Genomic DNA, 72,089 nt, shown 5'->3' with positions numbered 1-72,089 from the left:
CTTCTTAGAAGCAAAGGTGGTGAGACTATGTCTCACACACTTTGGGCATGTTGTCAGGAGGGATCAATCCCTGGAGAAGGACATCATGTTTGGTAGAGGGTCAGCAAAAAAAAAAAAAAAAAAAAGGAAGACCATCAATGAGATGGATTGACACGGTGGCTTCAAGAATGGGCTCAAGCTCAACAATGATTGTGAGGCTGGATCAGGACTGGGCAGGGTTTTGTTCTGCTGTACATAGGGTTGTTATGAGTCACAACCAACTCAATGGCGCCTAATAACAACTACAAATACATATATATATACATAGAGGGACAGAGAGAGACAGAGACAGAGAGAGGCAGACAGAGAAAGGAGAAAGAGCAAGAGGGAGAGAGAGAGATTGATTTATCTCAAGGAAATGGCTCATGCAGTTGTAGAGGCGGACAAGTCCTTCTCTTGACTCACATGACTGGAGGGGCTGATGAACCCAAGATTGGCAGGTCAGACAGCAGACTTCTTTCTGGCCCATGGGCTGCAGATGCTGTTGAATCCAGTATGACAGGTAAGACAGCAGGCTTCTGTCTCACATGCTGTGGAGGCTGACGAATCCCAAGATTGGCAGGCAATACTGCAGGCCACTGGCTCAAGTCCCAAGAACGGGAGTTCAGATGAAAAAGAGCCAGATGCACGATTCAGAGCAAACAAAAGCCAATGAATTTGGCCAGAATGTCCAAAAAGATTGGATGCAGGCCATACCCTCAAAGAAACTCTTCTTACAACTGATTGATATACAGACTTGTGACTTGCCAGCCTCTACTGCTTATAAATTTCTCTCTGTCCATATCTCTATGTATCATCTATCTATCTATCTATCTATCTATCTATCTATCTATCTATCTATCTATCTATCTATCTATCTATCTATCTATCTATCTATCTATCTATCTATCTATCGTCTATCTATCTATCTATCTATCTATCTATCTATCTATCTATCTATCTATCTATCTATCTATCTATCTATCTATCTATCATCTATCTATCTATCTATCATCTAGCTATCATCTAGCTAGCTATCTAGCTAGCTATCTAGCTATCTGGCTATCTAGCTAGCTATCTAGTTATCTAGCTATCATCTATCTGTCTATCTATCTATCATCTATCTATATCTATCTATCATCTATCTATCTAATCTATCATCATCTACCTGTCTATCTACTTGACTAGTTTTGTTTCTTTAGAGAACTGAACCTAATACTTTTGGTACCAAGAGTAACTGATGTACCTTTCACCTTCCAGGAACATTAAGAGGACCAAATGGGACAGAAAATGTAAAATTTGGAAAAAAAAAAAGCTTTATTTAGATTTATACTCTAAAAACTTTTCTTAAGGACTTGATATATATCTGAGACAGTGTTCAGCATTTTCATTTGCTGTCATGAAACACTCACAATGTTGTACGTGCACCAGACATTATATATGGTGTTGAGGAAAGAGCATTGGTTCTGGAGGCAAAAGACTTGCATTTGAGATCCACCTCTGGAAAATGTTAGCTATCTGAGTTTGAGAAAATCACGTTTTCTCTCAGACTGTACTTCTTAATCAGCTTTTTTTTTTTAGATAGTACAATATCCCCCATTCTTATAATCTCACAGGGTTATCAAGAAGGTTATAAAATCAAAATTATTTCAGGGACTTTTTGATGGCTTTGATAAGATTCAATCTTCTTGACTATGTATCTCAATTCACTCTGTGATAGCGGGAGCCATATAAATCGAGCTTTATGAGGTTGCAGTTTGCTTAGCATTAACCGAAGTCTGGGTGAGTTTGGGTAATTGAGACTCAAGCTTTCAAAAATGGATCACTAGGTTATGAAATATTATTTTTGAGGACTTGAAAATTTATCTGGTATGACCTGCTACAAATTATAGAACCCGACTAGTTGATATCTTTGAAAGATAGTTCCCCAGCTTCAGTTTTAATAATTCTAGCAATGTGAACTCACTTAAAAGAAGGTACATTCTATTTGGATATTCAGTTTAACCAATATTTATTGAGGCAGATACTACGCTAGTGAGGAAACATAAAGGGTGGAATTGTCAAATCAGAGTTACCTAAATCAGATTTCATACCCAGTGTCAATATTTACTGACAATTTCTGGAAACAAACCATCCAGAGGCATAAGTGAAACAGGGAGATGTCTAGCACATTCTGCATGGCACCCCAGGTTTTTTCTTCCTCTATCAGACCTAGGATCTCTGGCCCAGAGAAACTGATGAGATTACTAAGTGATATTTTGTGCATTACTGCATGTCTTAGGCTGGGTCTTTTAGAGGATCGAAGCCAGTGAAGCGTATATATAAATATGCATGTTCTTGTTGTTGTTAGGTGCCATCGAGTCGGTTCCAACTCATAGCGACCCTGTGTACAACAGAAGGAAACACTGCTCTGTCCTGCACCATCCTCACAATCATTGTTATGCTTAAGCCCATTGTTGTAGCCACTGTGTCAATCCATCTTGTTGAGGGTCTTCCTCTTTTTCGCTGACCCTCTACTTTACCGATAAATATATAAAGATTTATTATAAGGAAATGGCTGATGAAATTGTGGAGGCTGGCAACCCCCACATCCATGGGTCAGGCATCAGGTTGGAGGCTTCTCCTGACTCATGTGGTTATCGGGGCTGGCAGACCCAAAATCTGCAGGTCATGTGGCAGACTGCTGGCTCATGGGGTTGGGAGATCTGGTGAATCAAAAATCTGCACGTCAGGCAGTAGGCTGAAGGCTTCTCACATCCCAAGAACCAGGGGTTGGGGGGATGAGACAAATGCAAGATCAAGAAAGAGTGAGGTTTGCCAGATCATTCACTTATATCATAAATACAGGCCACATTCCCCAAGGAAATTCCTTTTTCATTTGATTGGCTGCTCATATTAGATCACAAAATGGTAAATGATGCATAGTGTCTGTCAAACCACTGAGAATTATAGCCTAGTCAAGTTGACACACAACATTAACCATTATACCGCTGACAGCGGGAAGTGTTTGGGTTAGGAAACATCTCAATTTTGAACCTCAGATAGTTGTATAACTTATGAGACATGCTCCAGGAAGCCATGCCCTATAAATCCATATATTCTATGTTTATTTACCATAAACAATTAAAAATCAGGGACATGCTGCTGAACACAATCCATAAATAATTACCCTCTTCTAGGGAGTATCATGACTTTATTTGCTGATGGCATGACTCAAAATGAGAAGAAATAGCTGCAAACATCCATTACCAATTGGGACATGGCGTGCACGAAGTATAAATCTAGGAAAATTGGCAGTCGTCAAAAACGAAAAGGAATGCATAAACGCTGATATCGTAGGCATAGTGAGCTGAAATGGAGTGGTATTGGCCATTTTGAATCAGATAATTATAATGGTCTGCTATACTGGGAATGACAAGTTGAAGAGGAATGGTGTCACATTCATTGTCAAAAAGGACATTTCAAGATCTATCCTGAAGTACAACACTGTCAGTTACAGGATAATATCCATACACCTACAAGGAAGAGCAGTTAATACAACTATTATTCAAATTTAAACACCAATCATTAATTCGAAGGATGAGAAAATTGAAGATTTTTGCCAACTCCTGCAGCTTGAAATTGATCAAACAAGCAATCAAGATGTATTGACAATTACTGGTGATTGGAATGTGAAAGGCGGAAACAAAGAAGGATTGGTAGTTGGAAAATATGGCCTTGCTGATAGAAATGATGTAGGAGATCAAGTTAAAGAATTTTACAAAACCAATGACTTATTTATTGTAAATACCCCTTTTCAACAACATAACTGGGTAACTATATATGTGGAACTTGCTGGATAGAAAACACAGGGATCAAATCAACTACATGTGTGGAAACAGACAATGAAAAAGCTCATTATCATCACTCAGAACAAGGCCAGGTGCTGACTGTGGAAGAACAGATCATCGATTGCTCACATGCAATTTAACTTGAAGCTGAAGACAATTAAACAAGTCTGTGAGAACCAACACATGATCTTGAATATATCCCATCTGAATTTGGAGACCATCTCAAGAATGGATTTGACACATTGAACACTTACGATTGAAGACCAGACAAGTTGTGGAATGACGTCAAGGACATCATACACCAAGAAAGCAAAACGTCATGAAAAAGACAGGAAAGAAAGAAAAGGCCAAAATGGATGTCAGAAGAGACTCTGAAACCTGCTCTTGAACACAGAGTAGCTAAAGCGAACAGAAATGATAAAGGAGCCGAATAGAAGATTTCAAAGGGTGCTTGATAAGACAAAGTACAAAGAAATTTAAAAAGACCTGGAGTTAGAAAACCAAAAGGGAAGAACATGCGTGACATTTCTCAAGCTGAAAGAACTGAAGAAAAAATTCAAGCCTTGAGTAGCAGTTTTGAAGGATCTTATGGGCAAAATACTAAACGACACAGGAACCATCAAAAGAAGACAAAGGAATACACAGAGTCACTGTGGCAAAAAGAATTGGTTGGTGTTCAACTATTTTAGGAGGTGGCATACGATCCAGAACTGATGGTATTGAAGGAAGAAGCCCGAGCTGCACTGAAGGTGGTGGCAATAAACAAGGTTCCAGGAATTGACGGAATATCAATTGAGAAGTTTCAACAAATGGATGCAGCGCTGGAGATGCTCACTCGCCTACGTCAAGAAATTTGGAAAACAGCTATCTGGCCAACTGACTGGAAGAGATGAATATTAGTGCCCATTCCATAGAAAGGTGATCCAACAGAATGTGGAAATTATCGAACATTATCATTAATATCACGCACAAGTAGAAGAATTGGTGTGACCACCCAGGCCATTTGCTGTTAGGTCTCCTTTTGAACCTTGAAGAAACTGGTTTCTAAAAAGTCATCTTTGAGTCAAACAATGATCTAGATAAACTAGCAAGACTATTTTACCTTGTGCATTGTGCTCTCTCAAAAAATTCAGTTGGTTTTGGGAAACAGACTCCACAGGTCAGACTGGGAGCTATGTTTTAGAGTAAATTAGTAATTATTTTAATTGTTCTTCAAGACGATACTGTATAAAATTCTTCCTGATCACAGATTGTTTATCAGTTCTGTTCTGACCCTTTCCCGTGGAAATGCTGATAAGACATGGTATGAGAATTTTTGAAGTTATTCTCATCTTTGGGACATTTTTGACTCTCTAGTGGAAATGTTACCCTGATTTACAAATCGTATATTAAATAAACTTCTATCAATTTCCATTATTGCCTCAATATGATTTTTCTTTTAACATCAGGAATGCTCAACATTTTGCCTTGTGAAAGACAGGCCTGTGCAACAAAGAACTGTGGCAGAATCCTCGGAAAATTCTGCTCCAAACCATGCTTCCTACTGGTTGGCTTTCTGCCAGATCATAGTCCTTTACGTTCTGCTAAACTTCCGTGAGGGAAATAATCATACCCTGCTGCTTATAGGAAAAGGAGGTCCTATGCTTAGTGACAGATGCTTGTTTTATTCCTAAATGATTGAAATCAAATGCATTGGAACGAAACTTTTTTCCCTATTAACCTTTAGCAGCATTTATAATGGCCATGTTAAATCAAACCTCATTACAATGTAATGGGGCCTGACTGAAATACTGCAGGTATGATGCTGAGTAATTTCATAAATTATTAAATGGTAATTGAAAGTAATATGGCAGAATACATTGTACTCTTGAGGGGAAAAATACAGAAGATTTTGGAGGGAAGTAAAGTTGGTTAAAATATGGCATATAGGAAAGGATTAGAAGCAGGGCAAGGAGGAAGGGTGAGAGAAGACCTGAATACTTTTTAAAATTTTGGGTGGTGGGTTAAAATACGTAATTTTGATACCAGGGTTTCTCTGGCTGGTTGGGTGGTTATGGCCACTGATTGAAATATTGCAGATGTCCTAGATGCCTCCCTCAGTTCTTGTGTACAGTCATCAGGCCATAAGGATCAAACTCAAGTTAATTTTTATACCAAATGTCTCTTGCTGCCATGTCTTTAGTTTAATTAATGAAATAATTAAATAATTCACTTCAAGCCCTCACATTCCCAAAAGCTTTTCAGAAACTATATTAAATAAAAAAGTTCCCATCAGTGAAGTAATTACGACTTGCTGTAAACACAACAATACCAAAAAACTAAAATAAGCAAGAAAATAGACTTAGCTGAAAAGTCTCCTATTATCACACGTAGCCTTCACTAGAGGTAGTGCGTACTTCTAGATCCACACATATCGTACCTTATGAATTGACTTTTCTGAAATAGACTCATACTATATGGACTGTTCTACAACTTACTATTTTCATTTAATATTACAATAAAGTGTACAAATTTGTGGTGTAGATCTTGATGGTTTTTTTGAGTGGATCCATCCATGTAGCCACCACCTAAATGAAGATATAGAGTAGTAGCACTACCTCTGAAGTCTCTCTCATGCCCCTTCTAGTCCCTTACCTATCCTCCCTGAACATAACCACTCTTCTCAATTATATCACTGTAGGTTAGTCTTGCCTTTGTAACTTTAACATATGTTTCTCTGTGTCTAAAGATGCTGAGGAGACCCTGGTGGCCTAGTGGTTAAGTGCTACAGCTGCTAACCAAAAGGTTGGCAGTTCAAATCCACCAGGCACTTTTTGGAAACTCTATGGGGCAGTTCTATTCTGACCTATAGGGTCACTATGAGTCGGAATCAACTTGAAGGCAACTGTTTTTTTTTTTTTCTTCAAGGATGCTAAACACATTTTCATATGCTATTGGTCACTTGAATTGTCTTTTTTTTGAAGTGGGTGGACAAGTCTTTTTTCTAATTTTTATTGGATTGCTTATTCCTTACACATTTACGTTGTCATTAAAAAAACAACAACAACAGAAAAAAACCAAACCCAGTGCCGTCAAGTCGATTCTGACTCATAGCGACCCTATAGGACAGAGAATTAGGTGCCTTTAAGTCAGGTCTGACTCACAGTGACCCCATGTACAACAGAATGAAACATTGCCAGTTCCTGTGTCATCCTCACAATCATTTTTGTGCTTGAGCACATTGTTGCAGCCACTGTGTCAATTCATCTCATTGAAGGTCTTCCTTTTTTTTTTTTTTTTTGCTGACCTTCTACTTTATCAAGAATGATATCCTTCTCTAGGGACTGATCCCTCCTGATACCATTGATGTTATCCATAATTTGTATATAAGTACTTTTTTGAATGTATGTAGTGTAAATACCTTTTCTCAGCTCATTGTCAGTCTTTTACTCACTTAAAGGTATTTTTTAATGATGTCCAATATTTGTTTTTATTTTTTTAATGGTTAGTATTCTCTGTGTCCTGTTTAGGAAATCTTTGCCTACTCCAAGGACATGAAGCTTCTGTCTTACGTTACCTTCTTTATGGTTTACCTCTCACGATTAGGTCTACAATGCATCTGAAATTGATCTTTTTTGTATGGTGTTAGGAAAGAGGCAAGGGTAGTTGATCTACCATTATTAATTGAAAAGGCCATACCCACCCCACAGTATTGCATGGAAAAACTTTGTGGTAAAACAGAAGTCTGTATATGTATGAGTCTGTTTCTGGAATCTCTGTTCTGTTTTTTTAGTCTTCTAGTTTTATAATAAAAGTTGATATCTGGAAATGTAAGTCATCCAGCTTCAACCTTCTTCAGGACTGTATTCACTATTCTGAGCTGTTTTCATTTCTATATTCATTTTTGGGTCATCTGATCAGTTTTCATGATTTTTTAAAAATTACACTGAATCTATAAATAAGTTTGAGGAGGATTGCTATCTTTAGAATATTGGGTCCACCAATCTCTGAATATGGTATACCCCTCCATTTAATTGGTTCTTCTTGATTCTCTTTTTTATTAATGGTTGTTTTCTGTGTAGAAGTCTTGCAAATTTTTTAAAATTAGATTTGGTTTTAATAGTATCATTAGTTGCTTTACTGTAAATTTTATTTTCTAATTGTTGCTGTAATATAGAAATAAAATTGAATTTTGTATATCTAGTTTATAATTTATTTATTCATTTATAGATTATTTTTATTTATATTGTCCTATCTTTTGTGAATAATGAACTTTTATTTATTTATTTGTTCATTATTATTATTATTTGTGTCCTATTGCACTGGTTAGGACCTCTGCATTATGATGGATAGAAAAAATGGAACCAGACATTCTTGTTTCATTACTGATCTCAGGGGGAAAGCTTTGAGTATTCAATTTGAATATGTATTTTGATTCTCTCTATATTTTAAATGCCAACATACTTTATTATTTTGTTTTATACAGTTAATATCTATTTAACTTTTAGCACATTTTCACTTTCTGTCATACTTTATTTCTTTTTGCAATTCTATGCTTCCATCTGGGACCACTTTCTTTCTGCCTGAAGAATTTCTTTTGAGATTTCCTTTGGTACAGGTAGGCTGGTGGCAAATTCTTTCCATTTTTTTTTTTTCTGAAAATGTATTTGGCCTTTGTTTTGGAGAATATTTTTATTTTGTTGAGGAAAACACCGTAGATCGAGAAGTTATTTTTGTTTGGCACTTTAAATTCACTGTATTGTCTTTTGGCTTCCAAAATTCCAATAGAAAAGTCAAAAGAGTTTTTTTTCTTCTCTTTACTTCTAAGTTTTTCACTTTGTCTATATTTTTCAGTAGCTTTTCTAAGTGTTACTTCTTGTGACTTTTTTTTTTTTTTTGCTATTCATCTTGTGTGTGGGATTCTGAGATATTCTTTAATCTGTATCTTGTTTTTCACCAGTTTTGGAAAATTCTCAGCCAATATGTCTTAAGATATTTATCTGATTCTTTCTCTCTCTTCTTCTCTGGGATTTTAATTACATATATGTTAGATGTTTCCTCCATGTTCTATATATCTCTTTCATTTCATTTTATATGTTTGTTTCCATTCGGCCTATCAATGTGGACATTTTTTACTGACTTACTTTCATTCCATTAATTCTCTCTTCTGTTGTATTAAATCTGTCTTTGAATTCTAATTTAGGTTGTTATATTTTTCAGTTTTAGGATTTCCATTTGAATTTTAAAATAGACATCAGTTTACTGGTAAAACTCTACTTCCTTCTATTTTATTGAATTGATTAATCCTATTTTCTTTAAAATCTGTGTCTGAAAATCCAACTGTTTGATCACCTTTGAGTAAGTTTCTATTGTCTATATATTCTTTTGATTTTGGTTCATTTCTTTCTTCTTTTGTATTGGTATAACTGGCAACTTTTAAATTAAGTCCAACATTGTGTATGAAACATTTTAGAGACTCTGGATGACATTAATTTTCTGGAAAGAGAATTTACTTTTGTTCTGGTAGTTGCATAAAATATGAGTAGAGCACCTTGATCCAATTAAGCCTGCATTCTGGCTTTGTTAGGGCTTACCTTTTTATATCTTTATAGTTACTTCTTGGGCATAGCCTTTTTTTTTTTTTTTTTGTCTTGTTTTAACAATATTTTACTCTATTTTTAGTGGAAGTATACACAGCAAAACAGGTTTCCATTAATCGATTTCTACACATATTGTTCACTGACATTGGTTACATTCTTCACATTGTATCAACATTTTCATTTCTGTTCTAGTTGTTTCATTCCCATTAACCTAGTCTCATTGCTCCCCCAATTCCTCACCTGTGCTTTAGAGTAATTGTTGACCATTTAGTCTCGTATGAAGATTTTTTGAAAGAGTACAATACTCAAGGGTGATATTCTTGACCTTGTGAGCTAACCTGCTATTTAGCTAGAAGGTGACTTGAGGAGATAGTTTTGGTTCAAGGTTTAAAGGGTATTTCAGGGCAATAGTCTTGAGAATTCCTAAAGTCTCAGTGGGTCTAGTAAGTCTGGACTTTTTCAGAATTTGAAATTCTGTTCCACATTTTTATTTTTATCCCTTTCTGCAAGGATACATATGTTGAGGCCCTGATCTGAACACTTGTTACTCATAGCTGGATACCATCTAGTTCTTCTGGTTTCAGGGTAGAGGAGGCTATGTTTCATGTAGACAGTTAGTGCTGTAGACCAGGTTCTTCCCTGAACCTTGGGTTTCCTTCTTTCTTTTTTACTCCAGATGAGTAAAAAAAAAAAAAAAAAAATTTTTTTTTTTTTTTTTAATTGTACCTCACATGTTCACTAGCAAGCTTGAGTATAGCCTTATAGTGATCTCAATTGAAAGCCTAGGCTTTCTGTTGGGGCCTTTCTTTCATGATGGACTTGGGCTCCAATTTTTGTCTCCTATTAACATAAGACTTTCTAAATCTCTGCTTAGCTTTTTAGCCTCAGCAGTTATTTCTCTTTGGCTTTTATATTATCTAGCTCCGTCCTGCACGGCTTAGGGATTCAAAATACTTTGGGGACAATTGAATGTACAATTTTGGGCTTAGTGTTCTGTGGTTCCCTTTTCTCTGGGATGTGGGCCTGTCCAGTCCTGGCTGCCTTAATTACCCTTATTTCCAATATGTTTTCTTGCTAATTCGCTGAGATTGCTGCAAACTCTATGCCGTTGCTTTACATTTATCCTCTGAGACCCTTACTGCAAGTTAGCAAAGCCACGAAGGAAAAGTATGACGATGGAATAGGGTTCATCTTATTACTTTTCCTTTCTTTTAGATGTTCTGATCCCTCTATTCTTATTTGCCTTGGTTACTCTGATACCTTCAAAAGTGTTTTTAAAAAGTAGTCTTTGATTCAACTTTTAGGTTGTTCTCAGGGGGGGAGATAGTATGACACAAGCTACTCGTAATAACTAAGAGCATTACATTTATTTTGAAGTTTGCATATAATTCTAAATCTTGGATATACCAATTATTTATTTAGCCTCCTATTGGACTTCTGGTCTCTTTCCAAGTTTTAGTTATTATGAGCAATGTTACAATGAACATTCTTGTAGTATAATTTTGTGAAATTGTACAGTATTTCTCCAGGAGAAGTTGATAGTAGTGGAATGTCTGGGAATGGTTTACAGAACTCAGCTCATGGCTTTAACCTAACTTAAAGGTAAAGTGGGATACACTTAAGGTCGTACTTTGGCTCTTGTTGACTTGTTCTAATTATCTTCATTTTCGACTTGAACTTGCATATGAGTAATTGATGGTCTGTTCCAAAGTCGGGCACTGGCCTTGTTCTAACAGATGATATTGAGCTTTTCCATCGTCTTTTTCCACAGATGTAGTCAATTTGATTCCTATGTATTCCATCAGATGAGGTCCACATGTATAGTTGCCATTTATGTTGGTGAAAAAAGGTATTTGCACTGAAGAAGTCGTTGGTCTAGCAAAATTCTTTCATGTGATCTCTGACGTCATTTCTATCAGCAAGGCCATATTTTTCAACTACTGATCCTTCTTTGTTTCCAACTTTCGCATTCCAATCAGCGGTAATTATCAATACATCCTGATTGCATATGCTATCAATTTCAGACTGCAAAAGTTGGTAAAAGTCTTCAATTTCTTCATCTTTGGCCTTAGTGGTTGGTGCATAAACTTGAATAATAGTTGTATTAACTGGGCTTCCTTGTAGGCATATGGATATTATCCTATCACTGACAGCATTATACTTCAGGATATATCTTAAAGTGTTCTTTTTGACGATGAATACAACCACATTCCTCTTCAAGTTGTCATGATAAATGGAGAAAAGATTGAAGTTGTCAAGGATTTCATTTTACTTGGATCCACAATCAACACCCATGGAAGCAGCAGTCAAGAAATCAAAAGACATATTGCATTGGACAAATCTGCTGCAAAAGACCTCTTTAATGTGTTGAAAAGCAAAGATGTCATCTTGAAGACTAAGGTGTGCCTGACCCATGCCATGGTATTTTCAATTGCCTCCTATGCATGTGAGAGCTGGATGTTGACTAAAGAAGACTAAAGAGGAATAGATGCCTTTGAATTGTGGTATCGGAGAAGAATATTGAATAATACCATGGACTGCCAAAAGAACAAACAAATCTGTCTTGGAGGAAGTACAACCAGAATGCTCATTAGAAGCAAAGATGACTACGTCTCACATACTTTGGACATAATGTCAGGAGGGATCAGTCCCTGGAGAAGGACATTATGCTTGGTAAAGAGTCAGTGAAGGAAGACCCTCAATGAGATGGATCGACACAGTGACTGCAACAATGGGCTTACACATAGCAACGATTGTGAGGAAGGCACAGGACCGGGCAGAGTTTCATTCTGTCATGCATAGGGTCCCTATGAGTCGGAACCAACTCGACGGCACCTAACAACAACAACAAAGGTAGAGTAGAAATGCAAACACTTTGTATGTATGTATTCAACCTTTCTGTGCTTCCCAGTTCTAAATTGTAAAACACAATTGTGATGATGGGATGAAACTGGATTCCTGTTATGGTGTTTTTACAAATCACCCGTGGTAAGGAGAGGGCTTGAGTTTGGGACAAGACTATCTGGGCCACAATGCACCCTTAGGTGATATGTGTGTACATGTGTGTATGAGATGTTCACGATTGACTTTTCAGCTCATTTTTGTTTACGTGGAACTGTCCAGATTAATCTTCATAGAAACAGCAAGTGCTTCAGGGACATGACTTTCAGTGTTAAGTGCCTCCTCATCACCCTGCCAGAAGATCCAGTTTAGGGCTTCACAAGTGTGTCTCTTGAGAGTTGTTTGTTTTTAATCTGCAGTGAGAGGAACAGCCAGGGTGGGTGCCCTGCAGCCCTGTGGTTTCAGCTCTTTGCCTTAGAAATGAGAGTCCTCAAGGCCCATTATCTGGTCTGCTCAGGTCATTATGTTGTCCTTTCACAGACAGGAGGTTAATGAGGTGATAGAACTCTAATGTGGGTGTAACTTCTGAGTACCTTCTGTGAAATAACAACATCAATCACAATAAAGATTATTGCTGTCCTCCACAATCAGAATGCTCTTGATTTGAAAGTTCAACTCAGGAGGCAAACTGCCTAGTTAAGATCCTGCTTCTATCATTTCTTAGCTCTGTGACCTGAACAAAGTTATTAAGCTGTCTGTGTCTCAGTCTTCTTGTATGTAAATTGAGAGTTACAATAGCACTTTTTTTTACTGGGTCCTTGTGAGGACTAGAAACCCTGGTGTCATAGTGGTTAAGAGCTACAGCTGCTAACAAAAAGATTGGCAGTTTGATTCCACCAGGTGCTCCTTGGAAACCATATGGGGCAGTTCTACTCTGTCCTATAGGGTCACTATGTGTTGGAATTGACTTGACAGCAATGGGTTTGTTTTTTTTTTTGGTTTTGTGAGGATTGGAGTTCCTGGGTCTTGCAAACAATCTGCTGCTAACTGAAAGGTTGGAGGTTGGAGTCCATCCAGAGGTGCCTTGGAATAAAGGCCTGGTGATCTACTTCTGAAAAATTAGTCACTGAAAACCCTGTGGAGCACAGTTCTACTCTGACATACATGGGGCCACAATGAGTAGAAATCAACTGGATAGCAACTGGGTATCTGAAACTTGCTTTTTTTTCCCCAGTCAACTAATACGTTTAGGAGATCTAATACCTATAGAGTTACCTCATCACAATAAATAAATAAATACATAAACAAAACACTTTCGCGTAGTCATTCCCCTACTGATGAACGTTTAGATTATTTCCTAGTTTTAGCTGCTGTTTCAAATGATGATGTAATAAGCATCCTTGTACATACATGTCTTCTTGGATCCATGTGGGAGTGTTTCTCTAGGGAGGTATACTTGAGCACATCCACTATGCGCACTTGAAAATTCTGGTGTCCTTTCAATTATCTGATTTGACCCCATTCAACACAGTTTACTTAGTGATGGTTTGCTGATTTAGAATAGAAGCCCCGAAGTTCCACCAATTGAACTAGATGATGAGGAGGAACAATTTGGGCATAGGTTAGGTGGACTATTACCTGGCCACCAGGGAGACAGAGGTTTTATTTTTGGCTAGAAGACAGTATTCTCTTTTTGTTTGTTATTAAGGTGGAAGATAACTCAGAAAGCTTGGTTTTTAGGAAGAATGAATAAACACTTGGGTAGTGTTTGTGATTTTGCAAATTACTATCAAATTTGTTTGCATGTATATGAGTGTGCATTTGTGTATGAGTGGGTATTCATGTGTGAATATGAGTGTGCCCATGTGTGAGTATGTGTATTTGTGTGTATGTGTGTGTCTGCATGCATGTGCATTTGCACATGTAAGAGAAAAATGAGGGACCACATTTCTGAATTTCTTCCCCAATCCTGGAAGTTCTTGTCCTGGAATAAATGGTTTCCCCATTTCCAAAGCAAACCCTTAGGAGAATGGCCTCAGTACCTGCCCCCTTCTATAAAATCTGCACAAAGAGTTTCTACTGGATCACAAACTTGTAGTTAATGATGATTTTTTGCTCCAGTTCATCCTTTACTCATTCTCTTTCCCAGCCGTGGCTGTTATGGACAGCATGCTATAACCACCTTTTGGGATTTCCTTCTTCAGAATTTAAAATGATACCATCAGCCAGGTGGCTCCACAGTTCGGACTAGATGATTGGGCATTGGTACTTTTATTTCTAAGCAGTTGCAGGTAAGAATCACAGCCTTGGACACCAGGGAAAATTTTCTTATCTAATCCTTGGACTCATCACAGGCCACGGTCCTTTTTTTCACAAGGCCCAATCTCAAGAGAGGAAATCAAGAGCTCTCCTAATCCCTTATTCTTTATCTTGCAAAGTAATATTCAGCTTCTTGCCTTCAGGTAATCATCTCTGCAGGCAATTTTCTAACCTTGTATGTACAAAAAAAAAAAAATGGGGGTTAGGTCTAGGTTAGCAGGAAAGGCTGCTGTATGTGGTGAGCCATGCTTTTCTTTCATGTGGGAAGGAGGAGCTGGGCCTGGGTGCCATACAGTTGCACCCCACACAGTTTTTCTCTTCCTACTCTTCTTGACTTTCTGACCACATGTCCTCTCTTTTGGTGGTACGTTCACTCCATCTCTCCTTTGTTCTTGAGCCAGTTTCACAATATTCCCATCTAGGAATCAGGATAACATTAATGACAATAATTTATCATAATAAGAAACATTCGCCAAGTGTCTTCTTAGTACAGTAAACTGGCGCTGCATGTTTGTAAATAATTATCAAACCAATCCTAAGTGGTTGGCACTGTCTTTAGGGTTGCTGTGAGTCAGAATGATTTGACGGGAATAGTTTTGGTTTTGGTTTTCTGTAAGTGGGAAAACTAAGGCCTAGAAAGGCTAAGTAATGTTCCCAAGTTTCAAAGCTAGCTAGCGGCAATGTCAGGATTTGTACCCAGGCTGTCTCGCTCCATTCTCTGAATTACTACCCTGTTTTCCAAAAACTGGGCCTTTTAGTTTACATCTGATATTATTTAATTCCCATAACAATACTTTAAGGTTGGTATTATAAAGCCAGTTTTTCAGATGAAATCACCACCCTCAGCAAGGTTATTTGTCTCAGATCACTGAGTAGGTGCAGGAACCAGCCAAAGCTTTCCTCTTCATCACGCTGCGTCAGTTTAATAGCTGCATTTACTTGAAGTCTCAAGGTCTTACGTCCCAAGCCAGAGAATGAACAGTGGAATGTGAAATGCATGTGTTTCGTTGACTTTTTTTTGCTCTTTCCTAAGATTCATGACCTTGTAGGTCCTGTTACCACCACCCTTTCATAGAATGTGGTTCAACATTGCCCTCTGGTTTCCCTGTCCTACCCCCTCCCCCCACCCAGGCTACTGCCACACCAATCTACACATTAAGGTTATCTCAAGTTATACTCAACCCCACAGCGCCCTTGCAGCCTTAAGGAACACTGGATCTAATTTTAAAATGATATATAGTTGCAATTTGTGTTAATATCATTATAAATCATCAATTTACATAGACTGAAGATCTGATTAATTCAAATGTATTCATCTATTTTAGATTAATATGCACCTACTGACTAACCTCAGTATTAATTTACACACAAGATTAAAAACAGATTATTACATTCAAGCAACTACCTGCACCAGGCAGCTTGAATAGAATTCCCCTGTTCCTGGACCAACAGAAGGTGAAGGATTGCTTGTGCATTCCTGAAGAAAGCAAAGGAGGAACATCACAGCTGGTGTGTTATCACAGCAACAGGCCCTTGGCTTCTGTCTCTTATGCTTCCATTGTTCCTGTACCACCTCTGGGCTCACTGATACTTTATACTTTACCATCCTTGGTTTTCCAATCTATAGAAACATAGCAAACACATACATATGTGACTAATCCTGGGCTCAGAGCTTTCCATTAAAAAAACAAAAATGAAAAGAAACCAAAACCGTTGCCATCCAGTTGATTCCAACACATAGCGACCCTAGAGGACAGAGTAGAACTGCCCCATAGGGTTTCCAAGGAGGGCCTGGTGAATCTAAACTGCCGACCTTTTTTGGTTAGCAGCTGTGGCTCCTAAACACAACACCACCAGGGTTTCCAGAGCTTTTCATATACTAACTCATTTCATCTCTACAACAGCTCTGCAAGGCAGATACTAATATTAACCCATTTTACAGAAGGGGGTGGAAACTGAGGCTCAAAGAGATTAAGTAAATTGTTCAAGGTCATATAGTTAGTACGTATTGGAAACAAGATTTGAACCTAAGAATTCTGACTCCCGGGCCCATACTCTTAATCACTCTGCTATGTGGCTTTAGGACCTACCAGAACTTTGCAAGAATTTAAAGGATTCTAGAAGATTTATTCATAACACTTCTTATGCTAGTTGGTGATACAGATGCTCTTAAAGAAACAAACATTGGCGTCCAGTCGATTCCAACTTATGACACTGATCCCATGTGGTGTAGAGTAGAACTGTTGTAACGGGTTTTCTTGGCTGTAAATTTCAGGTAGCAGATCACCAGGCCTTTCTTTTGTGGTGCAACTGAGTGAGTTCGAATGACCAATCTTTAGGTAAGCAGTCAAGAACAAACTATTGTTTCAACAGATGCTGTTAGAGGGTTGAGATCATGTCAAACACTTCATAGATCCCAACACATTCAGCCTAGTTCTAGGTACAAGACAGGTGCTCAATAGATATGAGTATGAATTAGCTATTGATTACTTTTTCTCCTTAATGAAATTATCATAGCTTCAGAATGGAGATATTCAATTAATGCTTTAGGATTTTGGAGTTATAAAACCTGAGTTTGGTTTCCACTCCCTTTACTTGTTAGTTCAGCCACTATGTACCATAGCCCCTGAAGAGCCTTAGTTTCCTGCTCTATAAAATGGGAGTAATACTAGGATGTAGTCTTGTTTCCATGATGGCTCCTTTTGTCCTGTTCATGAGCTCCCAAGATGCATCAGCCCAATTTCACAGGGTGGTTTCTTCGGCATCGAGGTCCTCATTAGCCTGGATGAGAGAAGCTAACCGGCTGCAGTTTTACCCAAGTACTTCACCACTGAAAGGGAGTCCAGGAAACAGGTCACCTGTTTTCAATCTGTTAAAAGTTTACAGGCAAAGGCATTGTGTTGACTTTAAGCACAACGTATGATTAATGATTTGAAGTGCTAATGGAATGTTGGCCGTGCAAAAATGCCTTTCCTATATATTTTCAAAGAGGCCTTCCTTGCCTAAGACCTTGAGTTTTAAATTACATCCGTAAGTCTACTTTTTATCGCCTAAACATGTTCATCAGCCACCTATTGTGTGAAAAACGTTCTGGCTGGTGGGAGAGGAATGGTATTAACAATAATAAGCATATCGTAAATTTGTAGAGCACATTTTTTTTCAAAATATTTTCATGCACTGCATGATATTGTTGAAAGAGCAGTGAAATGAGACATTAAAGTTTGAATCCAGGTTTTGTCATTACTGAGTAATCTTAGATAAGTCATTGTCCCTTTTTGAGCATTGATTTCCCTAACTGATTTGGAAGTTGGATCATTTGATCTGAATTCTTAATTTCTTTGATGCCTTGATAGTTTGCCTTATTTAAAGTAGAAGACGTAGCCCCTCTTGTATTGAAAGCAACATGTTGGTGTCCAATAAAGACTTGTTGAATTGAACTAAAATCTGCTTTAAATCACAAGTTTGGGTATTAGGCTACTTGGGTTCAAATCCTGGCTTAACTATTTACTAGTTGGCAAGTTGCTTGATCTCTATTTTTCCATCTGTAAAATGGGGATGATAAAGAAGCACACACCTCACAGAGTCTGGCAAGGAGTAAATTAGTTAGCAAAAGTGAAGTGCTTAAAGCAGTGCCCGGTACAAAATAGGTGCTCAATAAATGTCAGATGTTCCTGGTTAGTTAAGAAATTTGGAACATACTTGTACACAGAATGAGAATCTCAATGTGTACCCATGGTTTATAAATTCAAACTGAGTGCTGAGTCCTGAAGCAGAACTAAATAGAGGACAGGGCTAGGTTTGGGGACAGGAAAGGAGATATCAGGGCCTGGGAAACTCTTTCTGAGATGGATTGGTACAATAGCCATAACGATGGGCTCAAACATGCTGGTGATTATGAGGATGACACAGGACTAGGCGATGTTAAGTTCTGCTGTACATAAGGTCTCTACGGGTTAGAGCCTGACTTGACGGCAGCTAACAACATCATCGTCATCATCATCATGGAACTTGAGGCTGGAGTGATGGACAAGTTCTAGATATTTCTTATGTTGCATTTTCCATTGTCAGCCAGTCACTGGCACATCAAACCATTCTTGAATGCTTAAGACTGCAGAGGTGTCTGAAACTCTTAACAGGTGAGAGGGGTTGAAGGACATAAGTTTGCCAAACCTGGTGAAAAGAAGATGCAGAAGAGAGATGGAACATGTGCGCATACTAACAAGGCTGTGGAAGAGGAATTAGGGATAATAATATTAGTAAAAATGATGTTATAACAATAGTTGTGCAACTACTTCTACTACCACTGCTGTTACCCCAAGTCATCCTTGGGGACAAGAACTGCAAGAAGTCAATAACCATCAGCTTACTCCTAGGGCTGAAAGAGAGCTGTGTAAAGAACAGGATGGAACATACTACATTGTACCTCCATCTAGCTTAGTCTTCCCAGTAACCCTATGCTACAGTGTTATGTCTATGATATGCCTGAAGACACGGGCAGAATCCAAGGTGTTTCTAAGATACCGTGTTCCTTCACTGGATTTTTGCCTACCATATTGTTGTTAGGTGCTGTCGAGTTGGTTCCAACTCATAGTGATGCTACGTACAACAGGATGAAACACTGCCTGGTCCTGTGTCATCCTCACAATCCTTGCTATGTTTGAGGCCATTGCGTAGCCACTGTGTCAATCCATCTAATTGATGGGCTTCCTCTCATTCTCTGGCCCTATACTCTACCAAGCATTTGCCCTTCTCCAGTGACTTGTCTTTCCTGATAACATGTCCAAAGTTATCACCACAGAGAAACTATTTATAAAAAATATGACATACCCAACCATGAAATAAACTGCATTAGGATATAGGGAAGAAGCCCCTGGATGGTGCAAACAGTGATGTGCTCAGCTGCTTACCTAAAGTTTTGAGGTTCAGGTCCACCTAGAAGTGCCTGGGAAGAAAGGCCTGGCAATCCACATCTGAAAAATTAGCTATTGAAAACCCTGTGGAGCGTAGTTCTACTCTGACACACAGGGAGTCGCTGTGAGTCAGAACTGACTTGACTGCAACTGGTGGTGGTAGTAGGAAACAGGGAAATCCTTATCGTAGGGATTATTCAAGCCAAAGTTAAAAGAGATATGTTGGGAGGGTTTTAACCTTAGCAATAAATAAAACTAAACCCATTGCTATGAAGTCGATTCTGACTCATAGTGACCCTATAGGACAGAGTCGAACTGCCGCATAGGGTTTCCAAGGAGCAGCTGGTGGTTTTGAAATGCCGACCTTTTGGTTAACAGTCAAGCTTTTAACCACTGTACTGCTGAGGCTCCTTTAATGTTAGAGGGGGGCTGATCTGAGATGACATTTAAGGTCTCTTTCATGGTTGACAGTCCAGGTCTTTGTGAAATACTGCCCGTGGCTGACAATATTGGGGCATTATAGTTTTGTTTTTAATCAATATAACTAAATGAAAAGTACAAATACAATAAAAAAAAAGCCACAAATACAATTAAACACAAATACAATTCAATACAAATACAATTAAAAGAGGACTCCTTTGCTGCTTAGACACATTTGAATAGAACCATCAGTTTGTGAGAAATCTTTAAAAATGGATTTGTATGGTTAGTTAGTGATCTTTATCTATAAATCCCCTCAATGAAATTTCAGAGCATTAATTGGCCATGAAACTCCAAAGAGGAGCATTTTCCTTAGCTCAGGTTAGCATTTTCTAACTTTCTGTAAATATTCACCCGCTAAAGCAGTTAATAGGTTTCCTCATGCAGAACATTCTTGGCCACCCATGGAAAAGTTCTCTAAAAGATGGATGGCTTTCTCCTGGCTTCGGGATAACTGCTGATCAGAATCTTTATGCCGCCTGATACACCCAGTTAATATCAGACCCCACGGAGCAGGCTAGAAGCATTACTTCTAGGGCCATTTGAAAGTGGACACAAGAAGTCCCACTTTGTTGTCTTACTGAACTTTATAGATAGAACTGTGTTCCCCCAAAATATGTGTTGAAATCCTAACTCCTGTACCCTGGTGGCACAGTGGTTAAGAACTCGGCTGCTAATCAAAAGGTCCACAGTTCGAATCCACCAACAAAATAATGGGGTTGCTGTTAGTCTTCAAGGTGACATCTTTGCTTTTTAACACTTTAAAGAGGTCTTTTGCAGATTTGGGTGATGGAATGCGTCTTTTATTTCCTGACTGCTGCTTCCATGGGTGTTGATTGCGGCTCCAAGTAAAATGATATCCCTGACAACTTCAATCTTTTCTCCATTTATCTTGATGTTGCTTATTGGTCCAGTTGTGAGGATTTTTGTTTTCTTTATGTTGAGGTGCAGTCCATACTGAAGGCTGTGGTCTTTGATCTTCATTAGTAAGTGCTTCAAGTCCTCTTCACTTTCAGCAAGCAAGCTTGTGTCATCTGCATAACAAAGTTTGTTAATGAGTCTTCCTCCAATCCTGAGCCCAGTTTCTTGGATTATTTGCTCAGCATACAGACTGAATAGGTATGGTGAAAGGACAGAACCCTGACATACACCTTTCCTGACTTTAAACGATGCAGTATCCCCTTGTTCTGTTAGAACAACTGCCTCTTGATCCATGTATAGGTTCCTCAGGAGCACAATTAAGTGTTCTGGAATTCCCATTCTTCACAATGTTATCCTTAATTTGTTATGATGCACACAGTGGAATGCCTGGGCATAGTCAATAAAATACAGGTAAACATCTTTCCTGTATTCTCTGCTTTCAGCCAGAATCCATCTGACATTAGCAATGATATCCCTGCTTCCATGTCCTGTTCTAAATCTGGCTTGAATTTCTAGCAGCTCCCTGACGGTATACTGCTACAGCTGCTTTTGAATGATCTTCAGCAAAATTTTGCTTGGGTGCGATATTAATGATATTGTTCAATAATTTCTGCATTTTGTTGGATCACCTCTTTTGGGAATAGGCATAAATATGGATCTTTTCCAGTTGGTTGGCCAGGTAGCTGTCTTCCAACTTTCTTGGCATAGATGACTGAGCACTTCCAGTGCTGCATACGTTTGTTGAAACACCTCAGTTGGTATTCCATCAATTCCCAGAGCCTTGTTTTTCGCCAATGCCTTCAGTGCAGCTTGGACTTCTTCCTTCAGTACCATCAGTTACTGATCACATGTTATCTCCCAAAATGGTTGAATGTCAACCAATTCTTTTTTGTGTAGTTACTCTGTGTATTTTTTCCGTCTTCTTTTGATGCTTCCTGAGTCATTTAATATTTTCCCCCTTAAAATCCTTCAATATTACAACTCAAGGCTTGAATTTTTATTTCAGTTCTTTCAGCTTGAGAAATGCTGAATGTGTTCTTTCCTTTTGGTTTTCTATTTCCAGGTCTTTGCACATGTCATCATAATACTTTACTTTGTCTTCTCGAGCTGCCCTTTGAAATCTTCTATTCAGCTCTTTTACTTTGTCATTTTTTCCTTTTGCTTTAGCTACTCAGGGTTCAAGAGCAAGCCTCAGAATATCTTCTGACATTCATTTAGGTCTTTTCTTTCTCTCCTGTCTTTTTAATGACTTCTTGCTTTCTTCATGTATGATGTCCTTGATGTCATTCCACAACTTGTCTTGCCCTTCAGTCATTAGTTTTCAATGTGTCAAATCTATTCTTGAGATGGTCTCCAAATTCAGGTGGGATATACTCAAAATCATACTTTGGCTTTTGTGGACTTGTTCTAATTTTCTTCAGTTTCAACTTGAACTTGCATATGAGTAATTTATGGTCTGATCTGCAGCTGGCCCCTGACCTTGTTCTGACTGATGATATTGAGCTTTTCCATCATCTCTTTCCACAGATGTAGTCGATTTGATTCCTGCATATTCTGTCTGGTGAGGTCCATGTGTATAGCCTTCCCTTATGTTGCTGAAAAAAGATATTTGCAATGAAGAAGTCATTGGTCTTGCAATATTCTATCGTGCCATCTCCAGCATGGTTTCTATCACCAAGGCCATATTTTCCAACTACCGATCCTTCTTCTTTGCTTCCAACTTTCACATTCCAATCACCAGTAATTATTGGTGCATCCTGATTGCATGTTTGATCAATTTCAGACTGCAGAAGTTGGTAAAAATCTTCAATTTCTTCCTCTTTGGCCTTAAAGGTTGGTGGGTAAATTTGAATAATATTCATATTAACTGGCCTTCCTCGCAGGCATGTGGATATTATTCTATCACTGACAGTGTTGTACTTCAGGGTATATCTTGAAATGTTCTTTTTGATGATGAATGCAATGCCATTCCTCTTCAAGTTGTCATTCCTGGCATAATAGACCATATGATTGTCTGATTCAGAATGGCCAATTCCACTCCATTTCAGCTCACTAATGCTTAGGATACCAATGTTTATGTGCTTCATTTCATTTTTGAAAATTTCCAATTTTCCTAGATTCATTCTTCCAACAATTCAGGTTCTGATTATTAATGGATGTTCGCAACACTTTTTTCTCATTTTGAGTCATGCCACATCAGCAAATGGAGGTCCTGAAAGCTTGACTCCATCCGTATCAGTAAGGTTGACTCTACTTTGAGGAGGCAGCTCTTCCCCAGTTGTATTTTGAGTGCCTTCCAATCTGAGGGGCTCATCTTCAGGCACTATATCAGACAATGTTCTACTGCTATTCATAAGTTTTTCTCTGGCTAATTATTTTCAGAATTAGACCACTGGGTCCTTCTTTGTAGTCTGTCTTAGCCTGGAAGCTCCGCTGAAACCTGTCTTCCGTGGGTGACCCTGTTAGTATTTGAATACTGGTAACATATCTTCCAGCATCACAGCAACACACAAGCCCCATAGTATAACAAATTGAGAGATGCATGGGGAAACACTGGCCTAGAAGGTCATTAAAATTGTAGAGATGTTATTGAAAAACTAGACCTTTGATGTTCTTTGTGCAGCATCATGCTCCGAAGAAAGTATTGTGTGATCAATAGCAGACACTCTCAAACTCCTTAAGTAGGAGATTAATGAAATTAGCAGAAGGGCCAGAATATATATGTGTGTGTGTGTTGTGGAATCGTGGGGGTTGAACACTTGAAATTGGCTTGCTGGATGATCCCAGATGTTAAGTTGATATAGTAAACAAATGTCAGGGCAAAGGCTTGGACCTGTATCTGTCTAACTCCATAACCCTCTCATTTAGAACTCCAGTCTACCACTACATGTGATTAAAGACAGAGTGAATACCCAGTGGTTATGGATTAAATTGTGTTCCCCCCAAAACGTGTTGAAATCTTAACCCCTGTACCTATAAATATGACTCTGCTTGGAAATAGGGGTTTCCCTTTGTTTATAAATGAGGTCATACCAGTATAGAGTGGGTCCTAAACCTAATCACTTCTGAGTTATAGAAACACCAGAATAGAAATAGAGATATACACGAGAAGACAGATGTCAAGGAAAACCCATGATCACCGGCAAATTCCAGAAACTAGGAGAGAGGCCCATGGAAGGAATGAACAAGGCTTAGACCCTGATTTGGACTTTAAGCCTCCAGAACAGTGAGAAAATAAGTTTCTGCTCTTTAAAGCCAGCTATTGTGGTATTTATGGCAGCACTAGGAAAGTAAGGCACCATTGTATATTGAAATCATTTTGGCCAAGTCACTATGGATAGCATGCCCTTCTTCTGATGGGTTTTTAAAGTGATACCCATGATTTGGTAAACTGCTCTGCAATCATGTGGGCCTCCATCAGGGAGGTTTCCTGGAAACAGCTCTCAGAGTCTCTCTCTACCTGGTATCTCCACTTGAGGCAGCAGTACATGGTCTGCTGGAGTCTTCCCCATAACACTTCCAAAGTTCAGAGCAGTCTCCAAACTGCATAAGAAAAGCAGACCGAATATTTAGTGCAGTTGCTGGAGCCATAAAAGAAAAAAATTAACCAAGCTTATTAGGCTCCCCGTTTCTTTTCTCCCATAAAACGAGCAATTGGCAATAAATGCCATTCTGCTTTTCAACAGATGAATGGCCCAGTTGTGATAAATCCACCAGCATTTTCTGGGGAAATATATTTTACTCCAGACATTTTTAGTAGTGGGGCCGTATTTTTCAAAGGAGTGGTGAGGACATTTAGTGAGGTTTAAACTTTTCAAACCAGTGTGAGGGCTGGACATAGGAAAACCAGTATTCTTGGGATTGGAATCCAAAATCAGAGGATAGGTCCACTTGTCTATGGCTGTTTTCTTCTCTTATCAGTTTGTTGGCAGAGTCTCTATTTTTTACCACCTCTATGTTTTTATTTTGGAGCCCTGGTGGTGCAGTGGTTAAGCATTTGGCTGCTAACCAAAAAAGATTGGCACTTTGAATCCACCAGCTGCTCTTTGGAAGCCTTATAGGGCAGTTCTACTCTGTCCTACAGGGTTGTTATGAGTCAGAATATACTCAAAGGCAACAGATTTTTTTTTTTTTTAATGTTCTTATTTAGTCCGACATTTCATCCTGGGATTAAGGAGTACCTTTGTTTTTTAGGTAAGGAAAGCAAAGCTCAGACAGAGTAATTTGATTGCCCTAGATTAGAAAGCTACTGAGTTGGGCATCTAAGATTTGGTCCCTAGTACTTGGCTCTTTTGTTCATTTTATTCAACTTTGCACTTGTCTGGCAGAGGAAGAAGACAGTGCAATGGTCTGGGGATTTGGAGGCCTGGGTTCTAGCCATGGTTTTGCAACCAACCAGATAGATAACCTTGAACAAATTTCTCTCTCCCATATTATTTCTTATTCCCTACACAGTAGGTTCTGGCTTGGGTGACCAAGCATTGCGGTTTGCCCAGGTTTGGGGAGTTTCCTGGGATGTAGGCCTTTTGGTTTTAAAACTGGACAGTCTTAAGAAAACTGGGATGAGTTGTTGACTCTAGTTCTGGCCTTGGCCCACTTTTAGTCTCCACAGTCTCTCCTTGGGCAGACTCAAGTACTCCACTGACTTCAAATGCCAGCAAGTTCTGGTAACGCTATTCTCTGTCTTCTTCCCAATATCTTCCCTTGGCTTCAGTACGTCTGCCCGCTGCCCATACTCATAGGGATGTACCACAGTCATCTACACCTTAGTATTTCCAGACTGCTCTCACTCCTTCCCTCTGCCACTTTTCTCCATATTTGAATCCCCACCTGAATTTCCTATTGCAGTCAGTGACACTGCCTTCTAACCCATTATCCAGCTAGTAACTAGAGAGTTGTCTTAGAATGTTTCTGTTCCCTCTTCCCATCTAATCAGTCTATAGGTGCTGCCAACTGCTTCTTGAGTCTGTGCCACCCTCCTCCATCTCAATAACATCTGCTTTAGTTCAGACCCTCATCTTCTCTGGCTTGGGTTGTCACACCTGACCCTCAGGCTTCCAGTATTGTCCTCTTGCCAATAGTGCCACCTGTAGCCCATTCAAATCAAGTAACTCCAGACTTTCTTAAGGTTCTACTTTTTTTGGTATAGCTCTTGGTTGTTTAGCTCCAAGCCCAGCTCTCCAACCCTCCCTGAAATTCGATTAATTACCAGACAAAAACAAAACCCGTTGCCATCTAGTCAATTCTGATTCATAGTGACCCTATAGGATGGAATAGAACTGTCCCATAGGGTTTCCAAGGCTGTATCCTTATGGAGGCAGACTGCCATATCTTTCTCCTGTAATTAACTACCAATATCCTGTAATAAATTCCTTTTCTGTCTAAATTGGCAGTATCTGCTTCTGTTGCTGGTATCTAAGAACTCTGATGAATAAAGAACGAAGCAGTAAGGTCAGTTCAAAGAAGGTTCAAGGAAGGATAATGCTTATTGTGGGAGATTAAGGTAGAGGTTTGTCATCTGAATGAACATCTCAACAACAAAATGAGACACTTACCCAGTACAGCATTTTCCCCAAAGAGCTGGAATACTCTGCTGAATATGGAAGTCTCCTTCAGTCATTTCCAGACTCAGGTGGAGTGGTGCTAAGTCACCAGACCTGGTTCTGATCCAGGTGAGCCACTTACCTGAGCTTTGCTCCAGGTAGGTTCACATTTCATACGTGTTTAAATGAACAGACTTTTGATAAGTCAGTTAAGTTCTCTAGCCTCAGTTTCCCAACTTTCACACAAAAAATTAATAGTTACTAAGGGCCTACTTTGTGTAGTATGAAGGAGGAATATCTACATAAAATCAAGCTGCAGTCATTTGTGCAGTTTTGAGAGCAGAAGAGGGCAGGGGCAGAATTCATTCTTCTCTATTATTCAATGAGCATTTTGGCTATAAAAAATAAGGCCTTTGGGCTTTACTTTTGGACCTTTGGAATGGAGAGATCGAGCAAAGGGATCTAAAATCATCTTATATAACAAAAAAGGATCTTAGAAACTTGCAGGATAGGGACTAGCTAGCTGAGTGAAGAGGGGGGAGGATCCAGGCTTTTGGAGTAGGGGCAGGTGACGGGAGAGAGGCATTGTTGGAGGAGTATGGGTCCCAGCCATGTGACAGTGGGTGTGCACTCCAGATGACAGGTGACAGGGGAGAGATTCACTGATGCATGTTAGAAGTAGTGATGTCTGAGGGTGAATTTTTTCTACTGTCTCATGCTACAATTTCTTTTAGTGGTCTAGAAACATTCAGTAGTATCTATCTCACACTGCAGCATTGTGTTTTGAAAATTAAGGGAAGAGGGCTCTGTCCATGCTCAGGATGAAGAGATGTAGAGAGAACAGGAGTTGGCCAGTAGGAGCATAAATGTGATGCCCAGATAGGCTAGAGGAAATGGAGAGAAGGAATTTGGAATGGGAGGTGAGAGACCACAAGCAGGAGCCTATGTGCACTAGAAATTCCTTCTAATCTGATGTAACCCACAGATTATTCAGAAAGGGTCTGTCTTTTCTGAAGAAACATGTAGGATAGGAAATTGAGTCACTTAATATTTAAATATTGGAGCCCTGGTCATTCAGTGGTTAAGAGTTCGGCTGCTAACCAAAGGGTTGGCAGTTTGAATCCACCAGCTGCTGCTTGGAAGCTGCATGGGGCAGTTCTATTCCATGCTTCGGGGTTGCTAGGAGTTGGAATTGACTCAACGGCAATGGAATTTTTAATGGGTATTTAAATAATGGAAGAAACTGTAGTCCAGAATGAGAAATGGAGGTTACGCATGTGCCAGCCAGTATACTCATCTACGTACAAAAGATTGGTTGAGTCCCTGCTATGTGTTACATACTTCACATACCTTACTTTATGTGAACCTAGCCTAGGAGGTAAGTAGTATTGTTATAGTCAACACATAAAAGACAAGGAAGCTGAGCCCATTCCAACTAATCAAATTCCCCAGGTGGGGTGGTAGTGCTTGTCTTCCCTCCTCAAGGTTAACGGGTGGCTCACATTTGGTAATGTATGAGAAGGTGCTTGGTTACCACAAGAACCTGGGAAAATGCAAGGATTTATTACCATTTCTTATTTCTCAGATGAGGAACCAGAGCAGAGAGAAGAATGGTAAGGGAAGATTACAAGTTTGAGTCCACCCAGCGGCAACTCAGAAGAAAGTTTGGTGATCTACTTCTGAAAACCAGCCACTGCAAACTCTTTGGATCACAATTCTGCTCTGACACATGTGGGGCCACGGTGAGTCAGAGTTGACTTGATAGCAACTGGGACCTGGGCTACAGAACTCCAAAGCTCTGTACCTGCTTCTCTACTGCAGCTGGCTCTAATTTTAGTAAGTGCTTTATGGTTGGTATTGTCAAGCGAGCTTTTGCTAGTATGGCTCTCATTTACAGCAGAAACTCTTCAGGCTTACAAAAATTAGTGTTTCCTCCACCCCACCCCTTCCTACCTTGAGTCACCATTATGGGTTGAATTGAGTCCACCCAAAAGATATGTCGAAGTCCTAACCCCTGTATATGTGAATATGACCTTGCTTGGGTAACCAGGGTCTTCCTTTGAAGATGCTATCAGGTAAGTTAATGAGGTCATTTGGCAGTAGGATAAGTCCTAACCTATATTACTGGTGTCTTATGAAAGAGGAAGACAGATACAAAGACAGAGTCACACAGGGAAAGATGCACTGAGAAGATACATCTTCTGCAAGCAACAAAGGAACACCAAAGATCGCCTACAGAAACCAGGAACTAGGAGAGAGGCGTGAACAATTCCTCTCTTAGAGCCCTCAGAAGAAATTGACATGGCTGATACCCTAATTCGGACTTCTAGCCTCCAGGCGGAGCCCTGGTGGGCAGTTTGAATCCACCAGCCACTCCTTGAAAACCCTATGGGACAGTTCTACTCTGTCCTATAGGTTCCTCTAGGCTCACTATGAGTCGGAATCGACTAGACTGCTTGCAACAACAGCCTCCAGAAAATAAATTTTTATTCTTTAAAGTTCTGTGGCATTTTGTTACTATATTCCTAGGAAACTAAGGCTGGTAAGGCTCAGCTTCTGAATTTCTCTTCCATGCTCTACAAAGATCATTTACTCATTTGTATTCATTCATTCATTCATGTGCATGAGTGTGCTAGGCATTTTGTAAAATACAAACTCCAACAATGTTTTCAACTACAATTTTGGGGGCAAAAAAAGAAATTTGCAAGAGATAAATAAGAGAGTAAAGAGAATGTCTCTGACCCAATCCTTAGCACTTGGTAGGCACTCAGTGTCAGAAGCCGTTATTTTAAATAACACCAAGAGAGGCAGTGAACATACCACAGACTCTGGAACCAGATTGTTTGAGTTAGAATTTTAGCTTCTCCAATCTCTACTTACTGTCTCTCTAAAGCATTTTATGGATTGAATTGCGTCCCCCCAAAAGATATGTCAAAACCCTAACCCCTAGTACTTACGTGACGTTGTTTAGAAATAGGGTCTTTGAGGATATTAACAGTTAGGTTCACATGAGGTCATACTGGAGTAAAAGGTTCTAATACCATATGACTGGTGTCTTTTAAAAGAAGAAAAGATACGTAGAGACAAGAAAGAGGAGGAAGAAGGGCCATGGGATGCTGCTGCTGCAAGCCAAAGAATGCTTGGAATTACTAGAAGCTGGAACAGAGGCATGGAATTGTAAGCAAAGATAGGACCAATACCTGTTGTTGCTGTTAGTTGCCATTGAGTCAAGTCCGAGTCATGGTGACCCCTAACTTAAAATTAAGGGTTCTTAATTAAAATTAGGAATAAAAGCAACACATTTCCACTGCCTCAGAGGCCTCAGAAGGAATCAGCACAGCCCACACACCGATTTGGACTTTTAGCCTCCATAACCGTGAGACAATAAATTTGTGTTCTTATGAGCCACCCACTCTTTGGTAGTATGTTACAGCATCGCTAGGAAACTAATACAAGCGAACTTCCTCCTCTCTCCCCCAGCACCCTAGCCAAACACATCTTCTCCTGGCTTTTAGTTCCCAAAACGATCTTTTTCCTGGCTTTTAGTTCCCAAAATGATCTTTTTCCTGGCTTTTAGTTCCCAAAAAGATCTTATTTATCTGTTTGTTTGTTTTTTCTGAACCTCAGTGCTGTCGTTTTGGGCTACATAATTTTCTTTTATGGGGGGCTCTTCTGTGTGTTGCAAGATGTTTAACAGCATCCCTGGCCAATACCCACTAGATGCCAGTAGAACTCCTCCCAGGCATGTCAAGGAAAAATGTTTCCCAACACTGCCAAATGTCCCTTAGGGAGTCAAATCACACCTGGTTGAGAAGCACTGATTTAAGGTATGTTTCCTTGAAGTAGAGACATTGCCCATCTTGTTCCCTTTTGTATCTCTAGCACATAGCATAGTGCTTGGCACATAGTAGACATTAACATTGGCCGACCAGCTGGTTGAAGAGCTGCCACAGAGCTCTTTGATGTTGTGTGGGAACCCAGAGGAAAAATACTCTATGTTTGGAAAAACTCCAAGGAGACAACTTCAAGGAGCTAGCATGTGAGTGGAAACCTGCAGCATGAGTAAGCTTTATTCTGGCAAGGGGCCAGTGGTAGACATTTCAGGAAAAGAGTGGCACTGGCAAAGAGAAGGAGGTGGGATGGGGTATGAAATGTTTTGTGCAATGCTGGTGATGGTAAGGCTGGAGGCAGAGGCTTAAGGGGCGTACGGTTGATGTCATAAGGTTTTGGACTGTAGCAGTTGCAATGGGGATCAAGTTCCACTTTACGGTATCTGACTAGTAAAAGAAAGTTACTATGAAGTCATTAATATGCCTGATTATTCCTTTGATTGGTGCTCTTTGCTGACAAATTAATGCTTCATGAAATGCCATTACTCCATAACTCAAATTCTCTTTTTTCACTTTTACTCAGCAGCTATCACTTCTGATCATTTTTACGTTAATTGTACATAACACTGCTTTGCTTTAAATATATTATTTTAAAACATTTTGTTTTACAGTTCACTTCACAGCTTGAAATTCTGTAGACAGTGGTCATAAATCTCCCTTGAAAGAAAATGGAAGTTGTCTGTTTTAATTTCATATCATTTCCCTACTATTTGGGAGGAGGAACGGGGGACAGGAAAAAAATTATTTTTTCAAGCACTTAAAGTTGTCCATATTTTATTTCTGTTAGAGAGTTGCTGTTTTTAAGCTGAACAGATTACTCTCAAATTGCCTGTGTTTAAGGTTAGGGATTGAACTCATATTTTCGGACAAGGTACACAATTTTGAATAAAAATAACAATTTAATTTTGAGATGTGACCGAAAAGGTGGAGGAATGAGATTTAAGAAATAATACAGGTTCTAAGTCAGATAGGTTTAGCTTGAATTCTGGCTTCTGCACTCACCAGTTCTGTGATCTTTGGCAAGTTACATTCATCCCTTTCGGTCTTAATTTCTTCATCTATACAATGGTAGGGAGTGTAACAAGCCACTCCCCAAACATTAAAAGATCAACGACAATCCGTTATTTTGCTCTCGGGTCTTCCATTTGGGCAGAACTCGATGGGGACGACTTGTTTTTAATCCTCGTGGCATCAGCTGGGATGACCAGAGTCGTGTTGGAGGATCCATTTCCAAGGTGGCTCAGTGACATGGCTGGTAAGTTGGTGTTGATGGTTGGCTGGGAGCTCAGCTGAGTCTGACAACCAGTGTCTGTATGTGGCTTCCCCAACTTGATGGTGTCAGTGTAGGTGGCCACTTATATGGTGTCTGGGTTTCCCCAGAAAGAGCATCCCAAGAGAACCTGTTAGAAGCTGTATGGTTTTTATGACTTAAACTTAGAAGTCAAATAGCATCACTTCTGCCATATTCTACTGGTTGAAGCCTTCACAATTCCACCTAAATTCAAGTAGGAGAAAATGGGACCAGTGGAAGATCAAATTGTAGAAGAGCCTGTGGGATGAGAAATACAGTTGTGGCATCTTTAGAAAATATGTTGTTGTTGTTAGCTGCCGTTGAGTTGGCCCCAAACTCTTGATGACCCCATGCACAATGGAATGAATCACTGCCTGATCCTGCACCGTTCCCATGATTGGTTGCAGACTGGACCATTGTGATCCACAGGGTCTTCACTGACTGATTTTTGGAAATAGACTGATAGACCTTTATTCCTACTCCATCTTAGTCTGGAAGTTCCACTGAAATTTGTTCAGCATCAAAGAAACATGCAAGCCTCTACTGATAGACAGGTGGTGGCTGCCCATGAAGTGCATTGGTTGAGAATTGAACCCAGGTCCCCCACATGAAAGATGAGAATTCTCCCATTTCCCTTGGAAAATATGATATGAACCACCAGTGCCCCTTCGGAAATATAATCTGCCACATTTATAAATATAAAATATACATAATAAGTGCTTAATACCTACCTACCTGTTGCCATTGAGTCAATTCCTATTCATAACGACCCTATAGGACAGAGTAGAACTGTCCTGTAGGGCATGGTGGATTCAAACTGCCAACCTTTTGGTTAGCAACCAAGCTGTTAACCACTGTGCTACCAGGGCTCCAAATGTTTCATAAATGATAACTATTGCTTTGGTTCTTTAGGGTTGCTATAAGACGGAATCAACTTGATGGCAATAGGTTTATTGCTTTTATTATTAATTATAATTAAGAAATCAAATTAAGTTTAAGTTACAGGTCATTGTGAGTTGGATTTGACTCAATGGTAAATAACAAGAGGTATCAGTTCTGTTTTTCTTACAACTCAAGATCTTTCTCCTCTAATTTGGCTCTCTTTTAGTATCTTTTATTACACTGAAAGGCTCATCATTTATTTTGTTATGGCTAGATTCTTATAAGTCATCCTTGACACCTCCCTCTGTGTTACTTCTTCATCTTCCACAATATATATTTGATCCAGCACCAAGTTCCACTGATATTGAATCCGTCCACTTTTCTCCATCTCCACAATCACCACCCTAGTTGAAATACCATCATTTCACCTGAAACACTTATTTCTCCAAATTCATTTTGGCCTGCCTTTAATCTTTTCTCCATGCTGTATCTACTTGAAAGCAAATCTGGTCATGTCCTCACTATATCACAAAATAGTACAATGGTTTCTGTCAGACGGGACTACTTTTACTTCCTGGAACTCCTGGACAGGAACTCTGATCTTTTTTGCTATGGGGTCTTTGCTTGTTGGCTCAGCCTTGGTACTGCTTATCCTGAACTCTCTATATCAGTTACTCGTACTAATTGCTCCTATACCTTTATTGCTTCAGATAGGGTAGTTTTGGCTGAATAATCAGAAACCCAGCCTAAACTGGATTATATAATAAAGATATGCACTATCTTGCATAATAGGAAGACAAGAGGTAGGAAAGGGCACAGAATTGGTTGTTTTGATGGGTTAGCAATGCCATTGAATTCTTTCTGTGACCAAGTTTCTTCATGATTGTGTTCCCTGCATTGGCTTCAGCCTAAAGCTTGTTCCCCTCATGATCACAATATGGCTGCCAGCAGCAATGGAGATAAACATGCTTCTGTTTCCACCTTCTCCAACCAAGTGCTTTACTTATGTATGATTAGGCCAAAATCGTTCCTGTACCAGACCTCTCCCTAGACTAATAATATTGGTTAGGGCAGTATTGTGGTATGATTGTCTTGGACTAATTAAGATCCAGTAGGAGCTTAGGAGCTTCTCTGCTAAGGAATCCCAGGTCCGAAGGATGCTCTCTGCACCTGGTGCTGTTTCCTTGGTGGTACAAGTTCCCTATGTCTCTCTGCTCATGTCTCTTTTATATCTCAAAACAGATTGGCTCAAAACACAATCTAATCTTGTAGATCTCATTGATGTAACTGCTACTAATCCATCATAGTGACAGGATTTACAAGGCATAGGAAAATCACATCAGATGACAAAATGGTGGACAGTCACACAACACTGGGAATCATGGCCTAGACAAACTGATACACACATTTTTGGAGGACACAATTGAATCCTTGACAGCATCCAAAACAAGATTGGGATTACGTTAGAAACGTAATGGATGCTGGGGGCAGCAATAGTGCCCACTTCAATGGCTATTTAACTCTCCTTTGTGGCAATTATCCTAGGTCATAATTTTTTTTGTTTTCATTTCTTTCTTTTTTTTTAAAAACAATATTCCCCATTCTCCTCTCCTCCAGTTCCTGATAACCATTAATCTATGTTTGTCTCTATGCATTTGCTTGATCTAGATATTTCATATAAGTGGGGTTATACAATATTTGTCCTTTGGTGCCTGATTTATTTCACTTAGCATAATCTTTTCAAGGTTCATTCATGTCTTGTTTTGTTGTCGCGTGCCATTGAATCAATCCTGACTCACAGTGCCCCATAGGACAAGTAGAACTGCCCCATAGGGTTTTCTAAGCTATTAATCTTTACTGGAGCAGATTGCCAGGTCTTTTCTCCTGTGGAGCAGCTGGCGGGCTGGTACCCCTGACCTTTCAGTTGGCAGAGAGTGTTTAACCATTGCATCACCAGGGCTCCTTATCCATGTCATAGCATGTATCAAAACTTTATCTATTTTTCCTTATGGAAGGATAATATTCCAGTGTATGGATATTCATTCATCTGCAGAAAAACACTAGGATTGTTTCCACCTTTTGGCTAGTGTGATTAATGCTACAATGAATGTTGGTGTACAAGCATCTATTTGAGTCCCTGCTTTCAATTCCTTTGGGTATATAAGTAGGAGTGGGGTTGCTGGGTCGTGTGGTAATTCTATGTTTAATGTTTTGAGGAACTACCAAATTGTTTTCCAGAGCGACTGCACAATTATACATTCCTGCCAGCAATGCACGAGGGCTCCAATTTTTGCCCATTATCGCCAACAGTTACTACGTATCTATCTCCTTATTCTTTCTTTCTTTCTGTCTATCATCCATTCATCTATCATCTATCCATCTATCTATCCATCTATCTATCCATCCATCTATCTATCTATCTATCTATCTATCTATCTATCTATCTATCTATCTATCTATCTATCTATCTATCTATCTATCTGTCATCTATCTGTCATCTATCTATCTGTCATCTATCTATCTATCATCTATCTATCTATCTATCTATCATCATCTATCTATCTATCTATCTATCTGTCATCTATCTATCATCTATATATGTATCTATCTAGTCTATCACTATCCATCCATTTGGTGTATTGTGGTATCTCACTGTGGTTTTGATTTGCATCTCCACAATGACGCTGAGCATCTTTTCGTGTGCTTATTAGCAGTTTGTACATCTTCTTTAGAGAAGTGTTTATTCATATCCTTTTCCCCTTTTGAAATTGAATTGTTTGTCTTTTTGTTGTTGAGTTGTAGAAGTTCTTTCTGTATTATGGATATTAAACTCTGGCCACATATATGATTTCCAAATATTCTCTCCCATTCTGTAGGTTGTATTTTCACTTTTTTTAATAATGTCCTTTGATGCAAAAAATAATTTTTAATTTTGATAGCATCGAATTTACCTATTTTTTTATTTTGTTGCTTGTGCTTTGGGGTCATATCTAAGAATCAATTGCCAAAAACAAGGTCCTGAAGATTTACCCTATGTTTTCCTCTAAGGGTTTTATGATTTTAGCTCTTCTGTTTAGGCCTTTGATCCATTTTGTGTTAATTTTCCTATATGATGTGAGATATAGTCCCAATTGGAACCCTGGTGGCTCAGTGGTTAAGTGCTACAGATGCTAACCAAAGGGTCGGCAGTTCGAATCTGCCAGGCACTCCTCGGAAACTCTGTGGGGCAGTTCTACTCTGTCCTATAGGGTCGCTATGAGTCGGAATCAACTCGACAGCGCTGGGTTGGGTTTATAGGTCCAATTTAATTCTTTTGCATGTAGAGACCGAGTTGTTCTTGGACCATTTGTTGAAGAGACTATCCTTTCTTTATTGAATGGACTTGGATCTTTATAAAAAATCATTTGAGGTTTGTGTTTCATGAGCCTATTTCTGGACTCTCAATTTTATTGTTCTAGATTTTCTATAGTCTATCTTTGCTGGTCTATAGGTTTATCCTTTTACTGGTCTTAGGTATCAATTTCACATTTATTCATGGGTATCTTCAATCCATGCTCTGTCTTCCCCACTAGGCTGTGAGTTCTATCAGGCAAAGGCTGCACATTTTGTTTTTCCTCAGCACTATCACTATAGAACCCAGTACAATGCCCATGGATTGTAGGCACATGAATCTTTGTTGATTAAGTGAATAAAAAAAAAAAAAGTGAATGGACATATTTAATTTGGCGTATCTTTGAAATCATCTTACTTCTCCATAGTCATAATTTCTTTCTTTTAAGCATCATAATTATGTGAAAATACAGTGAAATGCAATCCCATATTTGCCTGTGTAACCCGGAGCAAAGCTAGACAGAAAAAAAATAAATAAAAGTTTTGTTAAACTGAAATACTCTAGTAAGGGACTAGGTATCTGATTTTGAACATATGGGGCTTATGTATGGATTTTTATAGTCAAGTAGAGTCATACAGTTTAGGTATTCATAATAAGATCTGAAGAGATTTTTAGTCAGAACTTTGTAAAGATGTTACAAAGATTTGAAACGGAAATTATACTTTTTGTTATACTGTTACTTTCAGCATAATAACCCTCAGTGGTTCTGTTATTAACTCCAGGCTCTCTTTACTAGGGCACAAGGGAGAAACCTTATCCAGTTAGATGAGGGACGTGATTCAGCCTAAATGGCTTCTTCTTTACTTGGTACTGTTTGAGTTCAATGGTACTTTTGTTTAATGCTATTCAGTCTGAGATTAGTTTATATTAAAAAAAAAATTACAGAAAATTTCAAACATACAAAAGTAGAAAGAATAACATAATAAACTCCCATATACTCATGATCTAGTTTCAGCAATTATCAGCTCATGGCCTGTATTCTTTCATCTGTGCCCCATTCACTTCCCCTTCTCCTTCTGGATTATTTTGGAGCAAATCCCAGATACCGTGTAATTTAATCCATACAGATCTCAGTATGTATCTAATAGGTAAGGACTCTTCAAGGGAACATGATGGCAATACTGTTTTTATATTTAAATAATTAAAAATAACTACTTAAAAAAATAAAATATTGATTCAGTGTTTATATTTCCCCAATTATTTCATATTCTTTTTATAGCCTTTTCCCAATTAGTAGCCAAATAAGTTCCATGTTTTGCAATTGTTGGATGTGCTTCAAGTCGTTTTAAATCTCTTGCATCTCTTTCCACTTTTTTCCTTTCCTTGCAAATTATTTGTTGAAGAAACTAGTTGTTTGACCTGCAACCTTTCCCACATTTTAGATTTTGCTGATTGAATCCCTCTGGCATCACTTAACATGTTTTTCTGTTCCTTTATTTCCTGCAAATTGGTGGTTAGATCTTTAAGCTTGATAGATTCAGGTTGGTGTTTTTGACATGACTACTGGGTAGATGATGGTGTATTTTCCATCATGTCTAACAGACTGTCTTTCTGTGATGTTAGCAGCCATTCATGATCATTGCCTAGATACATTGTTTCATTAGGGATCACAAAACGGTGAGTTTCTAAAGGTATCATTCTTTATTTCTTTTTTTTAGCTGTACTACTTCTATTATGAGAAATCCCCTTATTATCTTTTTGATTACCCTCAGGCACTCTTTGTATAGGAAAGACAGGATAAATACTTGACATTTTTACCTTTATTTACCACTTTTCAAAACTATAAAAGTGATCAATGAGTTTTTGTTCCTCCCTTTCTCCATCCTTTTCTTCCTTCCTTTCTCTCTGTCCCTTCTTCCTCCCTTCCTCCCTCTCACCTTCTCTCATTCCTTCCTCCATTTCTCTCTCCACATTTTCTTTTCTCCTTCCTTCCTTCACTCATTATTAACTCATGGATTTAAATAAGATGAGTTTCAATACGATATGTCACTTTTTTTTTTTTTTTAATTTTAAGGTCTGTTAAGGATTGAATTGTGTCGACTTGACTAGTCCATGATTCCCAGTACTGTGTGGTTGTCCACCACTTTGTCATCTGATGTGATTATCTTATGTGTTGTAAATCCTACCTCTATGATGTTAACGAGTCAGGATTAGAGGCAGTTATGTTAATGAGGCAGGACCCAATCTACAGAATTAGGTTGTATCTTGAGTCAATCTCCTTTGAGATATAAAAGAGAAAACTGAGCAGAGAGAAGGACCTCATGCCACCAATAAAGAAGCATCCAGAGCCAAGCATCCTTTAGATCCGGAATACTTGTGCTGAGAAGCTCTGAGACCAGGGGAAGATTGATGACAAGGACCTTCCCCCAGAACTGATACAGAAAGCCTTCACCTGGAGCTGATACCCTGAATTTGGACTTACACCCTCCTAGACTGCGAGAGAATAAATTTCTATCTGTTAAAGCTATCCACTTGTGGCATTCCTGTTATAGCAGCACTAGAAAACTAAGACAAGGCCCTTATTTCTATCTGAAAAAAATTTCATATGTATATACTATACTTGGAAACCCTGGTGGCATAGTGGTTAAGTACTATGGCTGCTAACCGAGAAGCTGGCAGTTCAAATCCACCAGGCACTTCTTGGAAACTCTATGGGACAGTTCTACTCTGCCCTACAGGGTCGCTATGAGTCAGAATCAATTCGGTGGCAGTGAGTTTTTTCTTATACTATTCTTGATTAACACTTTCTTTAAATAACAATTCTTTATCAACAGATTTTTATCCAGACTACTCATATAACTAAAAAAAAAATACTTTTTTTTTATTATATGAGTAGTCTGGATTTCAATGAAGATATATAAGCAGAAATCGACTTAATGAGACTTTCTGATAAAAGGAGACAGATTTATTTGGTGCATGTTTTCTCACCTTTCCCCCTCTTTATTCTTCCTACCTGTAATGTAGATGCAATGGCTGGAAAGGTAACAGTAATCATGCCTGTGATGGCATAGGTTGTGTGTCAACTTGACTGGGGCATGTTTCTCAGTGGTTTGGCAGTTATGATGTAGCTTTGTAGCTATATAATAATGTAATCACCTCCATGATGAGATCACCCGATCAGTTGAAAGGACGTTTCCTTGGGGGTGTGACCTGCATCCAATATAGGTGGACCTTCTGGCAAAGTTTGTTGGCTCTTGCTTGCTCTGGATCCCGCAGGTGGCTCCTGTTCAACTGGCCTCTGTTTCTTGGGACTTGAGCCATTAGCTTACCTGCCGGTCTTGGGATTCATCAACCTCAGAATCCTGTGAGCAAGAGGCCTGCTGTCTGACCTGTCAGTTTGGGGTTCACCAGCCACTGAGCAAGGGTATTACATCCCACCCTAATCCTCTTTAACTACAGACAGAGATTATGAAGTATAACACATAGGAAAATCACAAAATGGAGGCCAACCACACAATATTGGGAATCATGGCCTAACCAAGTTGACACATATTTTGGGGGGACACAATTCAATCCATGACAGATGCCTTGGAAGAAAATCCAGGTGACCTACTTCCAAAAAATCAGCCATTGAAAACCGTATGGGGCATAGTCCTCTAACATACATGGGGTCTTCATGAGTTGAAAATGATGCAATGGCAACTTGTATATAGTTAATTCTAGTCTCACCCCACCTTCTCCTGGATCTGGATCTCTCTTGCTGAACCCTCAGCCACTGATGGGGACCAGCTATAGCCCGTACAGTTGATCAATTATCTCAACACTGCTGGTCCTGCATTGTTTCTGAGAGGGGCCCTGTTGCCATACCCTTCCTACGAGATTGAGTTTCCTCTGTGCTTTCTCTCCCATTAAACTATAAGCTTCTTGAGATCAGGAGCTGTGCTTACTTCTGTATCCCCAGCACATTTCCCAGTTCATGGTGGATGGTAGATGCTGAATATCTATTTGTGTGCTACATGGAGGTGAGAGGGAGGAAAGACACTGAGATGAGGGGACTGGGGACTTGAGAAGACAGTGAGGCTGGTATAGTTTGGCCATCAGGATTGTCAAAGTCAACTGGGGCAATTTAGGATAAGCAAAGGATGTGGGCCATATGCCACTGTCATCAATGAGATATGGCCAAGTGGTTGTTAAGGAAGCAGTGATGGGGGCAGAGGCTGGTATAGAGGACCTGAGCCTCAGGAGGAAAGGGAATTTTACATAAGAACATGGGTGGTAAGCAGTGCCATTGATGAGCCAGCATGCTGATCACTTTTCTGAGGGACATGGAGGGACAGGTTGAGACTGGACAGATTCCATCTGAGATGACTGCAAAGGACTTAGTGTGACCAGGGAAAGCGAGTTCCCAGTTGAGGCAAGGAAGTGGTGGGGATTATCAGGGAAGAGGCTGTAGGTATATGGCAGTTGGTTAACCACACTGCAAATACTGTAGGGATCAGCACCTATGTTCGATTTGTCTCTGGGACCGGTGCCAGTCTCATCACATGCTGCCCTTCTCCCCCACCACTGAGGGTTCAGCATGTCTCATAGGAGGGCTGATGGCTTTGTCTTTGCCCAGACTTCCTGACCCTTTTCAGATCTTGCACTGTCTCAGGCCTTGGTCATGAGGTTTGTCCTGACAATTTCCTGCTTTCTTCTGGTCCTGGTCTTCCTCCTGCCCTCCCTTCTCTGGGGAAACTAGGTCTAAAAAAGCAGCTCCTCCAGCTCTCCAATTCAAGTACTCTCCCTAACCAGAACTTTAACTTAATTTGCTAACTGACATTTCACACTGATATGAAGAGAATCTTCAGTCGAGTTCCAAGTGTATGCATGACTCACATGTTTTTGAAGAAAATGTGGAGGAGAGGAAAAAAAAAAATCAAGGGAAAAAGAGAGTGAGAAGATTTTAGTCATGTAAGTCATGAAAGAGCCTACAAGGCTAGCTTTGGTTTTGTTTGCTTTAGAAAATGACTGGAGGCCATAGTGTTTGAACTTTCCCATTGTCAAGTCAGCTGAGAATTCAACCAGGGCCAATCCCCAGAGACTTCTCTTTCTTCAGTTCCAGAGATGGAAAGAATGAAAGTCTGAATCTTATTAAGCAGATCCATAGGACTTGGTTTGAAAGAAATATGAAATCACAATTTTGCATTCAAGCCTGGAAAGGAAAAATAATTTCAGAGTGAGCCAGGCATAGTTTGTGATTCCTTTAGCAAAGAGGCAGCAAGACCTCATGTGCATGAGTGTGTGCGTGTGCATGCACACAAATGCACGTGTGTGCTCGCTCGCATGTATGCCTCTGTGTGTGTGCACATGTGCACTTGTGTGTGTGCATGTGTGATCAACTTCTGGTTACAAAATTTGCACAAGGAGACAATTTCTTTACTACCAAGCTAATCGGAAAAACACATCAAATGACCTTTAAAAATACAACTTACTTTTCATGAAATGGGTCACTATGTGGCTTCCAGTGGGCATTTTTTGTTATGGAGAAGGACTCGCAGGCAGGAAGGGTGGTTGAACTGAGATTGGAAAGGAGCTATGATAGGAAATTGGGTAGGCTTTAAGGCTCAGTGTGCACCAAGCTTGGAGAGAGAGGGCAGTCCTGAAGACAGGGCCTTAAATGTGGGGCTAGGGAATCAGCCTTCATACAAGAAGATCATGAGGCTGAGGGCTGGGAGGTTGTCATTGGGTCCATTCTCCCTCCAGCATCTTCCACACTGCCCCACACACTTGCATATGACAGTGTTTTTCTAAAGAGCTTTCTCTGGATCTGATTTTCATAATTCATAGAGAAGTATTGTGGTATCAATTTCTCTGTGTTCCTTGAGACCTGACATTCATTGCTTCATGTGCATAATGGTTAATTTTATGTGTCAACTTGGCTGGGCTATGGTGTTCATTTTTTTTTTTTTTTTTTAACAGTAGTATAGTTGATTGTCTTAGGCTAGGTTCTCTAGAGAAGCAAAACCAGTGAAGTGTATTGTTGTTGTTGTTAGGTGCCATTGAGTTGGTTCTGAGTCATAGTGACCCTACCTACAACAAAATGAAATATTGCCCAGTCCTGCACCATCCTCACAAAGGTTGTTATGTTTGAGCCCATTGTTGCAGCCACTGTTTCAAACCATCTCGCCAAGGCCAATATTTTCAGAAGTAGACTGCCAGGTCCTTCTTCCTAGTGTGTCTTAGTCTGGAAGCTCCGCTGAGACTTGTCCACCAACGGTGACCCACTGGTATTTGAAATTCTGATGGCAAAGCATCCAGTATCACAGCAACATGCAGGCTGTGGTGGGTACATATATATATGTAGAGAGAGAGAGAGAGAGAGATTTTTGTCAAGGAAATGGTTCATGCCGTTTAGAGGCTGGAAAGTCCCAAGTCTGTGGGTCAGGCTGGAGACTTCTCCTGACTCACATAGTTGCTGGGGCTGATGAACCCAAGATCAGCAGGTAAGATGGCAGGCCTTTGTTTCACAGCCTGCGGAGGCTGATGAATTCCCAAATCAGCAGGTAGACAGCAGGTCTCTAGCTTATAGATTGCTGAGGTGGACGAATCCCAAGATTGGCAGGTAAGCTGGTAGCTCAAGTCCCAAGAACTGGAGACCAGGTCCAGGATCCAGAGCAAGCAAATGCCCAAGAGCCTTTCCAGAAAGTCCACATATATTGGATGCATGCCACACTCCAAGGAATCTCCCTTTCAACTGATTGGCTGCTCAGAGACAATCTCTTCATGGAGGTGATTACCTTATATCAGATCTCAATATGGAGGTGATTACATCATTACATACTTGCCAAACTACATCACAACTGCCAAAACACTGAGAATGCTGGCCCAGCCAAGTTGACACACATCCTTAACCATCACATTGCTGTTATGGCTGGTGCTGAGGTGCCAATGGAAAGGTAGGAGATTTGAGCTCACTCAGAGGCACCTCGGAAGAAAGGCTGAAAAATCAGCTGTTGCAAACCTTCTGGAGCACAGTTCTACTTTGACACACATGGGATCACCATGAGTTGGAATCATATCTGACAACTGGTTTCTAGCTCTTAAATTAAGATACGAAGAAAAGCTGTGCTCTGTTCTTTGTCTGGATGAGTCTTTGGAAATTGCTGCAGCCAAGTTGTGATTCTGAGAATACCCAGCCCGAAGATAAGGGTGGAGTGAAATTCTGAAAATAGCCCAGGTCATTAAGTCACTGAATTCACCAGTCCCAGAGCCACCTCCCTCTGTTCATCAAGTTCTGCTGGATAGTAAGTCTTCCTCATTGCTTAAGCCACACTGAGTTGATTTTTTTTTTGGTTACTCGAAGACAAAATTATCCTAACTAGTATAGCAAGTCATTCACTCTCCTTGCCAATGGAGTCCGTGGGTGGTGCAAATGGTTATGCACACAATTGTTAGCTGAAAGGCTGGCCACCCAGACGTACCTCAGAAGTCAGGCCTGGCGATCTGCTCCTAAAAGGTCACAGTCTTAAAAACCCTGTGAAGCACAGTTCTCATGCACATAGGGTGGCCATGTGTCAGGACTGACTCAACTGCAACTAACAACAACAGCAAAGAGGCAATGCTAATAGTATCTACCCATTGGAATTTCGTGAGGATTAAATAAGATAGAGAATCATCTAGACTTTGTATTCTCTTTATCTAATATTTGTTACGTTGTAGTTAGCTGCAGTCAAGCCTGTCCCTCACTCATGGTAGCCCCACACATAGAGGAATAAAATGTTACCTGGTCCTGCGCCATCCCCATAATTGGTTTGGTTGGGACCAGTGTGATCCATAGGATTTTCCTTGTCTGATTTTTGAAAGTAGATCACCAGGGCTGTCTTCCTAGTCTGTCCTAGTCTGGAAGCTCCTTTTAAACCTGTTCAGAATTGCAGCAACATTCAAGCCTCCCTTGACACACAGGTGGTAGTGGCTGCACGTGAAGTGAATTGGCTGGGAATTGAACCTGGGTCTCCCCAATAGGAGATGAGAATTCTACCATTGAACCACCAATGCCACTTAAATTTTTGTTATTAAAAAAACCAAACCCATTGCTATTGAGTCAATTCCGACTCAGCAAATGCATAGGAAAGAATAGAACTGCCCCACAGGTTTCCAAGGAGCGGCTGGTAGGTTTGAACTGCCCATATTTCAGTTAGCAGCTGAGTTCTTAACCACTATGACACCAGGGCTATAATTTTTGTTATACTGCACAATAAATTCAGTACATGTTGGCTATTGTTATTCTCTGTACCTTCAGCACAGTACACACTAGGTAGATACCAACTTTTGAATGAATGAATGAGTGAATGAATGAACAAAGTTGCTCTAATGTGAAAAGGGTCCCTGGGTGGTACACATAGTTAACGCACTTGGCTGAAAACTGAAAGATTGGAGACGAGTCTACCCAGAGGTACCTTGGAAGAAAGGCCTGGAGAAGTTTTTCAGAAAAATCAGGCATTGGAAACCCTGTGGAATGTAGTTCTATTCTGACACATGCGGGGTCACCATAAGTTGGAATCAGCTCCACGACAACTGGTACTGATATTGGTAATGTGGAAGAGAACACGGAAATGGTAATAAAGACAAAACAAACTATGATGAGAGAGAGATTCGCCCTCGATCTGGCCCCCAGTCAAGACTCCAGGACCACTGTATCGTCTGGGTCACCTTGGCAGCAGCAAGTCTGTTTTTTTAATTCAGCTTTAAGATGTCTACAGGGTTTGCAGATAAGCCAGATGGGGATGGGCGAGAGGAGGTTGGGTTTGGAGCCTCAGAAAGCCCTCTAGGGTGAGGCCTGAGCCTGTGTGCACAAGGATTAAGCTGGAAGAAGTTGGGAGCTTTGTTAGGTCTCAGAGTTAAGGGAAAAAGGCTTTCGTTTTGCCTGAGGGAGAGCAACTGACTGTTTTTCCCAAAGACCTTGTTTGAAATTAAGGTCTTGGAACACTGGATTCAATTAACTACCCGTTTAGGAACCTTGGGGAATCTAAGTTGCCGTGTGCTTCATTTTCCCTTACAAATCTCTGTTTTTTTGACTTTATATTTCTCCTACCTACAGACGATTTTGTACTCGGGCCTGGGTAAAGGTCAGCTTCTTTTTCCCTAGGTTAAAAGTGGGGGGATACTGGGGAGGCTTTGCTTTCAAAGTCAATTTATTGCCAACATAGCCTAGAATCAAGACCTTGAGAAAATATTTATGTTTAACATATATATTTGTATGTGAGGGCAGTGGTAGTTCATTGGTAGAATTTTTGCCTTCCATGTGGGAAACCTGGGTTTGATTCCTGGCCTATGCACCTCAAGTGCAGCCACCACACACCACACACCACACATTTGTCAGTGGAGGCTTGTATATTACTATGATGCTGAATAGGTTTCAGGGGAACTTTCAGACTAAGACAGACTAGGAAGAAAGATCTAAGCGATCTACTTTCAGAAATCAGCCAGTGAAAACCCAATGGACCACAATGATCCGATCCCTTCGTGCACAGGGTCACCATGAGTTGATGGCAAGTTAACAACAGCAGCAACATATTTATATATACATTTTTGCATCTATCTGTCTATCGATCTATCATCTATTTATCAATCATCTATCTACCTACCTGTCTGTCTACCTGTCTATCTGTCTATCATCTATCTATCTATCTATCTATCTATCTATCTATCTATCTATCTATCTATCTATCTATCTATCTATCTATCTATCTATCTATCTATCTATCTATCTATCTATCTATCTATCTATCTATCTATCTATCTATCTATCTATCTATCTATCTATCTATCTATCTATCTATCTATCTATCTATCTATCTATCTATCTATCTATCTATCTATCTATCTATCTATCTATCTATCTATCTATCTATCTATCTATCTATCTATCTATCTATCTATCTATCTATCTATCTATCTATCTATCTATCTATTTCTCTCTCTCTCTCTCTCTCATCATCTACCTATCATCTATCTATCTAATCTATCATCTATCTATATTATCTATCTCTCTATCTATCTATCATCTATCTATCAAAGGCAGTTGGGAGATACTTACTTGTTCGATTTAATAAGATAAATACTTAAAAAAACCAAACAGATTCTGTTTCAGTCTTTATTCTGGGACTATGCAGCGTCAGAGATGGATTAGATAAGATCTTTGTCCTATGGAGCTCACAGTCTAGTGGGGAAGACAGACAAATAAATTGATCAATGGCTCAAAATTGATACATGCCATAAAATAAGCAAGAAGCCCTGGTGGTGCAAATAGTTAAGTGCTTGGATGCTAACTGAAAGTTTGGCAGTTCGAGCCCACCCAGTGGCTCTGTGGGAGAAAGACCTGGCTGTCTCCTTCTCTAAACATTACAGCTTAGAAAACCCTATGGGGCAATTCTACTCTGTCACATGGGGTCACTATGAGTTGGAACCCACTCAAAGTCACCTAATGACAACATAAAATAATTGTAGTACTGGGGCTTATATGAAGTTTGAAAGAAGTCAAGGGAAGACTGGAGAAGAGTTTGCGACGGGGTAGGTCCAGAACATGCTTCATGGAGAAGGCAATGTTTCATTCAGCTCGGTGTGAGGAAGAGTTTACCAGGTGCAGAACCGGATTGAGTGAAACGCAACCCGGGCAGGTAACCTGGGCCCGACTCTATAAGGAGCACTACATATCCCTGGGGTAAATTACAATAAGGTGTCAGTTAATCCAGGTTTCTACACCTGGCTCCACTTGTGTTTGGGGGAATGAATATAACTTCGTTTTCCTTTTTTTGGATGCATATAATAAAACCATTTTGAATTTAATATATAGTTTTAAAAAAACTAGAATCCTTTTTGGTAGTCATACACACAAATTTCATCCGTAACATACTAGCTTTGACCCCGGAGAATAATATTCGTAAGAAGGGGGTGAGCACATTTGGGGGTAGAAGATTCTGGACAGAATTCACTGCCCTACATTAGAAACAGAGCCAGAAGCACTGATGTTGGGCGAATAGAGGCCGGAGCAGAATCTGAGAAAAGACCCTGCATCTCTATAGCTGAGAAAAAATGCCTATGAGGAAAGATTGTAGAATGGAGCTATTTCCTATGGCAGGCTGTGTTCTGTTACATAAATGTGTTCCTCCATCTTCTCTATGCAATGTTGAGTAGATTTTCTTCGATCACTGACACACTTACAGGATTGACCTTATGTCTTAAAGGAACATAAAGGTGAGATGGTATTTGATGCATTATTTACTGACTTAAAAAATAATGTACTGAATGTTTTATTAATACTTAAGTATTTTTTATCCTATGATGCCAAGTAAATACTGAAAAATATTTGGGAACATTAGTTTGTAGGAGGCCAAACACCCTAGTTTTGTCCAGGCAGAGGGAATAAACCAAAAAAAACCCAAACCTGTTGCCGTTGAGTTGATTCCGACTCATATTGGCCCTATGGGACAGAGTAGAACTGCCCCATAGGGTTTCCAAGGAGCAGCTGGTGGATTTGAACTGCTGACCTTTTAATTAGCAGCCAAAGAGGAAATGAGATGTGCAAATCCTGAAAGGTGCGGCTCTCCATTAGCAGAGAGGATAGCAGGTGGTTCAGTAGGACTGGAAGGTAGGATGTGGGTTTGGGACTGGTAAGGGAGGAGAGATGAGCAGGAGCTAGATCATGAGGGTGCTTGGACAACTTAGAGAGACGTCTTATCGGATAAGACTTTATCCAACAAAGTCTTATAGATTATGGAGAGCTATAGATGAAGTTCTCTAATTTATTCAATAGAGTACGACTGATTATAGAGAGCTACTGAGGGAGGTCTCTATTCAATAATGTGTTATAAATTATGGAGGGCTACTAGTAGAAGCTGTGGAAAGATCATTTTGTACAACTTTATTTTTTCAGAAATGAAATCTGAGGTCTAGAGACTGGACCTATTCTTGCCCAATGCCATTCAGTTAATTCTGACAATGCCACTTATGTTGAGCTAAAATTTGCCTCCCCATAGTCCCTCCCTGTCTATTCCCTTTGCTAATCGTCAGAAAAGATCGTTAAGGCATATTATAGTGATATTGCAGTCTGGGGAACTAGAGTTAGACTGATCTGGGTTTGAGTTCCAACTCTATCACTTGTTGGATATGGGATTGAATTTCTCAATCTTTCTGATACCCCTGAAAAATGTGAACTTTTTTTAGCTGAAAAAAAAAAAAGAAAATTAACGTCCACGGTTGTTGTTGTTAGGTGCCGTCAAGTCAGTCCTGACTTATAGCTACCCTACACACAATGGAACGAAACACCACTCGGTCCTGAGCCATCTTTCAATCCTTGTTATGCTTGAGCCCACAGTTGCAGCCACTGTGTCAATCTATCTCCTTGAAGGTCTTCCTCTTTTCTGCTGACCTTATACTTTACCAAGCATGATGTCCTTCTCCAGGGACTGATCCCTTCTGACAACACGTCCAAAGTATGTGAGACGTGGTCTAGCCATCCTTGCTTCTAAGGAGCATTCTGGTTGTACTTCCTCCAAGACAGATTTGTTCGTTCTTTTGGCAGTCAATGGTAGATTCAATATTCTTAATCAATACCACAATTCAAAGGCATCAAATCTTCTTCTGTCTTCCTTATTCATTGTCCAGCTTTCGCATGCTTATTAAAAATATCATGGCTTGGGTAAGGCACACCTTAGTCTTCAAGGTGCCATCTTTGCTTTTCAACACTTTAAAGAGGTCCTTTGCAGCAGATTTTCCCAATGCAATACGCCTTTTGATTTCTTGACTGCTGCTTCCATGGATGTTGATCGCGGATCCAAGTAAAATGAAATCCTTGACAACTTCAATCTTTCCTCCATTTATCTGGATATGGCTTATTGGTCCAGTTGTGAGAATTTTTGTTTTCTTTATGTTGAGGTGCAATCCATGTTGAAGGCTGTGGTATTTGATCTTCATTAGTAAGTGCCACACCCACAATAGTGTAGAGGTTTTGTGAGGATCAGATAGCATCATATATGTAATTATTTGTCCCAGTTTCTAGCACAATACATATGCATCTCATTCTACCTATTAGCTTCAGTGTTGTCCTTTGCAGTCACACAAAGTCCTTTACCTGTGATTATATTTTAAACAGTTGAGGATACCTCTTCAAATGTTTTTCAGTCTTCTGTCTTCTCTTTTCAGGCTGAATATCAATTATCGACCATACAACAGGGTATGTGTTATGGATTGAATTGTGTCCCACAAAAATGTGTGTCAACTTGACTAAGCTATGATTACTAGTATAGTGTGATTGTCCACCATTTTGTCATCTGATGTGTTGTAAATCCTACCTCTATGATGTTAATGAGATGGGATTAGTGGAAGTTATGTTAAAGGGGCAAGACTCAATCTACAAGATTAGGTTGTATCTTAAGTCACTCTCTTTTGAGATACAAAAGAGAGAAGCTAGGAGAGAAACAGGGGGACCTCATAACACCAAAAAATAAGAGCCAAGAGAATAGCCCATTCTTTGGACCTGGGGTCCTTGGGTTGAGAAACTCCTAGACCTGGGAAGACTAATAACAAGAACCTTCCCCCAGAGCTGACAGGGAGAGAAAGCCTTCCCCTGGAGCTGATGCCCTGAATTTGGACTTCTAGCCTCCTAGATTGTGAGAGAATAAATTTATCTTTGTCAAAGCCACCCACTTGTGGTATTTCTGCTATAGTAGCACTAGATAACTAAGACAGCATGCATTCCTCCCAATCTATATTTCCCTGACCTTCCTTAAAGTGGGGGTACAGATTAGTGGATAACAGGTCCCAGGCAAGACTGATTCATGACAAGAAAAAATAAAAAAACAAAGCAAGCAAACAAACAAACAACAACAACAACAAAAGCGGTCAGTTCTCTCATGTATGCTGATAAATACAACTTTGATCCTCTGAGCAGTACCTCTTCTCCTTCACACAGAGGCCCCCACCACTGCTCACTGGTGCTTGATGAGCAAAAAGCAGGAATGAAGTGTACTGGATGCTTGTTGTGAACATAGTTCTGTTCTCCTTCTTGGCTCTGGGAATAAGCCCAACAATTCAGGAGGGGCACTTCGCTGGGTCAGCCCCTATAAACACATCTTTCATTATAACTCCCCTTTCATTCAATTTTTTGTTGGATTCACAGAATTGTTATCTTTGCAACAGTTTCCCACTATGAACAAGGTGACATAGAAACTCGAGAATGACCGTTTTGCTTGAGTCTCTTAGTATTTAATAAAGCCATTTCTCATGGGCTTTTTAGAGTAATGCTTTGTCATTCACTATGATGAAGCAAATACCCTCATCAGGCGACAGCAACTGCTTGCAAAATATATTTTAGCAGGATGAATGTTATCTGAGAAGGTACCCAGAAAAGGTTAAAGTTGCATGCATGCTGGCCCTATCCTCCATTCCTGCTTTTTTCTGCGCTATTGCTGTTTGTATCCACATATGCTCTAGTTAACCTTGTTCTCTTCCACACCTCTTTGCTTTCCTTTCTTTGTAATTTGCTGATGCTGTTTCCTTAGCTTAGAATACTTTTTCTGTCCAGTGACGCTTGCTCAAATCCTACTTGTCCATCAAAACTCATTGCTGTCAAGTTCATTCTGACTCACAGCAACCCTCCAGGACAGAACAGAACAGCCCCACAGGGTTTCCAAGGAGCGGTTGGTGGATTCGAACTGCTGACCTTTTGGTTAGCAGCCATAGTTAGCCATAGCTCTTAACCACTGTGCCATCAGGGCTCCATAGAAAGAGTCTTCCTTCTTTCTCCAGCAAAGAAGCCATTTCTCTTTTCTCCAAATGTCCCTGATACTTTTTCCTAAACCTCTCTTAAGGCACTTCCATGCTTTAGCTTCCCAAATTCTAAACTCCTTGAGGCCAGGATTTGGGTTGTAACATCTGTATGCCTTACTCTTCTTTGAGAGGCATGAATTTGAGTGTAGCATGAAGTTAAAGGCATGGGTTCTGGACTTATGCCCCTGAACATGAACCAGACCCTGTTACTAAGCAGTTGTGGGATCTTGAACAATTCTTGGTGTACTGTAATCATTCAACTAATATCAGCATTTACTATTTATATTCTTCTCAGTACATAGGACAGTACGTGGTATCCATTCTGTGCACAGTAAAAGTTTATTGAATGAATTCATTTATTGAATGAATAAACAAAACAGTCAGTTTTGTTGAGTGTTTTAAATGAACGAATAATTCAATAGATTTGGAAAAAAAATACATCAAGCACTCTACTTTTCACTAAACCAAGAGATGCTCTACAAATGTTACGATCAAACTGCTCATGGGTCTTTCCTCAACTCTCTGGTCTCTTAAGCACCGCTCCCTTAGAATCATCTACCAACAAGATGATATGGCCAGCGCAATATTTTATTTTTATTTAAGAGTGACTATGTTGAAGTTGAAGTCATGGTTCAGTGGTAGAATTCTCATCTTCCATGTGGAAGACCTGAGTTCGATTCCCAGCCAGTGTATCTCATGTACAAACATTACTTCCATCAGTGATGCTTTCATGTTGCTGTGATGCTGAACAGGTTTCAGTGGAGCATCCAGACTAAAAAGGCCTAGGAAGAAAAGCCTGGTAATCTATTTCCAAAAATCAGACAATGAAAACCCTATGGATCACAACAGTCTGATTCTGTTCACAGCAGTGAGTTGGGAACAGATTCAAAGGCAGGTAATAACAATAACATCAACAACACATTATGCTAAGGGGATGCTTCAAGCTTTTGTAGACTGAGGAAAGAGGATCACTGTGCTTGCATGGGGATCAAGCCGGTTTCTCTGGAAGATCTAAGGTGAAGGATCTTGTCCACTGCTGTAACTGTGAATTTTCTGAGGAAATAAGGTCCAGATGAAGTTCAGTGAAGCCCCAGGTATCATGACTCATATTACAAAATGAACTTGAAGGCTGCTAACCCCACATGACGTAGGACACAGGCTTTCCTGTTAGCACCAAACAAGAGAAGTTACACAAGCTGGAGGGGCAGCTGGATCACAGTTTATGCTGCCCCTAGGATATAGCTTTCATCTTAATTGTGCTTGTTCAGCTGTGGGGATGCATTGGCATCTAGCTGATGTTTGAAAAAGTGCAAAAACCCATTTAAAAACATGACTGAATCCTCTTGAAATAGGGGCTTAGTGGGGGGTGGGATAGGTTGGGAAGGAAAAGGATGAGGAAACTTTCCATCTTATTTTCTGCTTTGTGTGTGAATACTTATAGAGATGCCTGTAGGCAGTTTTCCAAAGCTCCTTTCTGATCAAAGTTGGTATGGCTTTTCCGTGATGCAGGAAGGAAATTCTCTTTTATGAGTAGCTTCTCAGTTTGTGCTTTATTATGGTGATGTTGTCTGAAGTCACACAGCTACAATGTCCTTATCTGCTAGGGCCTGGCATCATTGCCAGTGGCATCCATTCAGCCAGTAAACATGAATTAAGTGATTTCAATATGCCAGGCACTGAGCTAGCTGCGGTTCAGGAGAGGGGGTGTCTTAGTTTCTTAATGGTTGTGCTGGAAACATCACAAATGCGTAGCTTAAATGAAAAGCTTTATTTTTTACATTTCGGGAGGTTAGAAGTCCTAATGCAACATCCTTCCTGTTTATTTCAGCTTCCAGTAGCCAACAACCCTTGGAGCTACTGGGCTTGTAGATTCATCCGCCTCTGTCATTTTCAGATAAAATCCAACCCAAACCTATTGCTGTTGAGTCAATTCCAGCTGATAGCTACCCTGTAGGACAGAGTAGAGCTGCCCCAGAGGGTTTCCAAGGTTGAGATCTTTAAGGAAGCAGACTGCCACATCTATCTCCTGCAGAGCAGCTGGTGGGTTTAAACTGCCGACCTTTCAGTTAGCAGCAGAGCACTTAACCACTGCACCGCCAGGGCTCCTTCATCTTCTTGTTTGTGCTTGCTGTCTCTGTGTCTATGCTGCTCTTTATATCACTCAGTGGTGATTAGTCTAGGACCTACCCTACATTGTCATGGCCTCATTAACATAAAGAAAACCCTATTTCCAAACAGCATTACATCCACAAGTATAGGGGTCAGAACTTCAACAGATACCTTTTGGGAACAGAATTCATTCCATAACAGAGAGATTCAGAGGAGAAACAAACAAAAATAATGACTACCATTTTTTTTGTGTGTGTGTACTTACAATTTACCAGGCACTTGACACAGATGTTTTTGCTTATCCTTAAAAAGAAAAAGCAAGGTAGTAATTATTATTTCCACTTTACAGAAATGTGGACACTGAAACTCCAAGAAGTAAATTTGCCTAAGATCACTCAGTAAGGTATCAATTGTTTGGGCTGGATTTTTTGATAATGGTTGCAAGAGAGAAGGCAGTAGAAAAGAGGAAGGGCATATTGGGAAGACGAAATGGTGTAACTAAAGCAGGGAGACAGGAGGAATGACCAGGACTCTACAAAGAGTCTTTTGGAGTCATTAGGGGAGAGAAGTTTGAATTGGGAACTTCACTTGATACAGATAAAAGAAGGATTGGAGTGCCAAGCCATGCCAAAGGGGTTTGTTCTAAAACACCTGGATTTATGACTGTCCACAACTATAATATGGATGAATTATAGACAGGACTGCGTTAATAAGAATAATCAATAAAACAATTCATCAGTGATTGACTTAGTGCTGCTATAACAGAAATACCACCAGTGGATAGCTTTAACAAAGAGAAAGTTTCCTCTCACAGTTTAGGAGGCTAGAAGTTCAAATTCAGAGTGCCAGCTCCAGGGGAAGGCTTTCTCTCTCTGCTGGCTCTGGGGGAGGTCCTTGTTATGAATCTTCCCTTGGTCTAGGAGCTTCTCAGTAAAGGGTCCCTGAATCCAGAGGAGAAGTTCTGCTCCTGGTGCTTCTTTCTTGGTGGTATGAGGTCCCCTTCCCTCTGCTTTCTTCTCTCTTTTACTTCTCAAAAGAGATTGACTCAAGGTACAACCTAATTCTGTAGATTAAGTCCTGCCTCATTAACATAACTGCCTCTAATCTTGCCTCATTAGCATCATAGAGGTTAGGATTGATGACACATAGGGTAAGCACATCAGATCACAAAGTGGTGGAAGACCACACAATACTAGGAATCATGGCCTAGCCAAGCTGATACACATTTTTGGGTGACACAATTCAATCCATAACAGTAAATTTAATTGTTTTTTCTCATTATAAAAGCAATACATGCTCATTATAACAATTTTCTAAAATTTCTAAAGATAGAGAGGAGAAGCCAACATGGAGCTATAGACAGAAGCACTGCATCTTTCCACAGCAACGACCTCAAAAACTAAGTAAAACAGAGGCAAACATCAATCCTAGAACCCTAAACATCAAATGAAGAGATAAAGGACTCAGCCAAACACCAAATGGAATAAGAAACTGACAGAGAACAGAGAGTGAGGAGGGATATGAGTGGAGGTCTATCAGCTAATACAGGATAGACTTGCCATCTTGGGCTCCTATTGGAGATTTTTGGACAGGGAGTATGGAAAAGTAACTTCACAGAGCTCCCAGCAAGAGACAGACCACCCAGTAACATGCTTTCCCACACTCAACTCTTCTTCCTCTTGCTTAAATTCTGTTGCTTTCCAGTGAGCTAAGGACCATGGCCCAGGAGGCTCAGCGCCACTTGGATTGGTCCTGTCCACATTGGCCGGCTCCTTCAGTGCCATTTCTTTGTGGCTGGTGTTGCTTTTTTCGGCTTCTTTCAGTTTCTTCACTCTCTCCTTCTCCTCCTCCTTTCTCTCGAACACCTGGCTCAGTGTGCCATCTTTGCTCCTTCTTGACAGGCTGTGATGCTCCACTTGGCGGGGGAACTGCTTCTCCAGCCTGAGCCACGACAGTGGTGAGATCCCTGGGGCCTTTTTTGTTTGTTTTCTTTTTCTTCATTTCTCATTTTCTCATCTCTCTCTACTTACCTTCTTTTCCTGTCTCCTGAATACCTGGCACTGTGTGTCATTTTCCCCCCTTCTAGCTGGGCTGTACTACATGGCTTGGGAGCCACTTCCCCCATCTGCATGGTCACACCAATGGGATCCCTGGAGAGCTTTCTTTCTTCATATTTTCTTTTCTCTTTTCGTTTTTCTTCATCTCTCAGTTTATCATCTCTCTCTACTTTCCTTTTTTCCTGTCTCCTGAATACCTGGCACTGTGGGCCATATCTGCCCATTCTAGGTGGGTGTGCCCCGAGGCCCAGGCGACACTTCCTGGTAACTGGTAGGATCCTTAGGGGCATTTCTTTCATTCTTTTTTTTTTTTAATTTCTATTTATTTATTTATTCTTCTTCTTGAGATAATACAAAGTATCTTCTCTGACCAGAACATCATCAAAATAGAAATTAACAGGAGGAAGAACAAGGACAAAAAATCAATTACATGGAAACTGAATAACATGCTGCTTAAAAACCACTGGGTAATAGAAGAAATCAAAGATGGAATAAAAAAATTCCTAGAATCAAAGAAGGATGAAAACAAATCATACCAAAACCTTTGGGACACAGCAAAGGCAGTGCTCACAGGCCAATTTAAAACAGTAGATGCACATAACAAAAAAGAAGAAATGGACAACATTAAAACATTAGCTACACAACTTGAACAAATAGAAAGAGAACAGCAAAAGAAGCCCACAGCCAATAGAAGAAAAGAAATAATAAAGATCAGAGCAGAAATAAATGAAATAGAGATTAGAAAAACAACAGAAAAATCAACAAGACCAAAAGTTGGTTCTTCAAAAACATCAACAAAATCGACAAACCACTGGCCAAATGGACAAAAGGAAAACTGGAGAGGATGCAAATAACCCAAATAAGAAACGAAATGGGAAGCATTACAACAGACACAACTGAAATAAAAAGGATCATAACAGAGTATTATGAAAAACTATACTCCAACAAATTTGAAAACCTAGAGGAAATGGACAATTTTCTGGAAACACAAACATACTACCTACCCAAACTAATACAAAATGATGTTGAAAATCTGAACAGACCCATAATAAGAGAAGAGATTGAAAAGGTGGGAAAAAAAAAAAAATCTCCCAACAAAAAACAGCCCTGGCCCAGATGGCTTCACTGGAGAATTCTACCAAACATTCAGAGAAGAGCTTACACCAGTACTACTCAAACCATTTCAGAACATAGAAAAGGAAGGGATACTTCCGAATTCATTCTATGAAGCCAGCATAACCCTGATACCAGAACCAGGTAAAGATACCACAAAAAAAAGGAGAGAGGCTGAAAATATTCCCCATGAGAACAGGAAAAAGCCAAGGACGCCCTTTATCACCACTCCTATTTAACATTATGCTGGAAGTCCAGGTTAGAGCAATAAGGCTAGAAAAAGAAATAAGGGCATTCAAATTGGTAATGAAGTAGCAAAACGGCCCCTATTTGCAGATGATATAATATTATATGTAGAAAATCCAAAAGACTCCACGAGAAAACTACTGAAACTAATAGAAAGATTCGGCATTTAGCAGGATACAAGATAAACATACAAAAATCGGTTGGATTCCTATACACCAATAAAGAGAATGAAGAAAAGGAAATCAAGAAAACAATACCATTTATAATAGCCCCTAAAAAAATTAAATACTTAGGAATAAATCTAACCAGGGATGAAAAAGACCTATACAAAGAAAACTACAAAGCAGTACTGTAAGAAACCAAAAAAGACCTACAAAAAATGGAAAAACATTCCATGCTCATGGATAGGTAGACAGTTCTACCCAAAGCAATTTACATATACAAGCAATTTTGATCCAAATACTAACGACATTTTTTAATGAGGTGGAAAGACTAATCATTAACTTTATATGGCAAGGGAAGAGGCCCTGGATAAGTGAAGGCTATTGAAGAAGAATAAAGTAGGAAGACTCACACTACCTGACCTCAGAACCTATTGTACAGCTACGGTAGTCAAAATAGCCTCATACTGGTACAACAACAGACACATTGAGCAATGGAACAGAATTGAGAACCCAGATGCAAATTCATCCATCTATGGTCACCTGATCTTTCACAAAGACCTAAAGTCCATCAAATGGGGAAAAGAAAATCTTTTTAACAAATGCTGCTGGCAAAACTCTATATCCATCTCCAAAAAAATGAGACAGGGCCCACACCTCACACCATACACAAAAGCTAATTCAAAATGGGTCAAAGACCTAAATATAAAACAAAAAACTATAAAAATCATAGAAGAAAAAACGGGATAAACTCTAGAGGCCCTAGTACATAGCATTAACAGGATACAAACCATAACTAACAACACACAAATTCTAGAAGGTAAGCTACATAACTGGGATCTTCTGAAAATTAAACACGCTCATCGAAAGACATCACCAAAAGAGTAAAAAGAGATCTTACAAATTGGGAAAAAATTTCTGGCTATTACAAATCCAACAAAGATCTAATCTCTAAAATCTACAGGAAAATCCAACACCTCTACAACAAAAAGACGAATAATCCAATTAAAAAATGGGCAAAGGAAATGGACACTTCACCAAAGAAGACATTCAAGTGGCTAACAGACACATGAGGAAATGCTCACAATCACTAGCCATTAGGGAAATGCAAATCAAAGCCACAATGAGATACCATCTCACCCTAGCATTACTGGCACAAATAAAAAAAACAGAAAATAACAAATGTTGGGAGAGGCTGCTGGGAGATTGGAACTCTTATGGCTTGCTGGCTAGAATGCAAAATGGTACAACCATTTTGGAAAACTACATGATGCTTTCTTAGAACGCTAGAAATAGAAATACCATATAATCCAGCAATTCCACTCCTAGGGATATATCCTAGAGAAATAAGAACCACCACACAAATAGACATGCACACCCATGCTTAAGCAGCATTGTTCACAATAGCAAAAAGATGGAAACAACCTAGTTGCCCATCAAGAGATGAATGGATAAACAAACTATGGTGCATACCCACAATGGAGTACTACGCAAAGATAAAGAACAACAATGAATCTGTGAAAAATTTCACAACATGGATGAACCTAGGGGGATTATGCTGAGTGAAATAAGTCAATCACAAAAGGACAAAATATTGTATGAGACCACTACTATAGAAACTCATGAAAAGGCTTACATTAAAAAGGAAACAATCTTTGATGATTACAAGGGAGGGGAGGGGTGGCGAGGGAAAAACACTAAATAGACAATAGATAAGTGGTAAGTTTGGTGAAGTGTAAGACAGTACACAATACTGGGGAAGCCAGCACAACTTGTCCAAGGAATGTCATGGTAGCTCCCTGAGGAACCTAATTACTGGGCTGAGGACTGTAAGGACCATGGTCTTGAGGAACGTCTAGCTCAACTGGCATAACATAGTTTATAAAGAAAACATTTTACATTCTACTTTGATGAGTGGTGTCTGGGGTCTTAAAAGCCTGTGAGTGGCCATCTAAGATACTCCATTGGTCTCATCCCTTCAGGAACAAGGGAGAATGAAGAAAACTAAAGACACAAGAGAAAGATTGGTCCAAAGGACTAATGGGCCACAACTACCACGGTCTCCTCCAGACTGAGTCCAGTACAGCTAGATGGTGCCCAGGTACTACCATTGACTGCTCTCACAGGGATCACAGTAGAGGGTCTGTGACAGAGCTGGAGAAAAATGTAGACAAAAATTCTAACTCACATAAAAAGACCAGGCTTACTGACCTGACAGGCTGGAGAAAACCCGAGAGTATGGCCCCCAGACACCCTTTTAGCTCAGTAATGAAGTCACTCCTGAGGTTCACCCTTCAGCCAAAAAGACTAGACAGGCCCATAAAACAAAACGAGATCAAAGGGGCACACCAGCCCAGGGGGAAGGACTAAAATGCAGGAGGGAACAGAAAAGGTTGAGAAGGGAGAGTGTTGACATGTTGTGGGATTGTTAACCAACGTCATAAAACAATAAGCGTACTGTTTAATGAGAAGCTAGTTTGTTCTATAAACCTTCATCTTAAGTACAATTTAAAAAAAAAGTCTAAAGATAGAAAGACAAAGAATTGACCTTTGAGTCATTTCCCAAAGCAACTGCAGGTAGTTCCCCACTTATGATGTATTTGAGTTATGACGAACTGCACTTATGACAGTCCTTGTTTTTTTTTTTTTTTTTTTTTGGTACATCTTTAGTACATCTTCATGGGAGGAAGTTATGGGAAAATGCATACAGGCAATATGGAAAAAAATTGCTGAGTTCAGTAAACACATTCCATGCATCTGATGAGGATAATAAGATGGAAGAGATCAGTGGCAAAATCGTCCATATGGCAAGAATGCTGAATTTAGAGCTTGATGTCACAGATGTGGAGCAGCTCATAGATCATGAAGAAGGGGAATTTACAGATCAGACTTAATTAAGGATTTTGAAGAGGAAAGAAATGCTGAAGAAGAAAGAAATAATGTGGAAGAAGGGGCAAAATTGTCCAAAATTTTTTACAGGTGAAAAGGATTAGCTGGAGCTTTTTTCTAAACTAAACCAAGGGTCTTCAGTTGCTTGAAAACATGGACTCAAACACTGAGCACTTTGCTGAAGTTGGTAGGCCAATTCAGGAAGCAGTGAGATGTTACTGTGAAATATATGAAGAAAGAAGAAAAGGACTATACAGACAGCTCTGACAAATTTTTGACTGGAAATGCCGTCCCCATTCCAGGGATAATGCAGATAATCCAGAACCTTCCACAAGTGGAATTATTACTCAACTGACAAAATGCCAACCCCATCCAACTTTTCATCTCTGGAGTAAATTTTCATGATCTGCATATATTTTTTGTGTGTATGTATTAAAATATATCTGCAAGTTTATATGTTTTTGTTGGCGAATCTCGTTCTCCTCTATCTGATCTCACTTATCAAATGATATCTGGAACCGTAGCACTCATATTGTGCTCAAGAGGGAGTTATAAAAATCCATAGTGGATTTCAGAGTAGAATGTTGGAATGAAATTGGGCTCTCAATGATATCTTTGAGTAGATAAAAAATACTCTGAAGTCTCCCTGCACTTGTAATGTGAGATATTTTTTCCTCATTGTATAGATAAGTTATATAGAGCTTTCTATTCCTTAACGCTCAAAGCATCTTTATTGTTACAGCATAACTGAAGGAAATCTTCAATCATAGAATCAGCTCATCTCCTGGAATGTCAAACCTCCACATTAGTAGTTGATGCTTTGGAAAGTTTAGGAGTTGAAAATGCCTCAACTTTGCAATCATCTCCTCAAGGAGGTCTTTCTGATCCCCTGCGTGTCCTCTCTACTATGCTCTTCTCTGAGCTATCATAATATTCTTTTTGATCTCTATTTTTGAACATATATGTGTATATATATATTTTATATATATATATATATATATATATGGCATAGGGATTGGAGGAAGACTCATTAACAACCTGCATTATGCAGATGACACAACCTTGCTAGCGGAAAGTGAAGAAGACTTGAAGCACTTACTGATGAAGAACAAAGATTACATGGATTGCACCTCAACATAAAGAAAACAAAACTCCTCACAACTGGACCAATAAGCAACATCATGATAAGTGGCGAAAATATTGATGTTGTCAAGGAATTCATTTTACTTGGATCTACAATTAACACCCATGGAAGCAGCAGTCAAGAAATCAAATGATGTATTACACTGGGAAAAATGTAAAGACCTCTTAAAAGTTTTAAAAAGCAAAGATGCTACTTTGGGACTAAGGTACGCCTGACCAAAGTCATTTTTTCAGTCGCCCCATACATGTGAAATCTGGATGATGAATAAGGAAGACAGAAGGAGAATTGAAATCTTTGATTCATGGTGTTGTCAAAGAATATTGAATATATCATGGACTGCCAGAAGAATGAACAAATCTGTCTTGCAAGAAGTACAGCCAGAATGCTCATTAGAAGCAAGGATGGTAAGGCTTTGTCTCATGTATTTTGGACATGTTGTTAGAAGGGACCAGTCCCTGGAGAATGACATCATACTTGGTAAAGTGAAAAAGAGGAAGACCGTCAAAGAGCTGATTGACACAGTGGTTGCAACAATAAGGTCAAGCATAACAACGATTTTAAGGATGGTGCAAGACAGGCAATATTTTGTTCTATTGTACATAGGGTCGCTATGAGTTGGAACTAACTCATTGGCACCTAACAACAACAACATAACTTTATATATGTAAACCCAAAAAACCCAGAATCAAACTGTCATCGAGTCAATTCCAACTCATAATTACCCTTTAGGACAGAGTAGAACAATCCCATAGAGTTTCCAAAGCTGTAATCTTTATGGAAGCAGATAGCCACATCTTTCTCCCAGGGAAAGGGTGGTGGGTTTGAACCACCAACCTTTTGCTTAGCAGCTGAGGACTTAACAAGTGCACCACTAGGGCTCCATGTATTTTTGTCTCTATTTTGTCTCCACTAAGCTGTGAACTCCTGGAGGACAGTAAGCCACTGTGTCTTATTCATCCGGGTAGTCCCTACACTTAGAACTCAAAAACAAAGCTATGGAGTGAATTATTCACCAGCTTGCTGTAACTCCCATTTTCTATGAAGGGATTTAAGTAATGTGTGTATGTATGTTTATCATTACTCTTAAAAACTGATACTCCTACCTATTTATAGGCTTGTTATCTTCTCAAATCTCTTTCATATGTGTAACATCTTTCATAAATGTCACGTAAACATAGTTGAGATGAAACTCTTGTGCCCTAATAGGACGGAGTAGAACTGCCCCATAGAGTTTCCAAGGAGCTCCTGGCGGATTTGAACTGTCGGCCCTTTGGTCAGCAGCCGTAACGCTTAACCACTACGCCACCAGGGTTTCCAGTTGTGCCCTACAGGAACCTTAAAGTTCTGGGAGTATCTTGTCTTCCTGGAAAGGCAATTTGAAAAGTGTGTGAGTAGTTTTGTGTTCTTCTCACATTGCTTTTGACCAAAAAGTTTCCATCTCTCAACAGAAGCGTGCACAGCTTCCAAAGAGTGTGTCTGCAGTCACCTCCTCCGAGGGAAGCTGCGAAGTTGGGGGTAGTTTAAGGATTCTGCAGGTGGTTTGAGGCTATATCAGAGGCATAGGAATGCGTGATCTATAATATTTATTGAGTGACTAAGCCACCAGCATCACAAGGCTTGCAGATGACTAATGATTATTCTCATTCTGCAGTGTATGGTTTTCAAAACAAAACAAGCACAGGCCTCTGCCCTCTCATCCTGTGACTCACTGTGGTAAAATATTCAGTGGTAAGACCTAGAGAGCACCAGAATATGAGTTGGTACTCTTTGTCCTTCTCTCTCTGTCTGCTTTATCCACTTACCTCTCCCATGGTGTCCCAGTCCAATTGGACTGCATCTCTGTTTTAAAGACTTGAGGAGAGGCTGTGTTGTGTAGTGGTTAAGAACCAGACTTTGAATTCTAACATGACAGGTTCAAATCCAGGCTTTGCCATTCTCTAGACATGTGGCCTTGGGCAAAGGACTTAGCTTCTCTAAGCTCCAGTGGTTCTCATCAGTTAAATGGAAATAACAAAATAAGTCATAGTGTTGTTATGGGAACTAAGGAATACAAGGTGCTGAGTACAGAATGAGTTCTCAAGAAATGGTGTTTATTAAGATTATTAGCAGCTATAATCTCCCCAGGCCATCTCCAAAGAGTACATTAGCTCTATGATTTGGGGGACGGGGGTAGAGGCTTTGTTTTTTAACCTCTCTAATATTTTGTTTATTCATCTTAAAAACCGATTATAATAATTTCTACCTTGCAGTTTTGTGAGGGAAATAGAGCAGGGTATGGAAAATGATCTTGCAAAGTGTAGCTACTCAAGATATTTTTAACATTTTTTTTCTGTCCATGGATGATTGAAATTCCTTTGGTGTGTTCAACTGCCTGAAACAGCTCTTTGAGATATTCATAGTAGATGACATTAGTTCTTAAGCACCAGCCCCAAAGCAATGGTCTCTAAATACTGGCTCACAGAATGGTGCTGGGAAAAGACTTGGAGAGAAAAAGGGCTTGAGTTTTCTGAAAATGGCAGAAGGAACCCTGGTGGTGCAGTGGTTAAAGCTCTCAGCTACTAACGAGAAGTCAGTGGTTAGAACCTACCAGCCACTCAGCAGGAGAAAGATGTGGCAATCTGCTCCTATAAAGATTACAACCTTGGAAGCCCAATGGGACAGTTCTACTCTGTCCTGTAGTGTCACCAGGAGTTGGAATTGACTCTATGGCAATGAATTTGGTTTTTATTTAATTTGGAAAATGGCAGATCCCTGGGCATTGTTTGAATGTATCCTGGATGAGGTGTGACCAGTCACAAACTCAGGGAGACTAGACAGTGGACAGCATAGCTAGGAGTGACATAGATTAAAGGCTGTTGTTGTTGTTAGGTGCTGTAGAGTCAGTTCCAACTCATAGTGACCCTATGCACAACAGAACGAAACACTGCCCGGTCCTGCGCCATCCTTACAATCGTTGTTATACTTGAGCTCATTGTTGTATCCACTGTGTCAATCCACCTCACTGAGGGTCTTCCTCTTTTCTGCTGACCCTGTGCTCTGCCAAGCATGATATCCTTCTCCAGGGACTGATCCCTCCTGACAACGTGTCCAAAGTATGTAAGACGCAGTCTCTCCACCCTTGCCTCTAAGGAGCATTCTGGTTGCACTTCTTCCAAGACAGATTTGTTTGTTCTTTTGGCAGTCAGTATTCTTCGCCAACACCACAACTCAAAGGAGTCAATTCTTTGGTCTTCCTTATTCATTTTCCAGCTTTCACATGCATATGATGAGATTGAAAATGCCATGGCTTGGGTCAGGCACACCTTAGTCTTCAAGGTGACATCTTTGCTCTTCAACACTTTGAAGAGCTCCTTTGCAGCAGATTTGCCCAATGCAATGCGTCTTTTGATTTCTTGACTGCTGCTTCCATGGCTGATTGTGGATTCAAGTAAAATGAAATCCTTGACAACTTCAATCTTTTCTCTGTTTATCATGATCTTGCTCATTGGTCCAGTTGTGAGGATTTTTGTTTTCTTTATGTTGAGGTGCAGTCCATACTGAAGGCTGTGGTCTTTGATCTTCATTAGTAAGTGCTTCAAGTCCTCTTCACTTTCATCAAGCAAGGTTGTGTCATCTGCATAATGCAGGTTGTTAATGAGTCTACCTCCAATCCTGATGCCCATTCTCCTTCATATAGTCCAGCTTCTCGTATTATTTGTTCAGCATAAAGATTAAATAGGTATGGTGAAAGAATACAATCCAACGCACACCTTTCCTGACTTTAAACCAATCAGTATCCCCTTGTTCTGTCCGAACAGTTGCCTCTTGACCTATGTAAAAGTTCCTCATGAACACAAGTGTTCTGAAATTCCCATTCTTCGAAATGTTATCCATTGTTTGTTATGATCCACACAGTCGAATGCCTTTGCATAGTCAATAAAACACAGGTAAACATCCTTCTGGTATTCTCTGCTTTCAGCCAGGATCTATCTGACGTCAGCAATGATATCCCTGGTTCCAAGTCCTCTTCTGAAACTGGCCTGAATTTCTGTCAGTTCTCTGTTGATATACTGCTACAGCCATTTTTGGATGATCTTCAGCAAAATATTGCTTGCGTGTGATATTAATGATATTGTTCTATAATTTCCACATTCGGTTAGATCGCCTTTTTTGGAAATAGGGATAAATATGGATCTCTTCCAGTCAGTTGGCCAGGAAGCTGTCTTCCATATTTCTTGGCATAGATGAGTGAGTACCTCCAGCGCTGCATCTGTTTGTTGAAACATCTCAACTGATATTCCATCAATTCCTGGAGCCTTGTTTTTCGCCAATGCCTTCCGAGCAGCTTGGATTTCTTCCTTCAGTACCATTGGTTCCTGATCATATTCCACCTCTTGAAATGGTTGAATATTGACTATTTCTTTTTGGTATAATGACTCTGTGTATTCCTTCCATCTTCTTTTGATGCTTCCTGCATCGTTTAATATTTTCCCCATAAAATCCTTCACTATTGCAACTCGAGGCTTGAAATTTTTCTTTAGATTGAAGACTATGCTACCCATTACTAGAAGTTCTGGACTGGAGAATATAGTGGGGCACTTGTTCAATGCTGGAGAAGAGAAGGAGCCCCCAATAAAGAATGCTATTGGTTTTCATACCACTCTTCATACCACTGGAGGCTCATAGAGATACTTAATTTATTCTAGACAAATAACATAAAACTATGTGTCATTTCTTGTGTGCTTGAGTGGTAAAGTAGAGGGTCAGCGAAAAAGAGGAAGACCATAAATGAGTCGGACTGACCAAGTGGCTGCAACAATGAGCTCAAACATAGCAACAATTGTGAGGCTAGTGCAGGACCGGCAACATTTGTTCTCTTGTATATATAGGATTGTTATGCATCGAAACCAACTCAACGGCACCTAACAACAGTGTGGAATAAAGAGCTGCAACAATGGACTCAGACATATCAACAATCTTGATGGTGCAGGCCCAGGCAACATTTTGTTCTGTTATACATAAGGTTGCTATGAGTTGGTGCCAACCTGATGACAACTAACAATCCCAATAGTGTGGAATAAATTCATGTGAAGCACATCCCTGAGGACCAAGCAAGTTCCTGGTGTTTATCAGTTGTTGTTGTTATGTGCCATCAAGTCAGTTTTGACTCACAGTGACCCCATGTCACAGGGTAGAACTGCCCCATCAGTAGGGCTTAATAAATTATGTTATTGTTAGGTGCCATCGAGTTGACTCCGACTCATAGTGGCTTTATATATAACAGAGCAAAACGTTGCCCGGTCCTGAGCCATTCTCACAATCATTAGTATGTTTGAGCTCATTGTTGCAGCCACTATGTCAATCCACTACATTGAGGGTCTTCCTCTTTTTGGCTGACCCTCTACTTAATCAAGCATGATGTCATTTTCCAGGGGCTGGTCCCTCCAAATAATATGTCCAAAGTACATGAGAAGAATTATCACTATCCTCACTTCTAAGGAGCATTGTGATGGTGGACTGTGTGTCAAATTGGCTGGGCCATGATTTTCAGTGTTTACATGTGATCACCCCCCAGATGGGATCTGCTGTCAGGAGCCAATATGTTGAAAGGGAGTTTCCTTGGGTGTGTGTCCTACCTCCGAATATAAGTGGAGGTTCTCCATTTTGCCTGCTCTGAATCCTGCAGCTGCCCCCTGTTTGTCTGCTCTCTGGTTCTTAGGACTGGAGCTAGCAGCTTATCCTGGTCTTGGAACTCATCGATCGTCACAGCCTATAAGCAAGGGCCCTGATCTCCAACCTTCTAATCTTGGGTTCACCAGCCCCTGGGGCTACATGAATCATGAGAAGCCTTGTGCTCTTGCCTGTCAATCTCAGGATTCGTTGATCTTCACAGCCTGTGAACAAGAGCCCTGTTCTCCAACTTGTCAATCTTGGCTTCACCAGCCTCTGTGGCTACATAATCAGGAGAAGCCTCTCTCCTGATCCACAGACTTGGGATGTTCTAGCCTCTACAATCATGTAATCTATTTCCTTGATATAAATCTCTCTCTCTATATATTTATACGCTTCATTGGTTTTGCTTCTTTAGAGAACCCAGCCTAAGACAAGCATTCTGGCTGTACTTCTTCTAAGACAGCTAATAATATTGCTTTCACTGTCTCTGGAAGGGAGATGGGATGAGGCACATGATTTAATAGTTAAGGGGATGAGTCCTTGAGTCAGTGGCAAATGTGTGATGATTGGCTACCTAACATCTGGGGAATCTTGGGCAAGTCATTAAACCCTCCTGATCCTGTTTCTTCATCTATAATGTACAGATATTAAAAGTATCTCTTTCAAAGGGCTATTGATTATAAGAGTTAAGTGCTAGGGCACTGTCCAGCTTGTATAATTTGGCAATCGAGAATAGCCATTGTTATTAATCTTATCATGATTGTATAGTAGCTGTTGAAGGAGCCTTTGGTATTCCTCCATCACCATTCCTAAAGATCAGTGTAGAAAAGTAAATATTCAAGGCCATTAATTTTACTTACATTATGTTTATTACTTCAGAGGTTTCTGAGATACTTTATGGCCAATAATCTGAAAATTTAGAAAAACTCTTTAGAGAATAGCCATGCATTTTTCATGTAGGCACTCCTGCAGTGCAATGAATTTCACTTGTGTGGCTTTTTTGGTCCTGGATTTATAATTCTCCGAAGATGATTTGTTGGCCCACAACCTTCCAAGTGATCAGCCTGTTTATTAGCTGCATAAGTAGCTTGTATGCTGCAATGGGATTGAGCAACTTGCAGTCCATCTAGAGGATTGGCCACTTTTTAGTCTTACCGGGAGGGCCACACCTTGAGTTTTCCTATATTAGATGCCAATCTCACAGAACTTTTTGAGGACCCACTGACCATCAAGAGCCTAGAGCAGAGCACATACTTTCGACCAAGTATTCCTGCATTGAGACCTCTTAGACCCAAATAAAAGAGCTGTAATACGATCAAGTGCTGTAACACTTTCCCAAGCCGGACAGAGGCCTGAGTGTGCCCTGTGCAGTAGTTGCATTCCTCCCATCCCTACCCCCATCCCTGGCAGTTTGGGCTGAGCCACAAGGGCCCCAGGTAGCATGGCAGGAGCTGGAGGTATTGGTGATGTGGACACAGCATCTAACCTGAAGCATAGAGTACCTGCTGAATGACATAAGCATGGACATGGGTAATTTGGGAGAAGGATAGCTGGGGTTCCTCCTTTGAGACTTAAGCAGGTTCCTATCCTAAAAAATGGGTTATGTGTCGAGAGGGCAGGACCAGTTCACTATAAGTAATTTGTTCCTATTGTTAACTGTTTGCTTTCTATAAATAATAATAATGGCTTTCACTTTGCTAACATTGTGTACATGTCTTGTATGTACCTCTAGATCGTACTGGATGAAAACGGAGTTGTTAGTGCCACTGGGTGAAGTCTTCATTCCTAGCAATTTTATAGCTGCTTAGAAGTCTGAGGCACAGTCTGCCTGCCTGTGCAACACAGATAGATGGGCATTCCTGGACATGAGGGATTCCACATTGCTAGAGAAAGCCAAGGACAAAGATAAGAAGATAGGACAATTAGGGAAATTTAAAGGTATGTGCATTTCTTTGGTAGTAGTGACAGAATGAAAAGGGGGATGGAAATTTTGAGAAATGGAAATGCAGAGCTTCATTTATAATGCCCTTTAGAGATCTGAATTCACTTTATTCTTTTAACAAAATAAATTGTTATATAACTTATCTTGTTCATTCTCTCCATCCTCGCATTTGGAGACCTAAAAGTCTGGTGTAGTGGAAAGGAGAAAAACCTAAATATTTGGAGGAAATTTTTCTTTGCTTTCCTTGTTTTGCTGAAAGCAAAAAGAATATTATTTTAAAACATGTCCTGCCACATTTTATTTTGGGGAACCTTCATGCTAGAGTTAGCATGGGCTCACATTATGCTTTTTTGTTTTCTCTATGGTTCATCAATTTCAATTCAATTGCTTTTATTTCCATTTAATTTAATTTAATTCATTTCTTATATAATGAGCATGTGTATGTGCCCAGCAAGCTTAGTCGTGCTGGGGACGCAAAAGGAGCAAGTAACACAATCTCAGACCTTGAGAAGGAGGTCACTGGCCTTGTTGGATAGCACTGAGGTTCTGTTGCTTTGCATGAGTATGCAGAGTGACTTGGCCAAGTGCATAAACACAGGTTAGAAGAAATGCCATGGGTGGGGATAGGGGACTTCAGCCCCTGCATAGGGCACACTCAAGCCTCTGTCCTGCAGGGGAAGTATTATAGGCCTTGACACATATTACAGCTCTTTTATTTGGGTCTAAGTAATTCTTGGTGCAGGAACCCTGGGTCCAGAATCTTGACGGTCAGGAGCTCCCCCAAACCCTGTGTAAGAATGGCCACTAATATAGGGAAACTCAAGGTGTGGCTCTTGAAGCAGAACTGCACACTGATCAATGCCGTAGGTGGACTGTAAGCTGTTCAATAATATTGAGTGGATTAGGGGCCACTATGCAGCAAGTAAACATTCTGACATTGCTCTTATTCAGTTTGATGCTCTTATTTCCTCTCTGTGTTTTCAAATTGATTATACAAATGCAGAAGAAAATTGAGTGACATAGAAAAAAGTTAAAATCTACTGTTAAGAGAAAGAAAGTGGTTTGTGAATCTACATGTAGACTATGATTTCAATTTTGTGTACATATATATGCAGTATATATATATATATATATATATTTTATATATGCAGTAGGATTGTAAACATGACTTGTCCTGTCATCTCAGATTGGATTCCAGTGACCAGATACTCCCAATTTCTAAAGGATGTGCAAAGCCATCAATTCAGCACTTGGAGAGGAGATATCTCAAAGTTAGTCCTGCCAGCATTAGCTCCTCATCCACCTCTAGGTTATAAAAAAGGATGCTAAGGACTGTAAGGAGGTAGGGTATATGGGAGAGTGCTTTGGAGAGAATTACTGGAGGTAAATACTGCCTTCTCACTCTAAGCAAAGTATAACAGTCAGCTATTGTCACAATAATGCTGTGTAACAAACAACTTCACAATCTCAGTAGGTTACCACAGCAAACATTTACTCATGGATTGACAGATTGACTACAGTTTCTATGACACAAACTGGGCTCTTTTGTGAAGCTCTGGTTTAGGCTGTGGTTTGATCAAACTTGTTACTGGCTGCAGGTACAAATTTGTTCCACACGTCTCATCATTTTGGAACTAGTGGTTGCCCAGGACATGTTCTCATAGCGATGGCAGAAGTGCAGAAATGAGCTGAAAGGAGTAGTGCCTCTTGAGATCTTAGCTCAGAATTGGCAATGTTACTTCCCATAATTCATCAGTCAAAACAAATCATATGGCTAAGCCAGATGTGAATTGGGGTAGAGAAACATATTCTACCAATTGGCAATGTTACTTCTTCCCATAATTCATCAGTCAAAACAAATCATATGGCTAAGCCAGATGTGAATTGGGGTAGAGAAACATATTCTACCTTGTGGGGAGCGTGTATTTACCTTAAAATAAAAATTTGCTGAGGACAATCAATTATAGAACTGGATATGTTCCTCTTGGTATTTAGGAGACACAGGGACTGGCACTCAACTCGTTCTTGAAAATATTTATAGTGGACAGTGTCAAAAGAGACTGTACTTCAAGAATTTGGTGATTTAACTGTGTTCCTTTTAGGTAGACATGGATTCCATAGAAGAGAGCTATCCATGGGCTATCTTGAAAGAGAGTTCACAGGAAGTGACTGCCTGGAAGGGTGAGATGACCCAAAGAGATAAAGTGAAGTAGAGAGGAAACCCAGGGCTGAAGGCCAGTCACTCGAGGCCAGCTAGTTGGGACACCATAAACAACCCAGTGCCCTCAGGTTGATCCGACACCATAGGGACCAGGAAGTGGCTCTTTTTGTGTGTGTGTTTCTCAGTTGGGGTTCAGTTAGAGAAGTAGAACTACCATGAGGGAAATAGAATAAGGGGTTAGATCTCGTCTTAGTTATCTTATGCTGCTGTAACAGAAATACCATAAGTGAATGGCTTTATAGAATAGAAATTTATTTTTTCACGGTTTAGGAGATTAGAAGTCCCAATTCAGAGCACCTGCTATGGAGAGGATCTCTGTATGGTGCAAACGATTTGTGCTAAACTAGTAATCTAAAGGTTGGTGGTTTAAAACAACCTAGTGGTGCCATGGAAGAAAGGCCTGGTGATCTGCTTCTGTAAAAATGACAGCCAAGAAAACCCTATGGAGCAGTTCTACTTTGTAACACATAGGGTCGCCATGAGTTGGAATTGACTCGATGGCAATGAGTTTTTTAGTTTGCTATAGGGAAAGACTCTTTTTCTACAGGCCTTGGAGCAAGATCTCTGTCTCAGCTTCTGTAGCCCTGATATTTCTTGGTACCTTGACGATCTTCATGTGGCATCTATCATCCCTCCTTTGTGCTTGTCTTTGTGTCTATGCTGCTCAAAAGTGATTATGTTTAGGACACATCTTATGCTGATACGGCCTCATTAGCATAACAAAGAAAATCCTATTTTCAAAGGGATTATATCTACAAATATACAGTTAGGATTCCAATGCATATACATATATATGTATATAAACATTTTTAGATTATATTTGAGGTGAGCATTTACTTAGCAAGTTAGGCTCCATTTAATAATTATTATGCAACTTTTTCTATGACTTTGGTTATATTCTCATTGTTTCCATTGTCAACATTCTCATTGTTCCCATTCTTTTTGTTCTGCTTCTTTTAATCTAGCTTCCTTCCCTCTCCTTAGCTTCTCATCTTTGTAAATGTTGACCATTTGGTCTCATATGGTTGATTAATTTAAGAGATCACAATATTCATGGTTGATATTATTTATTTTAGAAGCCAACCTCTTATTTCGATGAAAGGTGACCACTAGGAGTGGCTTCGGTTCTAAGTTCAAAGGGTATCTTAGGGTCCAATGCATATTTGGGGGAGCACAATTCGACCTAAAACAGACCTTAACACTTGTGGGAGCTGGCCGAAAGGTCATGCAATGCTGGTTCTGCTGGGCCTGGTGTTGGTACCAACGTCACTACAGATCAGCTGGGCCAGCAGTTGGACAAGACTTGGAGAAGCTGGAGGAAGAAATCTAGAGGCATCTAGAGGAACTGTGGGGTTGGTCCTGTTCCACACCAACAAGATGTGCTGGTCGATCAGAAACAACACACATGAGCAGCCTCAATGCCTGGCATCTTATGTCAAATTTCCAAACCCCCCAAAATGGCTGCCATTTCACTGCTGCCTCTTAAATCTCATGCGTATTTCTCTTATAGCCACTTCAACCTGAAACTTCACAGAGATGGAATTCTGGGAAATGAGTTCTCACTTAACTATATTGACAGATTACAAAATCACCACACCTTCTAGCTCCTTAAAACAAAACCAAACGCATTGCTGTGGAGATGATTCTGACTCATAGCAACCCAAAAGACAGAGTAGAGCTGCTCCATAGAGTTGCCAAGGCTGTAAACCTTTACTGACATAGACTGTCACCTCTTTCACCCACAGAGCAGCTGGTAGGTTTGACCTACCACATTTCAGTTAGTGCTTACCCACTGCGCCACCAGGTTCCTTTCTAATCTCTCCTTAGAGAGTCCTAATTGGTGGTTCAGAAGTAGAAATCTTGCCTTCCATGTGGAAGACCTGGGTTGGATTCTCAGCCAATGCACCTCATG

The sequence above is a fragment of the Elephas maximus genome, chromosome 5, assembly GCF_024166365.1.
Source record: "Elephas maximus indicus isolate mEleMax1 chromosome 5, mEleMax1 primary haplotype, whole genome shotgun sequence".
NCBI classification, from domain to species: Eukaryota; Metazoa; Chordata; class Mammalia; order Proboscidea; family Elephantidae; genus Elephas; species Elephas maximus.
Note: the sequence above shows the minus strand (reverse complement) of the source record.